The sequence below is a fragment of the Sebastes fasciatus genome, chromosome 11 (assembly GCF_043250625.1).
Source record: "Sebastes fasciatus isolate fSebFas1 chromosome 11, fSebFas1.pri, whole genome shotgun sequence".
Taxonomy (NCBI): Eukaryota; Metazoa; Chordata; class Actinopteri; order Perciformes; family Sebastidae; genus Sebastes; species Sebastes fasciatus.
The window spans coordinates 25,066,542-25,117,061 of record NC_133805.1 but is presented as its reverse complement, the minus strand read 5'-3'; the positions used below and the strand labels follow the sequence as shown (position 1 = coordinate 25,117,061).

Sequence of the window (50,520 nt, the reverse complement as noted above, 5' to 3'; positions counted from 1 at the left end):
ATAACAGGGTTATACTTGAAATACTTATAAATTATACTTAAATTAATTTGCCAGAGAAGTTTTTTGGGATCAAATCAAATCATAGCACGTTATGCTATTATACTTCCAGGTATTATACGTGCATTGTGTAGTTGGTAAGGCCAGCGGTGGCTCGGGGTACCAAACATGGGTATTGTCCACCCAATCAAAAGTTAAGGAAAAAACATTTTTCGTTCAGCCAATGGCCTACAGGCCGCATCCAAGTGCACCCCCTCCAGTTCAGGCACAATGGCACAATATCGCAGTGACAAAATCTGTCCGCAGACAGAAATATAAACACCTGGCTCTGACACAAACAGACTCACAAGGTGAAAACAGTACCAGCGTCGTGGTAATTAAAGCTGGTCATGAACTGCTCGACAGCTGGGCAGTCCTGCTGTGAGCTGGTGTCTGTATCAGTCAAACTCTGTTAAAAAAAAAAACACATGGAAAATAACAATGCGGGGCTCATTACCGATCAAATGTACCGCTAAAATTAGATTCACAATCTTTTAGGAACCACTCCAAGCATCTCCTATAATATAATTCAGCAAACACATTACACACCAGAGAGCACATGTTAAAGTATGTTTTTAATTCTATCCAGATATTCAGCCCTCTTCTCACCAGACACCACCATGTTTCTGATTACCGTGTAATGGACCATAAAGTTATGGCTTTTCTCAAGAGAAATGCTTTCGTTGTTCTCACAATGGCCAGTGTTGCATTAGGTAAGTGGTTTTCAAACACTGTCATTTATTCTCTATTAAAACATGAAAATTGTCTTTTAATCTACCATTGATCTACCATACCATTGTAAAGACAGATTGCAATCTGCTGCTGCTCTTCTGCTTTTGTTATTTTTAATCCACCTTTTGACAGCCGCACTGACTGGCTGACTTGTGTTTATGTTTCTCTGAGGGATTGGCCTGGGCTTTGCTCTACGACACATCAATATGACAGCCAGGGATGTAAAATATTTAACCTTTCCTGGAGAGCTACTGTTGAGACTCCTGCAGATGTTGGTGCTTCCTGTCATCATTTCCAGTGTGATTGCAGGTTAGAGCCACACTTCAGCTTGGTTAAACTGGACTTTCAATTCAATCAATCGATAAAGAAATGGTTTGACGGACATTACACATGGTAATAACTTCCTGATGATAGTAGATGATCACAATCAGTAGCCACACTAATGGCTGGTGCAAGTGTTCGTAAGCTTTAAGGCAAATGAAAGTGGAGAACAGCCTGTGTGTAGAGCTGAGGCTCACAAACTGAGTCTGAGATTACCTAAAATTCGCTTTATAGTTTCCCCAGAAAAGATATGTAGTGTTTAAAATGCTTTAAAAACTTAACATGATTCTTTCCTTTAGCTGATTTCTTTTTACGTAACCAACCCTGACACATCTGATCTTGAGTTTACATAGTAGACAAGGTTTAGTTTAATTAGTTTTGAGTGTTTTTTGACGTTTAACATTTCACCATAGTTTGATATTGTGACCTCCATGATGCAAGTTGAGTATCATTCAAGATGTTTTAATGTTTTCTTGGAAACACTGTATGTAGGGACTCAAAGATATTTCTTAACTGTACATACATGTCAAAAACATTTTTATTTAAATTATCCCATAAATATATAATATTATTTGACATATATAAAATAGATTCATATTTAAAGTTATCAATCTAACATGGAATTATGTTCATATATTAAACCCACATTTTTTTTTTCATTTCAGGAATTTCATCTGTGGACAAGAAGGCTTATGGGAAGATTGGGCTAAGGGCCTTCTGCTATTACATGGTCACCACAATTATTGCTGCATTCACTGGCATTGCCTTAGCTGTTCTTATCCAGCCGGGGAAATCATCCAGAACTGCCTCAGTGTCCTCTAGTGGTCTTGATCTTGATAGCAAGCTGCTCAGGCCCATAGCTTTATTATTTTTAATGAAAATGTATGTCCTCAAGCATGGAAAATGTCCAAAGTTTTGCTGTTTTCTGAATCCAATAGTCGACCTATAAGTTTATTACCAATTTTGAGTAAGATAATGGAAATAATTGTGTACGAACAGGTTCAGTCTTCTTTTACCAATAATAATTTAATCACAAATTTCCAACATGCATATAGAGAAAAGTATTCGACAGCCACTGCTTTGACTCAAATGGTTGATGACTGGTTTAAGGAAATAGGAGAGAGGAAATTATAGGGGTAGTGTTGCTTGATTTTTCTGCGGCTTTTGACATCTGTGTGTGTTGGAAACCGAGCTTATCCTTGCTTTGTGTACATAGCCTGGTTGGCCGCACATGCTTTTAGTCCGCTTTCATGCATGTAAGCGTGCCCCACTGGCCAGCCCACAGCCGCTGCTCTGCACTGTTCTCATACGGACGATAACGCCGTCCCGACCAACGGGTCGTTGTCCACCCTCTGATTGTCCCCCAGGTTCAGACTGTTAGCTCTGTCAGCAGTCTTACCAACGGTTAGCATTTGCTTATACTTTTTATCTAGTACAAATCCGGTTATTCTGGGAGTGTTTCTACAGTCTTGATGTCATCAATATGACCAGTGAAAACAGTGAGATTCCTTTTTTTGTTTGGTTTTTTTGTTTGTCCTGTTTGGAATTTGGAACCAAATGTTTGTTTTGGACCCAGTGTCCCTTGTGTTGGTTTAATATGTAATCTGCTTGATCTTCATAATTGTTGTTACATTGTCACTCATTTGTTTCAGTTATCTATTTTATGCTGATATCTCTCCAAAGACTCAGGTCTAGCAGCCCTCACCTCTAGTGCTTACTGTTTATTATAGTGCTGATTAAATGCTGTATTTTATTTGTTTTTGTGGTAAGGTTTTGGCATGTGATAAACAATTAATTGTCTGTGTTTGTTACATGCCTGAAGTTGATTGTGCTGATTGTGCTTTACTGCCTAGGTAATCATCTACAAATATGGATATACTCATTGACTCCAACATTGAGCCTCTTTCATTGCCTCTCCTCTGCTGTGTCTCACTTCTGTATCACAGGTGTGTATAGTTCCATTGAAGTTTAAATAAAATAAAATGTTTTTACATTTTTATTTTTGGGGTTTTTATGCCTTTAATGTAGAGAGAGACAGTGATAGTTATGAAACGGAGATATACATGAATATTAACAAAGGAAGTCATTGTGCTGAAGAACTGGTTAATCCACTACTGTAGTAACCAAATTTCATTCGTGAAGACCGTTCAAGGAAGAGCATCTAAAAGGTGATCTTTTTTCCACAAAACTGAGAATATGAGATTTTTTTTAATTTACTTCTCATACTACTTGCTTGTTACTTACATAGACAGGCTGTTAATTAATGTTATTAATATTCACAATATTAACGTGCTGCCTGCTGTATATTCTAGTTTTGTATGTCTTTTGTAAACTTTGTAAACTCAATTAGGATTAATGTCTTAATGGTGCTTGTTCTATGAATGCTAGTAAGAGATCTGTCTTTTTCTGCAGTCTGGTTGTAAGGACTAATCAGGAAAGAGATGCTGCCGAGCCCTAATGACCTGTCTGAGTTAGACTCAGTAGAAGTTACAGAACTCCAGGAAACCCAAACATACCACAAATGTAATAAGCCGTCAGGTCATGTATCTACATCCCAGAATGGACCTAAAGTTATGGCTTTTCTCAAGAGAAATGCTTTCGTTGTTCTCACAATGGCCGGTGTTGCATTAGGTAAGTGGTTTTCAAACACTGTAATTTATTCTCTATTGAAACATGAAAATGTTTTTCAAACATTGTAATTTATTGTCTGTTAAAACCTGAAAATCGTCTTTTAATCTACCATTGATCTACCTTCATCACCTCTTCATTGTAAAGACAGATTGCAATCTGCTGCTGCTCTTCTGCTTTTGTTATTTTTAATCCACCTTTTGACAGCCGCACTGACTGGCTGACTTGTGTTTATGTTTCTCTGAGGGATTGGCCTGGGCTTTGCGCTACGACACATTAATATGACAGCCAGGGATGTAAAATATTTAACCTTTCCTGGAGAGCTACTGTTGAGACTCCTGCAGATGTTGGTGCTTCCTCTCATCATTTCCAGTGTGATTGCAGGTTAGAGCCACACTTCAGCTTGGTTAAACTGGACTTTCAATTTAATCAATCGATAAAGAAATGGTTTGACGGACATTACACATGGTAATAACTTCCTGATGATAGTAGATAAACACAATCAATAGCCACATTAGTGGCTGGTGCAAGTGTTAGTAAGCTTTAAGACAAATGAAAGTGGAGAACAGCCTGTGTGTAGAGCTGAGGCTCACAAACTGAGTCTGAGATTACCTAAAATTCTCTTTATAGTTTCCCCAGAAAAGATATGTAGTGTTTAAAATGCTTTAAAAACTAAACATGATTCTTTACTTTAGCTGATTTCTTTTTACGTAACCAACCCTGAAATAATTGATCTTGAGTTTACATAGTAGACAAGGTTTAGTTTAATTAGTTTTGAGTGTTTTTTGACATTTAACATTTCACCATAGTTCGATATTGTGACCTCCATGATGCAAGTTGACTATCATTCAAGATGCTTTAATGTTTTCTTGGAAACACTGTATGTAGGGACTCAAAGATATTTCTTTACTGTACATACATGTCAAAAACATTTTTATTTAAATTATCCCATAAATATATAATATTATTTGACATATAAAATAGATTCATATTTAAAGTTATCAATCTAACATGGAATTATGTTCATATATTAAACCCATTTTTTTTTTTTATTTCAGGAATTTCATCTGTGGACAAGAAGGCTTATGGGAAGATTGGGCTAAGGGCCTTCTGCTATTACATGGTCACCACAATTATTGCTGCATTCACTGGCATTGCCTTAGCTGTTCTTATCCAGCCAGGGAAATCATCCAGAACTGCCTCAGTGTCCTCTAGTGGTCATCCACAGGCTGTGCAGACTGTGGATTCCTTTCTAGATCTAATCAGGTGTGTATCAAACTCTCTTTACAGGGAACCTGTAACGATACAACTGGCAGTTAAAACACCTAATCAGTGTTTTTGCTTTATAGAAACATGATTCCCTCCAATCTGGTGGAAGCTTGTTTCCGAAAGGTAAGATCTGCGACGGCTATTATTTGTTCTTCATTCATACCATCACTGTTTCAAACTTACCTACGGTTAACATTTGCTTATACTTTTTATCTAGTACAAATCCGGTTATTCTGGGAGTGTTTCTACAGGAAAGAGTCTTGATGTCATCAATATGACTCAGACCAGTGAAAACAGTGAGATTCCTTTCTTTGTTTTGTTTTTTTGTTTGTCCTGTTTGGAATTTGGAACCAAATGTTTGTCTAACCCAGTGTCCTTTATGTTGGTTTAATATGTCATCTGCCTGATCTTCATAATTGTTGTTACATCGTCACTCCACCACCTGGTCTTAACAACATTCCTGGGATCGCTATAGATGACACAGTACCAGTACCAGGCACCGTAGACGGAGTTAATATGTTGGGTGTATTGGGCTTCTCTGTTGCGTTTGGCCTCATCCTGGGCAGTATGGGCACTGAGGGAAAACCTCTGAGGGATTTCTTTGACTGCCTGAATAAAGCCATTATGCATCTGGTCCACATATTCATCTGGTAAGAACAGGAGGCTTTCATGAATATGAACTGGCTGTGTGTTGTTAATACGCCGTTTCATTTGTTTCAACTATCAATTTTATGCTGATATCTCTCCAAAGACTCAGGTCTAGCAGCCCTCACCTCTAGTGCTTACTGTTTATTATAGTGCTGATTAAATGCTGTATTTTATTTGTTTTTGTGGTGAGGTTTTGACATGTGATAAACAATTAATTGTCTGTGTTTGTTACATGCCTGAAGTTGATTGTGATTTACTGCCTAGGTAATCATCTGCAAATATGGATATACTCACTGACTCCTTCAACATTGAGCCTCTTTCACTGCCTCTCCTCTGCTGTGTCTCACTTCTGTATCACAGGTATACCCCAGTGGGAATGCTCTTCCTGCTGGCAGGACAGATTTTGAAGATGACAGACATTGGAGAGCTAGGTCGAGAAGTTGCCATGTATACTCTCACCGTGATCACTGGCCTCTTAATCCACAGCCTCCTCACCCTTCCCCTCATCTATTTCGTGGTCACACGAAAGAATCCCTTCAGGTTTATGCTTGGTCTACTCCAGGCTCTCAACACCGCCTTTGGCACTTCATCAAGGTGAGTCTGAGTCTTGATATTAAATATAACACATAGCAGCCAAATGAACAATGGTCGAATGGTAGCTAACTCTATATACTACATGAGTTCTCTTTCAATCCTTGCTCGGTATCTCACTATGGGAAGCCTCTTCAGGCATGACCAAACATGGAAGCTCCAATAACACAATGTCTGTCGGGAGATAGACCAATCATCTTGAGATGCACGGACTGGCCTGTCTCCCTTTGTAAACGCCCGTGGCATCCTGTCTGTCATTCTCGCTTTCTTCCCTGTGAAGATAGATCATACAAGCTCCTCAGCTGTCCTGACATCCGGATTTTCATTTAACTATTCTCTGACGCAGCCGTCGACTTAGTCATCGAACGTGGAGATCTGGTGTCAGGAGTTTCAGGATGTATATTTCGTTAAGAGGAATTGTATTGTAGGTAGGTTCTGGTGGGTTTTTTCCTTTTTGTGCTGGATGTCTATCTGTTTCTATCTCTTACAGGACAAGCTAGCATGTCGAGGTGAGCTGTTTGTCCGTTTTTAGCTATTAGCTATGGTAACCACCGCATCCTCTAAGGGAAACTCTGGTAGTGGCAAGGTTAAGGATGTTGAGTCCTGCCTTTACCCAGCCACTTGTGGATTCACCATCTCAGGGAGAGACCCCCACCCCCTCTGCATCGCATGTATGGGAGGTGAAAACGCCCAGGCTTTGCTTGCGGACTCAGAGTCCTGTGATCACTCCTGTGCCATGCTGGTGAAGCCCAGAGAGAAACCCGCTGCAGCTAGTACGGACTGGGGAGAGGGGATGGGGGACCCTGATACACAGTTTCCCCCACTGTTCAGCAAACTCCTCGACTCAGAGGACGGAGACGACGACGAAGATGAGGTTGACCCGCTCCTCGGCGACGAGAATGAGGTGGATGATGAAGATGCCATCCTTCCCCCCGCTCAGTTGCGGCCCAGCAGCTCCATTGTCAGGGAGGCGCAGCCTTCCCCTGCCCCCTGCGAAGTTGACCTGCACAAGGTGTGTAAACGAGCGGCGACCAGGTTGGCTGTTGACTGGCCCGCATCGTTGGATGCCATCCCGGTGTGCATGAAGAAAATGAACTCTCAGGGTTGCCTTTCGAACCCGTGGAATGTGTTGAATTAAAGCTGCCCTCTCAAAACTTTCCTGTTGCTGGCACTGATGTCAGCTAAACTGATAAGTGAGTTACATGTGTTGTCTCTGCACGCATCCTGTCTGCAGTTTTCCCCTGATTATACGAAGGTAATGTGCCCTAACCCAGCTTTTGTGCCTAAAGTTAGCAAGTCTTTTTACAGCTGCCCCATGTTGGAGCTGTTTGCTTTCAACCAACTCTTTCAGCCTTTGGGCCCCTTCTTACAAAAGGAAGGTTCTGACTCCCCGGCCCCTGTCACATTGGGTGGTGGAGGCTATAATTCCGGCTTATGAGAGTCGTGGACTGTAGCCCTCGGAAACGGGGCTCACTCCACCAGGAATTTGGCCATGTCATGAGCCCTTTTCGGGGGCATTTCTGTGAATGACATCTGTGCTGCTGCCAGTTGGGCATCCCTACACACATTTATTTGGTTTTACCACCTGTATGTGACTGCACCTTCACTGGCTCACTCAGTGCTGAGTGTTGGTTCTTATTAAATACGTGTTGCTAGCCCATGGGGAGGGCTTTATGTGTCGACCCGTGTGGGTCGAGGCGTTATGGTCTTTGAAGTGGGCTACATGTCCTATAGTGAGATACCGAGCAAGGTTTGAAAGAGAACTTTAGGATACCAGGGTAGCCCCGGTTCTCTGCTAACCTAAAGTTTTTTCACAGTTCTGCAACCCTACCTGTTACCCTCTACTGTATGGAGGAAAATCACAACATGGACAAACAAGTGACACGCATCATGCTCCCTATTGGGGCCACAATGAACATGGATGGTTCAGCACTCTATGAAGCTGTAGCTGCATTATTCATTGCCCAGGTTAATGATATGGAGTTCAACCTGGGTCAGATCATTGTCCTCAGGTAAGCTCAAACCACATTGAGCTCAGACTGCTCAAATATTTTTCTCTATTTAATCCATTAACGTATTTCTATGAGTTACCGAACACATACCTGATTTATACTCCTGTGGCTGTGCACCTATGCTTTCTGTGCGGGCTGGTGCAGGCACATCTCATGCACGCCAGGCATACATGGTACTGTGAAGGATTACGTGTAGCATGTTATTTCATTTTGTTTTGGACCCGTGATTTTCAAATCCTTTGTCAGTTGGTCTTTCATTTATTTGATAGCCATGAGTCAATAGTTCAATATAAGTTTGGCCCAACAAATCTCCATGGCTGGAAAAACAATTATGGAAAAGTTGGTTGATCAGGAGGAGCTCCTGTGTCTAGACGTAATAAGGTTGTTGTTGTTGTTGTAATGGATGTGAGGTACTTGTCTTGGCTCTGATGCCCAATCAAACTTCTGTGGCGTGTTTTTGTGCGTGTTTTGGTGCGCAGTGTGTCTCTGCAAGCTCCGCAAATTATCTCTGTGGCTCTGTGGAAGCTCCGCACAAGCTTTTCTGCAGAAGTATAAATAAGGCATCAGCAGATGAAGATATGGAAAATTAGAGTCCTTACATCGGACTAGTTCCCATAGGTTTCTTCTCAAAGAAACATTTCGGTATGTGGATCCACAAACATAAGTGGTCAAGACTAAGTGCACTGTTAATGGGTTGTGCCTGTTTTCTTATACACTAACAAGGATTCCATTACGTAACCATCACTGTTTCTCCTGTTCAGTTTGATTGTCACAGCTGCAAGCACTGGTGCAGCAGGCATCCCACAGGCCGGCATGGTTACCATGATGATTGTGTTGGAATCAGCTGGACTGCCCACTAAAGATATATCCCTGCTCTTTATGATGGATTGGATCCTGTGAGTGCACATTCAACCAATATCAGTTTCAGATCTTGAGAGTGAGAACATTTTTGGAAAGTTTAATCATTTTATCTTCACTTTTTCAGAGGTCTGTTTACAAGTAGAAAAATACAATACTATTGAAGTGTAGAAACTAACTTTTTATCGTTTCTATTTTAAATGGCAAGAATTCTAAAACTATGAGAATATTTTCAACTGAATAATGTTATTGTCACCAACTTTCACCATAAAAGTATCCTGTAACTTTACATTTTTTAACCACCCTAAACTTGTGTGTAGTTGTGTTAAAGTCACACTGACAAGTTCCTACTACAGCCTCAGATCTTGTTGTTTGTTTCTAGGGATCGTCTAAGGACTACCATCAATGTGCTGGGTGACTGCATCGGTGTGGGTGTAGTGCAGCATCTGTCCAGACATGAGCTGCAGCGCTCCATTCCTGCAGAACAAAACTTGGTGGAAGAAAGCACCCTGCTCTGAGCTTCATGAGGCTTGATAACATCTGTATCCAATGACTAAGATTCATGTGACATGATAACAAAATACTTGTTTTTTGTCTTTGTTAAATTGATGAGGTGTGTTTGACTACCCAGTATACAGTAGTAGTAGATAATCATTTAGCTTACAATATTGAAGGAACTGGCCTTCTGCCTCCAAGAGGTCAAGGCCCAGTTACGTGTTGGTTAATCTTGTATGACAAAGAGATTTTCCAAACAGACGGGTTAAAGCATAATAATACAATTTATTCCGAACAATCAATGTTGCATAAGTAAAAATAAAAGAGTATACAGATATCTGGATCCAGTCTACGTGTCCCTGACAACATACAGTGCATGGGTCAGTTCGTGAAGTCTGAACCCCGAGCTATCCCTGATCCAGCCTATTCATGGTTTACACAATATTAATATTCATGAGCTTATGGCACGTGATGTTTCTGCTGCATGTCTTCTTCGTTATCTCCTTCTGACTCCTTCCTCTTCTTGACCTTGCAAAAGAAAAACAGCACCTGCCTCCTCCCTTTCCTCACAATCACTCTATTCATAACAAATCCAACAGTCAGGTTATTGTAAGCACTTTTGTACATAATAAATCCAACAATATGGACAGTTATCCCCAGGAACATGTTTTAGCTCTTCAGAAAAAACAGTGAAAGAAACTCTCTGTGACTACAGGTGTTAGTGGAACAGAGGTTAGGAAGTGAATTAGTTGCCCCTGCTTAATCTGCTATCAGGAGGAGTGATGAATTTTTGAGACGTAACCCTCAGTACATGAGGAGCAGGAGGAATTAACAGCACACATCCTGATGGTGTTCTATGTACAGTATGTTTGATATAAAATGTTAAACTTTAGGATTTGATAAAACTAGTATAGGCTGACAATATTTGCAAATAGAGCATAGATGTTATTAATTATAATATATATCAGTTTGTGCCTGCATACTGTAACTGGTGTTTTCTTGAATGACATTTGTCTCATTTGTCACAGGCCTTAGGTTGGGTTAGTGTATGTTTGTTTGTTTTTTAGATATAGAGAGAAAGTGTTTTGTATCCCCATTAGTAACATCAACTACTATCCTATACTCTTCGATTTTATTCTCAAACTCCAAATTATATTGTTGAATAGTCTACAAGACTTTAAGGTAACAGCCCATATGTTAGAATGCAACATATATTAACCTTGTAAAACATAACACAGGCTTTACATGAGGTTATCAAGAGGTCAGTCCAACCCAAGTATCTATGGCACTGCAGGTGTCTTTCATAGCGAACACTCTACTACCATCTGGTGGCAGGACAGTCAACACGCAAGACAAAAAAATATCTCAGTGACCCAGTTACACATGGGCGTTGCATATAAATATATAGAGAACTATTTAATACTTAATAAAAGTAAACACAATACAGTGTGGGCCTGGAACTGAAACAAGATTGTGTGTTTTCTCTGCAAAACCCTCCAGGAGTGTACAGTTTATTATGAAAAATAAAACAGAACATTACAAGATCATTTTACCTTATTAACTATGAAAAAAATCTGTAGATAGCCAAGTATTCAAAACGAGATATGGCACACTTAAAAGCTGGGCAAGCCTTTCTTTGAAATAAGATACAAAGACTGACAATTTACTAACTTATATTGAAGCAGCAGTGGGGAGAAATGGAGCAAATATGATTCAAAAAAGTCATTTTTATAAAACGGTCACTATATCCTGACAGTAGTGCAGGAGACATGTTGAGCTGTAAAATGAGAAAGTTGTGACCCGGCAACCATTGTTGAGATCAGTTGAGGAAATACCAAGCACCACCTACCAGCCGGAGCAAACTTCATCATAAACAGTACACTACAAGATGTTTATGAAAAAAAAAAAATTTGAGGAGAGAAATGGGCATTACAGCAACAGAATATTAATTCATATTTGATCAGCGCTGTCTAGTTTGACCGTTTGATTGGAGCTTGGGAATGATTGACAGCTGCCTCCGTTGAATGAACAGCCAATAGGAACGCTCTCTCTCTGAAATGACCTGTGATTGGCCAAAGTCTCCCATCATAGGTTAGATTTATAAAGCCTGAAAGAAGAGCCATGAGGAGGTGCAGAAGTCTAGTTATCTCTCAGAGCACTTGAATTACAATATGCTGAAAGGTTATTATGGAATTTTTGCCCAATGATACCAAAAACATTCTGCCTACTGCAGGTTTAAAATGAGCCATCAAAACAATGTCTGTCTGTTCTTAAACACCTAAAGCTATCTACTCTATTTTCAGCATTTGAGCGATACCGGATCTTTGGGGAAAACAAATGCTTTTAGTCACAAGTCTGGGGCATGCTGCAGTGTTTCAGTGCTGTGCAAAGTACCGTTATTAATAGAAAACTGTAAACACACCCGAAATGCTTTTCTCTGTCAAGCAGCCAATGGCAGGAGAAGAATAGGAAACTGTGGCTGCCCCCACTGGGCGATGAGTGCAATGCCAGAGAAGAGAGAAGCCACTCTGTGTCATGACATCGCCCAGAGCTCAGTGCAGCTGTGAGGAGAGAAAAGGAGGGAGGATCACAGCTAGGGAGCAAGAGAAAAGGAGGGGGGAATTCATGTGGAGGAGGGGTTTCATCTAGAGCGAGAGAGCTTAAAAGAGGTGATGAGAAAAAGCAAGAGAGAGACTGTGAGGGAGGAAGATGCTGTTGCCAGGGAACAGCGGTGAAGTAGAAACGTCCATCTCTCCCAGCTCATAGGAGGATAGAAAGATGTTAAATCATGGATGCAAAATGGACTGAACGTGAGGAGAAGGAAAACAGCTGATCCTGACACCCTGCAGCCTCAAAGAGAAGGTAGGCAGGTGTGATTACATAACCACCACAACACATACTGGTGACATCATCACATCAGGATTAGAGCCTGGGGTGGGGGCATTAGTGGTGGCAGAGGGAGGAGGCGGGGTAGATGAGGGATTCAGCAGAAATAAATGGGAGGAAGAGAGAGAGAGAGAGAGAGGGGGTGATCATCATGAGACAAGCTAAAAGGGCAGGATTATCTTTTGAGCAAAATGCTGTGTGGAATCTGACTGGCAGAGGAGACTGAAAAGATGAGAGCAGGATGGTGATTGATATGTGATGACCCTGAATCTCCTCTTAACCCTTCTCTCTCTCTCTACAGGAGGATACAAGTTCTCTCTCAGCCTCCATTAGGAGCATCAGTGAACAGCAAGAATCATCCAGCAGCCCAGATCCTGAACACACCAGTGTCCCACCTGCAGATGTAAACAGTGATGACGCTCACTCTGCTCAGGCAGATTTAAGGAGGAGGAGGAGGAGGAAAACAAAGAGGAGCGTCTGAAAGCAAAACAGGGAAGCTGTCAACACGGCGAAGAGGAAGTCTTCCTCATCATCACACTATGTGAGTACATTTACATGAGCCATGATTTGGCTGGTTTTGGCTGGATAAAGTGCCTCTCTTCAAGGGGGTAGATTCTCAATCAATGACATATTTAATGCTTTGTTTCGTCATGCTACTGTTTGTGATTCAAATTATTGAGACAGTGTCTGTTTCCATTTGTCAGATGAGGAAAGGATGGCAGTCGTGACAGAGTAGCTTCTCTCCTTTCACACACATTTTAAGGCCCTGAAAATGTCTCAGTCAGCTTCTTTATATAAGTAACCTACATGAACACACCGTTTCCTGACAAATTTAAAACATTTTTTATTATTTTACATTAGATATTTATGTTTCTCTGTGCTCTTCTCACTTGCTTGAAGTGGACAGAGCTCATTTGGAAAAAAGGTGGTTACTTTCGTGCACCTATCAGGATTTTAATCTGATCAAACCACAGCCCATTCAGTCCTGACGAAGCGGATTAGCTGAGTTTTCAAGTGTTAAACTCTTATTAAATGATACCTAAATATGTTTTTACATTTGCTTGCTGCTTATTTAGTCATACATATTTAATGTTATGAAGAAATACTTATGATTTGAAGCCAAATAACTGGGGCTTTTCTTGTCTGTAAATTTGCAATCAAAACAAGTTGAGGAAGGCTGCACTCGTGATGTATCCCCTCGCCTTGCCTTTTTTATCATCAGTGGCTCTATTGATGCTTATCTCCAAGCTGCAAGCCATGTAAATGTTTCCAAATGCAGAGGAGGAAGGAATGCTGTGATGTTCTATTCAAGTTGAAGCTCTTCTGCTCCACTTAAAATTTGCTTGTCAAAGAAAGAGACTTAAAAACTAAAAAAAAAAATGCTCTCCACATATAGCACTTTCAGCTATTTGCTTTCCACCTCTGAGACAGATTAGTAGGTGTTTGGTTTATTAGACACAACGCAGTGAATAGGTCACGAGATAGTGTTTGGGAAATGAAGGCTGCTCTGCCATCTGGACTCAAATCCCTACCAAACACGTGCTCCTGCATCATTACTTTGCGTCCATCAATCAGCAGTTCACTGTATGAGCAGCTGAGCCTCGGCAAGAGACATCTGCACAGACAGCAGACCACACGCACTGATCTGCGCCGGTTTCCGTGTGAATTTTCCACTTTATTCTCAGCAAGGCACAACCCCTCTTTCATTCTTTATTTAGCAGGGAGAATGATCAATCTGTTCCACAAAGCTTTTAAAGATCAGAGTGAACAGAGAACAGAGGAAGGAGACTCAACGTGTGACTTAGCCAAAAGGATCTTTATCAAAGTGATGTTTAAGGATTTCCCCCATCAAGTTCATATCAAACACTGCGACTTTCTTATGGGATAGCACAGTGTAAACACTCTCACCCATCGTTTTAGAATCCAATCACAACACAGCAGCATGTAGCCTGAGGGCCGGTGCCTTTTAGACCTCGGCTTTTTTTAGTCTCTGATGTGTCTCACTATAGCACATCAGTGCCATCCCAGTGGACAAATGGACTGTGGTTACGTCTGCCGCAGCATGAACTCTGGCTGGGACAGTGATGTATGGACACTCCTCCCCCCATACGCACATTTCCGATACAAGACTCATACATGATGTTCACTCTGTGCATGACTGATCCTTGTATGACAGCCCTCAACAACCACCAACACAAACATGAGACACAGTAAAGCTTTACGTCACATACCAAGAAAAGGCTTTAGGTGGAGACTTCTGATTTGGTTATGTAAAATATGGAAGTTCAGATGATTATATGCTTTATGGCAGCACAGATGATTTTCTCGTATCGCCCTGAGGGGCTGTATGAGCAATGTGGTGTTATATTTGTGTCTCTTTCCCCAGAGATGTAGGAAAAGGAAATCCACTGGGTCTTAGTTTTTACATTTTTGTATTTATTATGACATTGTGACAATTATTACCATGGCAAAATAGTACTAGTGTTTCAAGAAATTGACTTTTTGTTGTGATGTTGGATTCGTCATTACGCCCATGTTACGTTTTCTAACAGCTTTCTAAAGCTATATATTGTGGATAAATTGGCCTTTACTTGGCCTCTTTAAACCTGCAGTAGGCAGAATATTTTTGGCATCATTGAGCAAAACATCCATAATAACCTTTCAGCATATTGTAATTCAAGTGTTCTGAGAGAAAACTAGACTTCTGCACCTCCTCATGGCTCTGTTTTCAGGCTTTAGAAAATCTAGCCCGTGACTAGTGTACTGTTTAGCTGTAAAATGAGAAAGGCTGGCGGGCAGTGCTTGGTGTTTCCTCAGCTGATCTCAACATGGCTGCCAGGTCACAAACTTTCTCATTTTACAGCTAAACAGTACACTACAAGATGTTTCTGAAAACATTTGAGGCAAGAAATAGGCATTACAGTAACAGAATATTGATTCATATTTGATCAGCGCTGCCTAGTTTGACCGTTTGATCGTAGTTCGTGAGTGATTGACAGCTGCTCAGAGACGGCAAGGCTCCACCTCAGCTCTGATTGGCTGTTTTTTTCTGGTCTGTGAAAACTTGCAGATGCCATTAGGAGCACCGGAGGACACAGAGGCACATGATCTTTTTTTCAGATTTCCTGTCTCATGCACTACTGTCAGAATACTGTATAGTGATTGTTTTATAAAAATACGTTTTTTTAAATCATATTTTCTCCAATTTTACCTACTGCAGCTTTAAGGGTTATTCTAGCAATTTAGTATACTGCTTCCATAAGGTTGTTTGACATGACAGACAGATTTAAAAAGAAACGGTAAAAATTGAATCTTTAATAAAAAAATCTATCCTCATTTTTCCTCCCTAGTATGGTCCAAGTAAGCTCCAAAAAACACTGAATCCTACATTTCCCACAATGCAACCGGATAGTGTCTTTAATTAAACCCTCCCTGTCTGGTAAACACCCTCGTCTTCCAAACTCCACACCTTCAGTCTGAACACTGGCTGTCTGTCTGACTGGTTTATCTCAATTATTATAAGTCTCAAAATTCCGGTTATTCTGATGAAATCATCAGGGTTGCGTAAAATAGGTGGAGTGCCCCTTTAAGACAGCAGCAGGTACTGTTTGTTTTAACAATATTTCAACATGTGGCTTCCTGCTGAATGACATTGTTTCATTTGTTTGTCAACCACAGTGAGCTGAAGCCCGTCCTCCCTGGCAGAGGATGGGTACAGCAGAAGCCACTTTACGCATGGACAACATGGAGGTTAAGGACGAGTGGCAGGATGAAGACTTCCCCAGGTACTCCTCTCTCTCTCTTCCTCTCTCTCTCTCTCTCTCTCTCTCTCTCTCTCTCTCTCTGTGTGTGTGTGTGTGTGTGAGCAATTTGTCTGATTTGTGTGGAGGCTTTGACAAACAGGCCCAGCTATGATGGGAAGTTAGTCACGTGTTTTGAATGGTGAAAGGCGGCAGGTGTGTTCTTTCCTTGATGTAGTGTTACGTGATTATGTCGGATCATGCCAGTGAACTAAATAGCAGCTTGCACAGAGAACTAAAAAATGAGGACAAGTCAAACACGTCACGGTGTCCAGCAATGGAAAAATAGTCGGCCAACCACTGTTTTACTGGCAAGAATCACTTCTGCAGCAGAGAGAAATGTGTTTGAGCAGAAGAAACAGATTATTTATAAGGACATCCAGTGTATTCACAACATATTTAGAGTTTATTACATAGTAGTTTCACACTATATCTGTCTGCTGCAAGTTGTATTTATAAAGTATAATAATATAACAATGGTATCCTGGTAGCTCAGTCTGCTAATGTTTATACAATACCAACACATGTCATTAGAGATAAGAAGAGTAATGGGCACATACTGTATAACAATTTAAACAGGAGTCTTATAGAAGAGAAACTGCTTTTACACAGTAAATCGTTTTTCTCTTCTCACTGTTTAATCCACTCTTGAATATCTGTGGGAATTGTCTTTAACTTACCTCGACAAAGCTACTGACAACATAATAACAGCAATTATCTCAACAGCTCCATCAGCTCGCCCATACTTGTGGTATTTTAGGGCGTGTTTGTCTATGCATGCACGACTGTGTTAATGTCTGTGTGTTTCTCTGTCTCTGTATGTTTCTGTCTGTGTGTGTGTGTGTGTGTGTGTGTGTGTGTGTGTGTGTGTGTGTGTGTGTGTGCTATCTACTACAGTATAATCTAGCCCTCTTGTGCCCCCAGCACTGAGGGTTCAGCTGTCTTATTATAATGTCAGAGGGGAGTTGGTAATTACAGTATTTTCTCAAACAACACATATTGTTTCCAAGGACACACTCTTGTTAAATAATAGCACCACACCAACAACAAAAGACTGAGAGCTAAAATGCTCACACTTTATAGTTTATTTCACTTTTTTATCACAGCAAATTGATTTGAATGTTAATGCTTTATAACTAGCAATTACAAAAAGACCAAAGCAATCATTAACTTGGTAACAGAAAAAACAAAAGGCCAGAGAGAAACTATGATTCCAATATACTGTATGTCATTTCATGTTTTATTTCTACTGTATTGTATTTATGCTGTATATTGATGTCTTTCTCTGCAGGCCACTACCAGAAGATGGATATGTTGATTCTTCATGTGGCCTCTCTGACAACAGAACCAGTAAGTGGAATAAATACACAGCATTGACTATATATTTAACTATATACTGTAGCAGAGGTGTGGACTCGAGTCACGTGACTTGGACTCGAGTCAGACTCGAGTCACAATCAATTTGATGATTTTAGGCTTGATTTGACAAAATCAAAACTTGACTTGCAACTCAACTTGGACTTTAACACCATGACTTTACTTGGACTTTGAGCCTTTTGACTTTAAACTTGATACCTTCCCCCCAAGCCCAAAGATTAGTAAAAAGTATCATATTTAAAAAGTGTGCCACTAATCAATTGATTTCCTGAATCAACTCACGTTAACGCTATCCATCCCCAGCAAGTCAACACTTAATCCCCCAGATCTTTTTTTATGATACACACTTGTTTTAAAAAATTTTTTTAAAAGCACTCATGATTTTTGTAAATTGAATATATTATTACTCTGTTGTTAGAGGTGTAATATGTAACAGTTGTCGGTTGGTGTTTGTAAACACACAGCATTCAAAGTTGGCCACCAGCCGAGATGGAGAGAGAGCAGCGATGGTGGAGTGAGCTATAGAGTGAACGGAGTGAGAGTGCTGTTAGTGGGTACAAAGCAGTGAGTCAGAGAAATAAAACGTTATTTTTTTTATTGTTTCACGGTAGTTACCTTCTAAAACACAAATAAACACGCGACTAACTGTGCACACTTCCGCACAACCCTGCGGGAAGGTGCCGAGTTGCCGGATTTTGAATGAATGCAGCCGAAAGGCAGGCTGTCCTCTCTGCCTGGTGTGTGTGTGCCACGGTCAAACTGACACACCGATAGCAGCACACAGCAGAGGAGAGACAGAGGAACATGGGAACTCACAGCGATGTAACAAATCCGTTCTCATCCATCAAATACGGCCGCAAGGCATCTAAAGGGGGACTTGTGGGACTTGAGGCGTGACAAAGCGGTGGTGTTTGACCACCTGAGCGGGCGGCGTGCTGTTATTTGCTGGGGGTTACACCCCCACGTGGGGCCCAAAGGCTGTTTGCAGACAACCAGAAGCGTCCCGAGTAAATCAAAATAAAAAGAAAAGAGAACATACAGGCAGAGGGCTGCAGGGTCTCTGTAGATACAGGTAGCACCACACACTTCTAGTGGGGCGTAAATGATGATTGAGAGGGATTCTTTTTGTATCAGTCTCTACATTGTTTTTTTAGGAAATTGTTGCAAATAATACCTTAAAAATGGCATTACATTTGATGAGCGTTTTATGACTTGTTTAGGACTCAAAATTTAGGACACAGGACTTGTCTGTCTTGACATGGGACTTGAATGTAAAGACTTACTTGTGACTTTGCAAAACAATGATTTGGTCCCACCTCTGCTATATACTGTATCTAAACTTTACTGGCCCGCCTGTCCAGATCCTCCCACCAGTCTGAACGTGGGCGAGTCCATGGCCCAGCGTAAGCGTCGCACTCTGGTCGCCCCCGACATGAACCTGTCCCTGGATCAGAGCGAGGGGTCGGTGCTGTCTGACGAGTTTCTGGAAACGCCCGACGACCTGGACATCAACGTAGACGACATCGAGACTCCTGATGAGACCGACTCGCTGGAGTTCCTCAACAATGGCAACGAGCTGGAGTGGGAAGGTCAGACGGAGGTCAAATGATATTGACAACTTTAGATGATCAATATTGAGGAAAGCACACATTTTTTTTAAGGTCAAGGGACTCAGACGTCATATGTTATCTCCCTCCGGCTGTCCATTCAACTGTCAAATACAGCAAAAATGAAAACAAACACTGAATATCGTGATTACTGCTTGGCTAGAAAGTCAAGGCTGCTTTTCTTAATTCACCAAATTATGTCTAAAGCAGCTGAATGTTTTGATTCTTAAGGAAATATTTCCATCACTGCTGTGTCCTCTGTGTCCTTGACCAAAGAAATTCTCAGTCAACTAACACTCATACGATTTTTGTCAACTAATCGATTAGTTGATGTAATCCACAAAGAATCACACAAAATCACTACTTTAAATCTTGTGTTTAACAGAGATGTGCTCATAACTTTCTTGGAACTAATCGACCAAGAGTGGGCAGTCTTAGTTACAAGCTATGAATCACGTTGAAGATTTATAGCAGGCAGTGACAGCCAGTTCCAACTCCTTGACCCTTATCTGCCTCATGCTGACTTCAAATATGTTAAGGAAGGCAGGTGGGGAAGGAAGGTTAAACACTCTGACCATCTTTGTGTCACCTTGTGTCCAGATGACACTCCTGTGGCCAATGCCAAGCGTCTTCCAGGTGAAAGTGAAGAGGAGAGAGACTCATCAGGTCGTCTGTGGCGAACAGTGATCATCGGTGACCAGGAGCAGCGGATTGACATGCAGGTCATCCGATCGTACCTGAGGGTGGTTACACATGGAGGTTAGTAAACCAGTGTGTACTTGTATTTAAATACCTGAGTGTCTGTGTTTACAGGGAGCTTGTGTGTGTGTGTGTTAGGATTCATCCAACAGTGGTTTTGAAACACCAGTACTAGCAGGACAGTTTTAGATCAAAGTTGATGATATAGCAGTAAGTTTTTTATGCAAATATTATGAACTTGGAAGAAGAGTTTAGAGTTTAGAGCGGTGTTGATTCAACTTAAATAGATAGATTTATTGTCCACCTCAGTGGAAATGTGTCATTGACTTATGAATACAGAAAAGTTACATACAATTCACATAACAAAACACACCATTAATACATGCAAATATACAATATATACAGTAGTACAATGGGCATGTAGCAGCTCGTTATATAAATAATAAAAGAGAGCACATCTTATAAAATAACGTAAAGTTATTTAAATATAATGCAGTCATTCTGAGTTCAAAGCCTGTATGACATGGGGAATAAAAGACTTCTTATTTATGTTGCGGCTGATCTTTGGGACTCTAAATTGAAGGTAAGACGGAAGCAGCTCAGGTTTTGAGTGTAGTGGATGTGAGGTATCTGCAGCTATGTGTTTAGCATTCCTGTGTACAGCACTGTCAAATATATTGCAAAGTTCTTTCTTTGACTTGTCAATCAACTTCCATGCAATATTAACTATCTTGAAGAGCTTGTTTTTGCTCTTGGCACTCAACACCATGCTGTTGTGTTAAATGACAAAATGCTTTCAACCAGGCTTTGGTATGCTATTTCATAGCTCTTCAGCTTCCTGATTAAAAGCAATTACAGATAATGGATGGATGATTGGCTCTCTTAAAAATGCTCTCTAAGTTCTCAACTTTATGATCATTTTAGAGGACGTAGTTTGTGGTGTTTTTAAACTGTATTATACTGACATGTGTTTCTATTATTTTGTCTACTCTCATTGATATAAATGTAGTGCATGGTGGACAAAATAATAGAAAAACCTTAGTGCATTTAATTCACCTGTGCTAAACACGAATAATGGATTTTTGTACTTGCTAAATATTTGAATTTCTGAATAGCTTTTGTGCCAGTTATTACAAGTCTTCACCAGGAATGTAATAGTCCTATCAGGTTGGAAAAGCCTGAAACAACATTTAGACCATAAGAGGACATTAGAACTCGTAGAGGAAGAAAAGAAAAGAAAATTATTTATACGGCACATTTCATGCAGAGAAAGGAAACTCACGCGCTTCACATTGAAAATATGTTTAATGACGTTAACCAGACCCAACCCACAACAAGCAAATCATGAATGAAAGTAAACATTGAAAAGAAAAGTTGTGAGCGACTGATATAACATACAACTGAAATACAACATGCAAATAAAGTAATTTTGGCATATAATATTTTTGGGGTTTTCATAGTTTTTCAGACCTCATGATGATGCAGCCAGTGTCATACCACTCTGCCAATACAGCTGCCATCATACTGAATGTGTGTGTCTCTCTCTCCTCTTTCAGGTTACTATGGCGAGGGTCTGAATGCCATCATCGTGTTTGCAGCCTGCCACCTTCCTGACAGCGGCTGTGAGGACTACACGTACATCATGGAGAATCTCTTCCTGTAAGATCCCCTCTGGTCTCTTAAGGGACTCTTTGACAGCAGCATGCTGTATTATGCGCCTTTTTATAACAATATTCTTCTACTTTATTCTTTTCTTCACTGTATAATTGATCAAAGGACGTGACTGGAGAACATGTCTCCATAAAATATGCATGTCGAATCCTATTTGAAACGAGTATTAACATTACATGCTGGTAATGAAAGATGAATAAGTTTAACAACACTTATCTTGGCTTCATGACTTTGTGAAGTACATATCTGGATTGGTTCCACTTAATGTGAACATAGGAATTCGGTCAAGTAAAGAGTTTTCATCTTGTATGTTACTGTACAGTCTTGAGTCCGATCTGAGCTTGTTTGCTCTGTCCTCAGGTACGTTGTGAGCAGCCTGGAGCTGCTGGTGGCAGAAGATTACATGATTGTTTACCTGAACGGAGCGACTCCTCGCAGGAAGATGCCCGGCATCAGCTGGCTGAAGAGATGCTACCAGATGATTGACAGGAAGTAAGACAGACAACATATCAAAACAGTTTGGGAAAATGTGATGGAAATGACAAGAGAGTCACGAATGTAAAACTAATGTTGTTGATGCTAAAGATAAATGATGATATTATGATTGAAATGATTATTAGAAGGAGGAAAGCATCACAAACACTTGAATGTCTCCTGCAGACTGAGGAAGAATCTAAAGTGTCTCCTCATCGCTCACCCGACGTGGTTCATCCGGACCGTCCTGGCCATCTCGAGACCTTTCATCAGGTGAGGGTACATTCAGTGTGGTTCGTAATTCATCAGGCTATCTTTGAGTGGCTGAGAACCTCTTCTCCAAACACATCTAAGGAACAGGCAGAAGATACATTAAAGTCATGACATAATGATCCAGTTGCGTATCGATTCAGACCATCACAGAACAGAGCTCTGCTACAAGGCCTGGTCTTGATGACACTGATATAGATATATATTAAAGAGTATATTTATTGATTTCCAAAGGGTCAAAAAATCAAGGATTAAGGAGCATAATAGAAATATGTACCCTCTTTTCCATCTTACCCTCAAAACAGAACACATTCTCCACACACGAGAGCCAAAAACAAAATAAATGAAATAAATAAAATAAAATATATAAATAAACAATAATAAATAAAATAAAAATATATAACATATATAAATGCGCATACACATACATAAAAAAGGGGGGGGACAGAAGGTTTATACAAATATATGTTTATATGTAAGGGATAATGTACAGCGAGACGGTCATTGTTGTGAAATAAACCCCGACAGGGCGATGCTGCCCGTCTTGCATCGACCCTGTCAGGCCGGCTCGCTGTACCTTTTCCCACTTAATACACAGCTACTTACTTAAGAAATCAATAATTTGACACAAAAACGGTCTGCCAGAGTCCGGAAAGGAGTCCCAGATGTGAAAAAAAAGTTTGTCCTTGAGCCAGCAGCTTATCTTCTAAAGGAATAAGTTCAATAACACTCTGAATCCAATGCGAGACTGTAGGGACAGAGTCTTTAAATCCACCAAATAGGTACGAGGGACAATTCTTTCTTAAATATAATGTCAATTTCTTTACATACTTTGACCCAGAAGTCATTAATGAGAGGGCATTCAACAATACAGTGGAAGTCTGAACCGTCAGTCATTTTGTAATATTAATTTGTGACAATAATTGCATGTTGTTGATGTTTTCTGCAGCGTGAAGTTCATGGATAAGATCCGTTACGTTCACACCCTGCAGGAGCTCGGTCAGATCATCCCCATGGAGCACGTACAGATCCCTGAGTGTGTGTTGCAGTAAGTACTCTGAGCCACCAAGGGTCACCGTTGAGACACTAAACACGTCTATCACAGCCCATGTTATGTATTGCATGCTTAGAGTAACAACACCCTGAGAGAACTCAACCTGAGCCAAGCTGTGTTTCATTCATCAATATTTAGTCTGTGTCATTGTCAGCATTTGTAGTTCTCACTGTTTATTTGAATGTACTGGAACAGCTGAAACAGTAGATGATGGAGATAATGTGCAATATGCTAGCAGTCACTACTCTAAAGCAGCATTCAGACTTTCTGTCTGTTGTTGCACACATCAGGTATCTCAAACATAATACTAAAAGAACCCATGACATTCACGTGCTACGCACATGGTTCCCATGGGGCCTTCAAATCCTTGAAAGTTTGTGAATTTGTGTTTTTTTTTAAAAAATAGATATAGACATGGGTCATTGAAAGTGCTTGAATTTATATATTTTTTGCAAGAATAGAAATTTAAGTTATTTTGATATTTTATTTACTTGTTTTGCTGTACTGCGTTAGAGAACAAGAAGAGACCACATTATTATTATTATTATTATTATTATTATTATTGTAACAGTAATTAACCTTGATCCGTGTCTCAAACTATGCTGTGTTGTTTTTTTTGAATTTGAGGAAATTGGGCCTGGAAAGTCCTTAAAACAATTCTTGAATTTGATGTTTAAAAAGGTGTGAGAACTCTTTTAGGATTTCTAAAAAGTAAAAACTCATATTGGTTTTTAATCAAACTGTGGGTGGCTGTGCCTTGGAATTTTAGCTGGGTGAGTTAACCAGAGGCTTTGGGAAGACCTGCAGTGAATACTTAAACTCAGTAAACATATGATTTACAATAGCGCCCTATAACTTCTATAACTTTTAGCTTCTTTGTATGCTGTAGTTAGTATGTTGATGTAATGATACATCAGTCCGACATTTCTATTGTCATTTTTTAAAGGTATGATGACGAGAAGGTACGAGCACAAAGGGAAAGGTGAGCAGTAGATGTTCATGTGATTTTATATAAAAATGTATTATGTTGTTGTTGTTGTTGTTGTTGTTGTTGTTGTTGTTGTGAATGCAACTTTTAATTTGGAGGAGGATTGTATTATTTCTTCTTTCAAAAGATACATAATCTCACTTTAAGTGTTTAACAACAATAAATAAAACCCTCTTATATACATCAATCCATTAATGTATCCATTAATTAAACCTCATCTTCATTATTTTTTATGCTTTTTCTTATGCTATATATATATTTTAAGAGTTTTAATGCTTGCTCTTTTTCTTGCATCTAAGCATTATTGTTATTAATATTTGCCCGTCTTACTTACAGACTTGAGCAAGAGCAGCAGCAGAGCAACTCAACACTGCCTAAAGAAAGGTGACCTCATTTTAAAGTACATACAGTCCAGTGCCATTTTTGGATTTTTTTTTTTCTACTTCAGCACAACAACACGGAGAATGTTCAGACAATTTGTTATTTTATTTACAACTGGTGGCTGCTAGACGCCTGGAGCCATTTCACTCTCACATACACTCAGTGCAACTTCATATCATTTAGTCAGTTAAGATACTGAAACAAGAAAGCTCCCTCCATTAGTATCTACAGAATGTGATGGAAAAGGCTGATAGAAAGTCAATCTGTGTGTTTCTTCTCTTTAAATTAAGTGTGAGCATCTTGTGCAGCCATGTGTATACGACCAAGATAAAGATGTATATTTACTTATGGCTTAATATTTAATCTGTCATTTCCAGGCCAAAGTCAACGATAGCAGAGGTTGGCCATGACATCTGACATTAAGGTAAAGCTTCTCGCTGACATAACTGCCTCCACAAACTTCACCAGGCTGGTGTGTAATGTCAGCCCGGTGTAACTAATCTCTGACATACAGGGAAATATTCTCGTCTGCACACGCACACACGCACACACACACACACACACACACACACACAAACACATGCTTGTGTGCACAAACGAGACACGATCCAGTAAATCACCTAAATGCTGGACGGCCAATGGCTTGTCTGGGGTGTTGGGTCACTGACACCAAAGGTCCAAAGGGTCAGCTCTCAGTTCAGAGGTACCGAGGTCCAAGAGTCAAGTGAGACCACAAGCAGAAAAAAATGAGATTCCTCAGATCTCAGTTACTCTAAAAAGATGTACAGCTCATTTACTTTTTCAGTCACGAATAGATCTGCAAGGATTAGTCGATCAGAGGTAAATTAAGTCATTGATCAAATAAAAAATACAGAACTTTTTAGCTTCTCAAAAGTAAGAAATTGCTGCTTTACTTTGTCTTAGATTATAGTGAATTAATATTTTGTGGTTTTGGACTGTCAGTATGAAGGCCATTTTTCATTGTTTTCTGATGTTTTATAGACCAAATAATTAATCTGTTAATCAAGAAAATAATCAGCAGATTAATCGATAAGGAAAATAATCATAATCGCAAATCAATCACATCTGTAGTTTAAGAATAAAAGTATAATTTTAAGTATAATTTTTTTCTTTTTAAAATAATTTTTATTGGTATTTTTTCATTGTAAACGGAAGATACTCAAGTTGTTACATGTTTTATAACCATATGTAACATATAAAAATAATAGCATATAGACATGGCAAAAGCAGTATGTATACACATATATATATCTATATATATAAATATATAGATATATATATAGATATATCTATATATATCTATATATATATACACTCACCGGCCACTTTATTAGGTACACCTTGCTAGTACCGGGTGGTCTTCTGCTGCTGTAGCCCATCTGCTTCAAGGTTTGACGTGTTGTGCGTTCAGAGATGCTATTCTGCATACCTTGGTTGTAACGAGTGGTTATTTGAGTTACTGTTGCCTTTCTATCATCTCCAACCACTCTGCCCATTCTCCTCTGACCTTTGACATCAACAAGGCATTTCCATCCACACAACTGCCGCTCACTGGATATGTTTTTCTTTTGCGGACCATTCTCTGTAAACCCTAGAGATGGTTGTGCGTGAGAATCCCAGTAGATCAGCAGTTTTTGAAATACTCAGACCAGCCTGTCTGGTACCAACAACCATGCCACGTTCAAAGTCACTTAAATCCCCTTTCTTCCCCATTCTGATGCTCGGTTTGAACTTCAGCAAGTCGTCTTCACCACATCTAGATGCCTAAATGCATTGAGTTGCTGCCATGTGATTGGCTGATTAGCTGTTTGTGTTAACAAGCAATTGAACAGGTGTGCCTAATAAAGTGGCCGGTGAGTGTATATATACAGTATATATATATATATATATATAGAGAGAGAGAGATATATATATATATATATATATATATTTACATAATAGAATATAAGTGTAATTTAAAGTACATCTCATTCATACAGTAGATAGTTCGCCCCAGGAGGAAACTGAAACATGCACCTGTTTCTTTACTTACTTTAATCACTTTGATGTTTTGACTCTGATGAAGATGCAAATTGCCTCAAAATGTAACTTTAGTACTGAAGCCCGTGATCATAAATATAAAGTAAAGAAACAACCATGTGTTTCCTTCTCTGAGAGTACTGTACCAAAGGTTTAACCACAAATTGTAATGCTGTATGATTACTGTCAATCATCAAGTCCAGCTCATGTTTCTCTTTTGCCAAGTCATGTCTCAGGTCTTTAAATTCAGACCGCGTGCGAGTGCAAGAAATGTTAGCTGATCCTCAAACATCGTATTGCCATCTTACCCCGTGTTACATAAATCACATCTGCTGATCTCTTTAAGCCTGCCTGCACACAACCGATCGATTCTATTTATACTGGGCTGTACGACTGAGGTCTGGCAAATTGATCCGCGTCGCACAGCCCATTCTGAGATTGGGGGAACTACCCGCCGCCGCAGCAGCAGGGTGGTGTGGGGTGGGTTATTTTAGAAACCCTCCCCACACCCCTGTCTGTGCTGTCCTGCTGACCGTTCCTATCAGCCTCCATATATCAAAGGAGCTATCAGCCGTAGGACTTGCTTACATCCCAGGAATGGACACGGACACCATCTCCTAACCAAATGCCAAGGGAAAGAAGCAGGGGGGAAAATAAATAGGCATGTGTCAAGTTGGATCTAGTTTAGATTTAATGCATTTTTATTGACACACTGCCAAATTTAAAGGACCGATATGTAATACATTATCTGTAATAAATCATAAAATGACCATATGTCATCAGAGAATCATGCTGAATTTAAATCCTGGCTTCTCTAACAACAATGCTACAGCCAGTATGCTCTTCTTTTCTTTTTGTTTTGGATCTGTGTGATCCCGTCCACTGCACATTTCAACATCCTGTTTGCCACATATGAAACAAATTGGCACGCAAACACAGCCTTTCTGCAGCCATGGGAGCAAGCAGACAAACTGGATCAAACAGAAATAACTTAACGTTAGATTAAACTCCACCTGAAAAGCCTCGGTACATCTCTCTGTGGTCCGTGTGCAGCTGAGTTATCAAGGCAGCGAGTATTTGAGACACAGCCGGTGGTAGGGCGACCAGATTCCGACACAACAAAGCTGGGACAAAGAGTATGTTTGTGTGGGACAATGTGGGACTTGTTACCAAGGCTGAGAGGTCGTCTGCAATTTTGATATAATGTCTCTCTAACTCAAATAATAAACATTTCTATTCTGCCCCTTATTATGTAACATCTCTATGCTTTGCCCGAATGCATCCATAGATCGGCACGTCTCTTTTTGAGCCACGTTTCCTGTGAGACTCGCTCGCATGTACTGTGCCGCTTGGCCCACTTCTATAGTTTCACAGTCTTTGTTGTAGCTGCATTTCTTTTTCTTTGTGGTAGTTTTCAGCATATTCTGCCTAAATCTGCATTGCTTGTGACTTTGTGGTGACTCGCAATTTTCCCTGTTGGGCATAGCGTAGCAAAGACGGTGACAGGTTCACTTGCAAAACTAGAGCCAATGAAAATGTTTTTGAATGTGGACTGCTGTTACCTATTTTAAGACGCTAGCTGTCAGTGCTATATGTTGCTCCCCTCAAGGATTATATAGGAAATGTTGTATTTGTGGAGATGCACAGATTTCATTTGATGTCTTTCAGACTGTCAGGATAAAGGTGACAGAGAAGAAAAACCAATGAAACTGTCTGTATTTGCATTTCAGAGCTTTAAATCGAAGAACCAACGGGGGACATTCATTCATTAAAACGGGAGCCAGCCTAGACCGCCATCTCGCGCTTAAATCTCCTGGATGCAAGACAATCATTTCTCCAAAACATCATTTTCAGTGACATGCTTGCTTCTAACTAAAAGTTCATTTACAACCAAAGCATTACAGAGTATAGCTAAATGAATCTGCATGTCAAGTTGAGCTTTATCTGCAGCATGACTTCAACTATTTAAATGAAAATTTAAGGACTTGAATGAACAGTCAAGCATCTTCCTACAAAGCCGGGAATATCATCCGTTTCTAAGTGTACATACTTGTATAGATATTTTTGAGAACGGCGTTTGCACAGGATATTTGGTTTTTAATTTGAGTGGCATGGTTATTATTTGGTTTCATGGCCGTTTACTGAGAAATAATGTGCAATGATATTGTTCTTCTTCGACCTACAGTAGATGTTACTGATGCAAACGTGTGTCAAGTTTTCCAGAGTTTGATATGCAGGTGGCATGCTTGTTTATATCCTTCTGTCTCATTTGTTTTTGTCATTTGTCAAAAGGTACTTTTACAAGAAGGAAAACATACATTGTTACAAATGAAAAATTAAATATATTTAAAGAGAGAGTCATATTAAAGTGTTATTTACGAAAATGTGCCATTTACTGTTTGTAAAAAAATAAATAAATGAATGAACTAAAACAAGCTTTTGTCACCTTGTATCCAACCTTGACTTCTTATACAGAACAGATGCACATTACAGCTTATATGTTCATCTTTTTATTGCCTCTAAATATATTCCAGTTTGATCCAGAATGTTTTTGACAGGCAGTTACCGAAGAGTTATTAAGAGGCATAATTATGATTTATTAGCGTGTCAGTATCCTTTGTGTCCCCTGACATTCGGTCATAATTCTCCTGAGGTGACTCTTCTTTATTTGTACATGTTAGGCTACTGTGATCACAAGGTATTAGCACAATACATAACCCATAATAAACTTTCTCCTGCATGTTCTTTGATTATTTATTTTTTTACCATTAACTTGTTTAGTCTATTGTATAAAGTCATTTTAGCTTAGCATAAAGACTGAAAGCAGTGAGAAACCGCTACCCTGGCCAGGCCGTCACCAATGGGGTCAAATGTGTGTTTATAGGGGAAGTTATGTGGAAAGTATTAGAGACTATTAGAGCCAGTTTTCTTTTGTGTAAATAGTCAAAACAATATTGCAACCTATAGTGGTGACCTCTGTAGGCCATAGAAAATAATAGGACTACAATTCCCACGTCGCTCAAGCCAATTAATAGAGTCAGGTGTGGGTAATTTGAGGCTGTAGACTGTTGATGATAGTTCTCAACCATTTAACATAAAAAGATTTAAGTTTGCTGATCAGTTTATTTCAGTATATTTTGATCAGTTCTGCCTCTTTTGGTTTTGATTGTTGTAAATTTTCTTTGTCGAATGTGTGTTTGGAACAACCTTGATTTATTTCTGATTAACCGTACCCTTTGCTCCTGACAAGCCAAACCACAAAAGTCACCTTGCACAACCGTGAGTAAAGCAAGCCAAATAACTTGAAAGATAATGCGTTGGAAATGTCTATTATGTACAAAGCATCTAAAGAAGGAAGCTGCGACACCTTCTTAAACCACAAATTAGCGTTTTCACATCTCTGTTTAATTACTGAGCTTTTGGCGTGTTTTTGAACTTTGGTGTGAGCCAGGCTAGCAGTTTCCCCCTGCTTCCACTGTTAATGCTAAGCTAAGCTAATCACCTTATGGCTTCAGCTCACTAGTTAATGCACAGACATGAGAGTGGGATCAACCTTCTCATCTAAGTCTCTGCAAACAGATTTTCAAAAATGTCAAACTATTCCTTTAAGCCTGGATATGTTGGTAAATTGACACCATTCTGTGGGAAAAATCTTAAAAAGTTGTTATAGGTTGGATCTGGAATATTACACTCAAATTCTAACTGTGACAAACAAAATGCTGTTCAAGTAAAGGTTTGTCTGTCGTCTGACTAAGAAGGAAAAAGTAGTGTGATTTAGTGCCCTACAGAATGTCTGAGCTGATATGGGACAGTTTTGTAATCCCAGAATGCAGCATTTTCTGTTAACTAACATCAGAATACAACACATCAACGCTGCCAATCGCTTTGATATAAGAGGCAAAAGAAATATTATCATCACATGGTGTCAACAGGCATCTCCTCTGCATTGGGAATGTCACCGGAGTGAAACATGAAACCATGTGTTCTGATAGCTGAGACTCAAAGTTCACCTCTTTCACGCATACGATTACAGAGATACCAATCTGTTCAAAATCCTGCACAAACATAATGAACTCAAGGTTAGACTGCTTAATATCCGGAGGTGTTTAACAAACATGATAAGTTCAAAGACATAGACGAATGTTATCAGACCTATAGCCGTGACTCGAGGTCACATGGTCGCATGGCTGGCGGCCATGTACTCCAGCTGGTTGCATCAGAAAAATGTGTGACGCAGCAGGCCGACACACAATAGCCGACTAAATATAGAGCTTCTGGTTTTCACCCACCCGGAGCTGTCTAAGCATGGAAAACTTTCCCTCTAAAGCCAAATAATGAGGTTTCTCTCTGAGCTGGGATGCAGATGGGTCAGTACTTTTATACTCTGACATGTATAACAGTAAATGTTACTAGTTGTACAATTTGCAGCCTTTATCTCCTCTCCATACAGTGCTTTTTCTAAGACACTCTTATGATAAATGACTTCTGCACTTAAATTACATCTTACTAAACAAAGATTTTACGCTCTAAACTATCAGCTCCACCAGCTTTCTTTCTGAGACTCCACATGACTGTGGCTCTCTCCAAAGAGAGACTTAATGTTGTGTTTCACAGCTTAGCCCCATCATCATTTCTTTATTATGTGTCTATATGTTCCCCTGACCCCTGACAGCAGCAGGTGGAATATTTGGGATCTACTTTCATGCAACCGTATGTCCTCCTCCTCCTCATTGGTGCTGCGCTGGCTGTAAAGCGGCAGCTTATAGGCTGCAGGAAAAAGGGGGCCGATTGGTTTGAGAGGCTGTGACGCTGCAGCTAAAGCCTTTATATGTCCGGTGAGGAGATTGTCTATCAATGAAGTAGTAAAAGGGGGGAACGTCTGTGACAGAAGAGAAGGAAAAGGTTTTTTAGAAGAAGCCTTTAATAGACTGTTTGCTTTGGGTGGGTTCCCTTCTTTTATTTACTGAATTCCAGAGGTGACCAAGACACAAAGTCAAAATGAAGTTCATCATAGGCATTGGAGGGTAAGTCTCATTTCATTTGTTCACTTTATACTTCTGCTTGTCTTTTAGTAGAATGTAACTCACATCTGTGTGGAATGAAATCTTAATCTTTATCTTAATCTTTCAGAGTGACCAACGGTGGGAAGACCACTCTAACAAATAGACTATTAAAGACATTACCCAACTGTTGTGTGGTGCACCAAGATGACTTCTTCAAGGTAAGCTGAATTAAAGTCACCATTATTATGAAATTTAAGTCACTATATATGTTCAGTTTAAAGCTACTATTTTATTATATTAATGTTGAGTTAATGCAAGTTTTGTATTTGATATATTTCATGTTGCTACGTTAAATTTGCTACGTTAATAAAGCGCCAGGCTGACCTGCAGATGTGCTGTCATCACAGTAGCCTAGTAATACATCTGGCTGATTGTCTCCTGGACAGCTAATCAAAGGGCCGAGCGTCCCCACTTAAAGTCAGACTTTGTCCAATCCTGTTGCAAATTCTGCAACCAAATTTTTGCTAAACCTCATTTGGCTCAAAAGAAGCCAGATGTTTTATAACTCTACCACATGCATCTTTTCGTGCTGCATTCAGGGCCCGTAAACACCAATTGTTTTTAAAAATCAAAGTGACTGGAGGTCATTTTTCCACTGATATTGCATGTTATACTGCTACAACGATACATCGAGGGCCGCGCGACTGCAAAGAATCGAAATTGCATTTTCCAGTTTGCTAAATGAGCTAGCATCCATCTTTAAAAACACTTTCGTCAACGCAAAACAACAGCGGGCGCTACTTTTTGTGGAGACGAGTCCTTGACCTGTCCTGTCCAGGTGTGATCAGCTCTGGCTGGTTACTAGGTTGCAGCAATGTTTTATTGGTGACTGTTATTTCAGAAACCCGATCAAATAGAAGTCGGGGAGGACGGCTTTAGACAGTGGGATGGTAAGAATGGATTTTGCGTAGGAAAACCATGCAGTAATGTACTTTTTCTTTCCTGCACATTTCCTCAGTTTGGTAAAATCCTAAACTGTTTGATATTCTGTCATCTATTCTGTGAATGCTGCAAACATTCACTAATTGTGACCGATGTGTGTAAAAGCACATTGGTGAAGCGTGCTGGTTGCATGTGTGATGAAGCCTGCTCTTCTCTCTCCTCTCCTTGTTCTGTATCAGTGATCGACGCCATGGACATGGAGGCTATGGTCAACACTGTGAAAGGCTGGCAGGAGAACCCAGTCAAATTTGCCCGCTCACACGGCGTCAGCGTGTCACCCGAAACTGAGGAATCCGACTCGAAGGAGGGGATCCATATTCTCATAGTGGAGGGGTTCCTCATCTACAACTACAAGTGAGTCGCTTGCCATCTTATTAGTTTTTCTAGCTCTCAAATTTACCCCACAGGCCTCTTGACCTCTGAAGCTTTTCACTAATCTGGCCCTCGGTTCCCCTCTGCAGGCCTCTAATTGACATCTACGACAACTGTTTCTACATTTCCATTCCTTATGAGGAGTGCAAAAGGAGAAGAAGGTAACAAACAATCGCCGTGACTTTGACAATGAAGTGTTGGACGAATTACATGCTATAAAATGACTCAATTGTTTTCTGCAGTACAAGGACATACACGCTCCCTGACCCCCCCGGCCTGTTCGACGGCCACGTCTGGCCCATGTACTTGAGACACAGGAAAGAGATGGAGAACAACTGTGACAGAATAGGTATGTTGAGCATATTGCTCACATCTGAATCAAAATATCAACTACCCTTCATGTGCTTACAGTGCTTCTGTCTCCCTATCCACAGCGTCAAAATAAAAGCAGAATATTCCCCTCTCTCCCGTTGATATAACTCTCATTCACCTTTAATTTGTCTTTCTCTGGACAGAGTACCTTGATGGGATGACATCTAAGGACGATATCTACAACAGAGTGTATGAAAGTGTTCAAAACACCCTACTGAACAACTTATAGGTAAATAAAATCTAGTATCCGCTACATTTTCACTGACAGTGTGACAGCATCGGTGTTCGTAACTTCTCTCCTCTCTCTCTCTCTCTCCGCAGCAACACGGGGATAAGAGTGGATTTGTGTATAGACTTGTAAATATAACTTTGCCTGAATGTGTAACACCAGTTCTGCACTTCTAGCCTGACTTGTAAATAGTTAATCCTGTAACTTATTAAGAACTAAAGAAAGAAGCGCCGTGTTTTGTATAGTCCTGTGTAACTTTTTGTAAAAGATAAGCCACCTCTGGACCGCCCAGTGTTGAACATCAGGGACAGATCTCCACTCTGATCTTGTTGTATGTAAACATACGAAATGCCCACTGGGACGAAGGGAATTGTGTCTCGCAACCAAATGAAACGACTGAATCTAATTTGAGTTTCCTGTTTTCATTTCACACACACACACACACACACACACACACACACACATACACACACACACACACACACACACACACACACACACATCTATAGCTCCTATAAAGGCCCTATTCAGAATCACAACCTCACATTTTACAGCACAAACATATAGAGTATGTAAGTTGAGGATGACTGATAACATCCTGCAGCTCTTGAATGAGACTCTTTATCACCCAGATCAGAGTTAGAGCCTCAATAAAAGTGGCCTGCAAACTGAATGAGGATGTTTTCCTCTAAAACACAATAGATGAACTATTGCAGTTTACAGGAAGGAAAAGAAAGAAGGACCAATAAAGGTGGTCTGATTTAAGTTGCCATTTTAAATGTTGGGATATATAAATATCAAAATAACATTTGAGCTTCTACAACTAAAATGAAACAAACAGGAGCTTTTGTTGTAGTTGTGTGTCAACACAACGCAAGGAAAGCAACTGGATTGTTTTACTCGCCCATACTTATTAAAGGCACTTTATGTTTAATCATCCACTTAAGCCTGCAGTAGGCAGAATATTTTTGGCATCATTGGGCAAAAATTCCATAATAACCTTTCAGCATATTGTAATTCAAGTGTTCTGAGAGATATCTAGACTTCTGCACCTCCTCATGGCTCTGTTTTCAGGGTTTAAAAAATATATCCGGTGACGGGAGACTTTGGCCAATCACAGGTCATTTCAGAGAGAGAGCGTTCCTATTGGCTGTTCATTCAATGGAGGCAGCTGTCAATCACTCACAAACTCTGATCAAATGGTCAAACTAGGCAGCGCTGATCAAATATGAATCAATATTCTGATTGACAGCTGCTCAGAGACGGCAGGCTCCAGCTCGGCTCTGATTGGTTGTTTTCCTCCGGTCTGTGAAATCTTGCAGATGCCGTTAGGAGCACCGGAGGACCCAGAGGCACATGATTTTTTTCAGATTACCTGCCTCATGCACTACTGTCAGGATATAGTGATCGTTTTATAAAAATAACTACTTTTAATCATATTTGCTTCAATTCGATCCACTGCTGCTTTAAAGTGCCTGGAACTGGATTTGTTATGCTGCACTCCATTGATATCTATTTAACATTACATCTATAACTTCAGTAATAAATAGTATTATAATTATTGTTTTACCTTTTGAAGATTGGAAAAATAATTAGTCTAGCCATGACCTAAATTTGGCCTTGGGAGTCTGCCATACAACCACAACGTCCCTGCTTCAATTCCAGCTGTTGCACGTCATAGCCCTCTCTCTCTCTCTCTCTCTCTCTCTCTCTCTCTCTCTCTCTCTCTCTCTCTCTCTCTCCACCTTTTTCCAGTCTGCCTCTGTCGACAAGAAAAATGTAATTGTCAACCAATGTGGAACACTTATCAGGACACTGAATAAAAATATCTGCATCATGTTTCTGTAAATCATGTTCAGTCTTGCTGGGCAAATTCTCTTTTCACTTGCATCTACACAGGAAGGTCCTTGTTATTATGCTTCCCTGCTGTGCTAACAACACATCCAGTAACGTTTCTCTATTCTAGCCTGTAGCTTTGGTGAATAAACTGCTTTATTTTTTCCAATTGCTGGCATCAACTTAATGAAGACATGGAGTGAAAGTGCTTGTCCTTTTCCCTGATAGGTTACCACGTCTCTAAAAGATCAAATGTCCTTTTAAAAGTCACCGACATCGCTCCACCCTCAGCCAACACCGTCTGCACAGAAATGAGGGGAAACGGCAGTAAATTTTCACTTTTAATGATATTTCAATATTAAAAAGCCAGTGAGTTATATGGTCACCTTGAGGGCCGTCTGTCCTATCTGCAGCTGACTACAAAGCATGAGCCATAAAGCAAATGACTTGTGTCTGACCGGCAGTGATGACTAAGACATTACAGGATTTATTGTCTGAGCATGCATTAAATATTTAGTGTCATATAGGCTTTCTCTGAATCTCTCCTTCTTCTGATCTCGCATACTGCACATGACCCTGGCACAGCCACAGAGGGTGTGCTGGGGGGGTTCAGTGTCTTGTGATACGTTTCTAGGAGTCTTTAGATGCCAGCAGTTGGCCTGGAGCAGAGGGGGGCTAGTTTATATTTAGGCCAAGTGTCCGGGGTGTCAGGGGAATATATGTAACGAGTGTACAGCCAGTTGCCGATTGCCACACAGCCGCCTGCTCTGACTCAGGGGCCAGTCCCCACACGCCACCACCGGGTGGGTAAGGCGAGAACCTCGGGGTCCCACGTCACCCGCCGCCTTGGCAACCCCCGAAAGTACAGCCGTGGCATCCATATTTAGGTGGAGAGGGAGAGGTGCGGCTGTCACATGTCTGTGAGTAAGAGAGGACCGCTGAGGCATGTGAACAGTTGTGGTCATGCCACTGAAGTAATGACAGGAATATTTATGGCTGCCTCGCTGTGACTAAATGTGAGCAACTAAAGTCTCCCTATTTAGCATTAGTAAGCCCTATTTAATAAATGGCTTATCACACACAATAATGTAGCTGTAAGCAGGTGTAAGGACATTTTAACTGCTTATTAAAGGAACAGTGTGTAACTTTCAGGGGATCTATTAGCAGAAATGGAATCTAATATTCATAACGATGTTTTCATTAGTGTAGAATCACCTGAAACTAAGAATCATTGTGTTTTCGTTAGCTTAGAATGAGCCCTTCATATCTACATAGGGAGCAGGTCCTCTTCATGGTGCTCCGCCATGTTTGTACAGTAGCCCAGAACGGACAAATCAAACACTGGTTGACAAATACATTAATAAACACTTGTATCTGCTTACAACTACATTATAGTGTGTTATAAACCAGGTATTAAACCTGCAGTACGCAGAATGTTGTTGGCATCATTGGGCAAAAATTCCATAATAGCCTTTCAGCATATTATAATTCAAGTGTACTGAGAGAAAACTAGACTTCTGCACCTCCTCATGGCTCTGTTTTCAGGCTTTAGAAAATCTAGCCCATGATGGGAGACTTTGAGCAATCACAGGTCATTTCATTGAGAGAGCGTTCCTATTGGCTGTTCATTCAACAGAGGCAGCTGTCAAATACTCGTGAACTCCAATCAAACGTTTAAACTAGGCAGCGCTGATCAAATATTAATTAATATTCTGTTACTGTAATGCCTATTTCTCGCATAAAATGTTTTCAGAAACATCTTGTAGTGTACTGTTTAGCTGTAAAATGAGAAAGTTTGCTCCGGCTGGTGGGCGACGTTTTGTATTTCCTCAACTGATCTCGGGTCACAAACGTTCTCATTTTACAGCTAAAAAATACACTACAATAGGTTTATGAAAACATTTGAGGCGAGAAATAGGCATTACAGTAAGAGTCACATTGTTCTGGTTGTTTTTACACCACTTTTATTTGCTTGTTGTTGTTGTTGTTTTTTTACTGGAGCTGGTTTTGTGAATGTGGCAACGGTTCCTTAAGGTGTTCTTTTTTCTTATGTTGTATATCCTCAACTGAACTTTATTTATATAGCATCTTTAATACAATCATGCAGCCAAAAGTGCTTCACAGAGCAAGACTAAAAAAAAGCACATACAAAAAACAAAAAATAGGCAACAATAAATAGAATTTTGCAAGACTAAAAGTTACAACAATAAACAATAACATTAAAATAAATAAAAGTCGCGGGAATAAATAGGCTCAAGCGATAGAAATAGTATGAAAACCAATGATTAAGGTATTAAATGATGAGGCACCTAAGTAAAAGCCAGGCTAAAAAGATACGTCCTAAGGTTTCTTTTAAAAGAGATCCACTTTAATTTCATGATATTTGTAAAAAACATGTTAGAAGAGATAAGGAGATACACCGTTTAACCAACATTAAAAAAATACTAAATATCACATATCATACGCCTTAAGAACTACCACTAGTTTTTAAATTGTCATCCAGCATACAGTTTACTGAGCTCTGCTTTTTATTCTGCAGATGAAAACCAGCCTTTTGGATAAATCTGACTCATTTACACAATTTTGGCTTTAATTAATGTGTGCTGGCTCTGATAAATAAAGTTTATACTGTACAGTAAACTTCATTCATTAAAAATCTATAGTAAAAATCAATAAATATATTTAGTTTAGTTAGTTTATCCAGTTCTAAAGAAAAATGCATAAATGACTCTTGCTGCCCTGATACTTTATGTTTGTCTTCCTTTTCTGTAACTGCAGATATTTGATCTAAAAGACATTTATTCAAGCGTTAAAACAGAAGTAGCAGCAGTCACACACAGTAGAGCTTAAAGGCCAAGGTAACCGCTTAACAACAGGAGGTATTAACATTCGGGTTAAGGGTCCACTGGCGAAACGGTTTTTAATAGCTCACATTTTAAGTGCTCTCAACATTAGTTTGTCACGTGTAGATCGACCAAAACGTGAGAATAGATACAGCAGAATGAAACGTGAGGAGAGCTGACCACGCTGATTCTGGTAAAAGTTAATTAACGATAAGCAACACAAGAAACCTGATGATCTGCAGTCGTCAAGTAACATATAATTCATAATTTATTAGACATTTCTATTTTAACTCAGGTTAGAAAAAAAAAGAAGTCAGTTTTATTTAAGATTTTACAATTGTTGCTTTCAGGAGGAACTATATGTTCATATAATGGGACAGCAGAGTTCAATAATTTTCATTTTTTCCACACATTTTTTCAGCATCTCACCTGTATTTTTTCCCCATGATCATGTGGTAAACCCTCTGGATCTATCATTTAGTTGTAAACTCCTCAGACTGGCAGTGTGAGGCCTCAGGGGAAGACAACAGGTGTATTCCTTGTGGGGCAGTTTTCTTGTGGTAAAACCATTTTAAGACCATCATCGTCGTTTAATCTCACAAGAAGCAAAGCTGTGAGCAGCCCTGGATACCTAGATTCATGAGATGATATTCAAAGCGTAAAAGAGTTAGTCTTTCACTCGTGGGAAAGATCTGCTGCTGCTGCTGCTGTAGGCGTACCATGAAAACAACCACAAACTTTATTTTATTCACAAGCACTCCTAGTTTACAGTCAACATTAGTTTTTGTGGCAACATTTGTTGTGATTTGTTTACTTCCAGGTCAGACACACAAGTAAAGACTCAATTCAACGTTAATACTTACTGGCTAAACTTTGTGGGTTACATGTCCTGCTCGGGAAGTCTTGTGCCAAACCAGTGCCTAGGATCTGTGGCTCTTATAAATCTGGACTGCAGCAGGGGCAGTGCAGCGGGGGCGGTGCTGGACTTTGGAGAAGGGGATGGGTTCTTTGACTAAGAATAGAAAAGCATGAAGGCCCTCCGTCCTGATGCCCTATTTGGCTGAGGAAACACACACCACGGAACTTCATGTGACAGGCGACATATACTGAGCTCTGCCTGACTCAGTGTCTGTGACCCATATCACATAACCTCACTTCTTTACCTGAAAAGAAGATCTTGGTTGCGTTAATGATAGTCTTTAGTTTTATGGAAAAAGCCAAGCGTTAAATAGGCAACATCAGTGAGTTTAATTACTGTACTCAATGGCCCCCTTCACCTTTTAATGCATCCATTGTCACGCCCGTAAAAATAACTAAATCAACAAGCAAACCCATACAATAATACAAACTACTTTATGTTAGTGTTGCTAATCTACTTTCAGTGTAAACTGCTGCAAATGACCAGCCCGTTCTCATTCCCAGGGCGTCAAATACCGACGCTCTGTCATGACCCTCGGCGTCTGATACCGACGCACAAGGCACCCTTTAGCGTTGGTATGAGATGCACCGGGCTGTCCATTCAGGGCCAGCTCTATCTCTTTTGGTGCACTGTAGGCAAATTCGGATTTGGATTAATTTGTTGCCTCAATGCAGAAAAAGAGAAAGGGCGCCCACCAGCATTTTTAATTTTTTTATTTAGAGGGCGACCATGTAGCACCTCTCTCTGATTTGAGCTCCGCCCCCTCCCCCTCGAAAAGCCCAGTCTGCTCTGATTGGTCAGCTGGTCCACTCTGTTGTGATTGGTCAACTGAATCAAACTCTTCAGACTTCGCTCCAGCTCCGCTCTAACTAGCTTTGTTTGAGGGCGTGCCAAATTAGCCGTGAGGAAGATATTATGCAAATGTTTTACTTGGTGACATCACCACGTTATGGAAGAAAAGAAAAGGCGGGACTTCAATCAAGGCGTTCAGGAGCAGTGTTTCTGTGGGAGATAGTAACTCCCATGTTGGCCCTTTGGCGTGGACTTTGGGCTTTGTAACTTTGCAGAACTTTTACATGCACAAAAAAACTATATAACACACTACAGGAAAGGGAAAAAGCACAAAAGCATAATAGTTCCTCTTTAACAAAAAATATAAATCAACTAATAAATTATATCTATATTATATCTATAATATATTTTTTTTATAGATTAACATTAGTCACGCTTACACATTAATGAATCACTAATTATATTCCAATGATATAATTTTTTCCTGAAATGAGCCATTCCGCATAATGAGCACTTTCACTTTTGGTGCATTAAGTATATTTTGAATCTAATGTACTTTTAAGTAAGATTTAAAATACATTACTTTTACCTGTAACAGAGTACTTTTACACTGTGGTGATACTAAGAAGATCTGAGTACTTCTTCCTCCAAATTTAAACATAAAATAATAATAATGATAAAAGAAACAGCAAACAGGAAAGTTTGCAGATGCAGATGCTCAAAACACAAAACACAATATTCAGGACCGATATGATCAACAATAAAAGCATTTTGTTTCATGGACTCTCAGGATGATATAAGAAGCTCCTCAGGAGCATCAGTGTCTGCAGGATGGTGATGGAGATGGTGATGATACAGATGCATCCTGCCGCCGTGTGGTGGACGTTTAGTCCTGCACGAGGCCTGCACCAGCCTCTCCAAAGTTGTTGCACAATGTGAGCAGATTTTGTTCAAAACTATTGTCTGATATCTGTTCATTAATGTTGTTAAATTGATCGTGAGGCACTTCATTAAGAAAATATTTAGATTATTTATGTTTTTTAATGGCATTTTAATGCAACTCATTAAAGAGTAAATTTATAGTCAATAACTGTGTGAGTGAAATCAAAACCAGATAACCTTTGTGTTTTTTTCCTCTACCGGGCTGACTGGTTCTTGCCAATAACCAGATTGAACTTTAACATTCAGTCTATTTCAGGTAACACCTGTGCGTAAAGTTGACTAAGCAAACATCCTTGTGTAAGCCTTGTGTAACAGAACTTCTCCACGGCGATGCATGGGTTAAATTTTCTTGCTAGAAAGTTTGACTTTGGGCTGAATTGGATAAATGAGCAGACAGGAAAGCCTCCAGTCCTCCTCTCTTCTCCTCTCCACATATCAGTCCTCTCTTAGTACTGATATGTTGTTCTGTGTGAGAGCTGCAACTGAGAGCATCCACAGATATCCTTCATGTTATAATCTCATTTATCATTGACTTTACAGGAGGGACTTATATTTTTCTTCTAGTTTTATTGCCATGGCAAAATTGTCACTCTTGTTTTTATACTTTTTCCATGGACAACTTCCTCTCATCTTTGGCCAGCAGCAGCAGCAGCAGATGCGCACATCTGGACCGTGGCGGCACCGGATCCAGTGGGAGAACAACGGGCAGGTTTATAGTTTAATGAGCACCGGATCAGAGTACCACGCTCCGGTTCGCTCCAGAAGCCAATCCAGGGTGTATTTCACCGGCAGGAGGGATGATGGCACCAGGAGCCACGTGTCTGGTGCGCACAGAGGAGCGACTCTTCCAGTGAGACCCGGACAGACTGAGCCCATCAGGATAGAGCCAGGATCTGTTAGACGCGATGTTAGACATTATTCTGCGCCTCTTAATGCTCGTGCGTCAGGAGCTGCAGGTTATGTAGGCGCAACACGCACCGACACCATCAACGCGTCTGTACCAGGCAGGAGAGGAGGTGATGCTGCGCTGCACACCAGAGGAGGAGAACCGGGTCCAGGTGTGCAGTACCAGCAGTTACAGTCCAGCTCAGTAGAACCCTCAGGTCTGGAGAGGGAATCCTTAGCTGCTGCTCCATCAGCTGCACTCAGCCAGGATGGTTCAAACGAGGCGCCTGGTAATGGAGAGGACATGGTTAACGACGACCCTCGAAACCCGTTTAAAAACCACAGGAACTCAGTCTACAACTCGTATCCCACGAGAGGGAGGTCAGTGGCCCGCACGCGCCGTCCGCCTGGCACAGGGTCTGGGACAAGATATTTCCAAAATGGTAAGTGAAGGAATGAATGAGTATAGCCCTCTTGATTTGCATGGATTTAAATGATCTTATACACCAAATATTCTGTTTAAATCAGCTGGTTTTGTGAATATTTTAAAGCCTGTTTTTGTGACAAGTTAAAAAAGACTATAAGTGTATTACTGTTAATGCAAAAGCATAAGTAAGTTCATAATAGGCTAAGTAATGATGTTAAAATCTGTAATGAGGTTAAAAAGATCATACATTACATCATACATACAAGGATTGTCTAAAACCATTAAAAGTGGATAAAATAGTTAAAACCTGTTATATCTTGTTTAAAAATAGTTAAAACGTTATGTCACATTGTTTACTGTATTCTTTATTGATTAAAGGGACTGTTTGTAAGAATCAGAAATGCTTGTTAACAGCGACACCTGTGGCCGCTAAGTCAACTAAAGTCAGCGTCGGGCTCGTGCTTCTGCTCATAGACATGAACGAGCATTGCTCAAAACAGTGAGGCGACACACGTCAGCTAAAACCACAATATCACTCTATATTTCAGCTGCTTGGCAGTAATGTTAGCTGACCAGACGAAGGTCTCCATGAATATCAATGCTGATCCCAGTGTTGGCTTTTCCTGCTTCAGCCTCCGGGGCTTCAGCAGGAAGAGAAACGTTATCGCAGGGAGACACCGGCACCCGGTAGGAGACGATAACGTTCACAAGACACGGAAAACCTCTGTTGGTCTGGAGGAGCTGCAGCATTTATTTCTGCACAAACGTCCACTGTACATTCACTAGATATTCTCAGAGCTAAACTAACTCTTCTGCAGTTTGTAGTGAGCGTGCATGCACGTGTAGAGGTGGAGCGAGACAGCGAGAACGCGCGCGGTGTGTGAGTGAAGGCAAGCAGGCAGAGGAGCAGAGACTCCGGCCACACGCGAGCGCGCATGGGATCGGGACCCGGTAGATTTATACTTGTAAAAAGTTACCAACAGTCCCTTTAAATGATCTTACAGCAAATATTATGTTTAAATCAGCTGGTTTTGTCAATATTTTAAAGCCTGTTTTCACAGTCTCATGTCTTCCTTACTGAGAGGGAAAACACTGAATGACAAGAAGGGAAAAAAATCCTAGTTGGGCTTTGGTATCCCAGACTGAAAGCTCAGGAATGTAAAACACTTTGAATTATGCCAACAAACACAAACAGCTGCTCTGATTTTCAGCCTGGACACCTTCTATATCAGGGAATTGTTCTTGGCACGAAAAAACTGGCAACATTAAGATATCAGAATTTCACAAAAAAAACTTGGATTGTCCCTTTAATCTGCTCTCCCAGGACTGCCAGACCTGGTTCCCGACCCGTATGCCATCCAAGCAGGTGCTTACATCCAGCGCATGCAGATGTTTGCGCTCCGCTGTGCAGCTGAGGAGAACTGTCTGGCCAGGTAATCTGTGATGCCAAAAGTGATTCACTTCCTCAGACACACACACACACACACACACAGTTTCCTTTGTTTTTACTGCCCATTGAAGGTTAATTTGACTTGTTTTAACACAACTTTCGACTGTTTCACGATACCTTTCAATTACATCTGTATAACTTCTGTTGATAGAGCTACAAAAACAGTTTGATGTTATTATGGAGCAGTGATTCTCCAACATGATGTCCTGCCAAGACATAAATGTTCTGGGTTGGTTTTCCCAAAAGCATTCAGCACAATGGAACAAACCCTTTGCACTGTGAAAACTACTGTAGCCCCCGGGAGCTCAGCCAGTAGCACTTTCCAACGCAGCTTATGCCCCCCGTTTCCCCTGTGATCCATCCAAGGTCGGCTTATGGACCCACCGTGAAGGACATCGACTTCAGAGTCCTCCTGCGGTTCCCCCAGAAAGTGAAGAACCAAGGGACCACTGACTTCCTTCCTGTCAAGCCCAGATATCAGTGGGACTGGCACAGCTGTCACCAGTGAGTTCACTCAGAATAAAAGTGAAATTACCTTTAAATGTAATGATCCGCACAGCTCCATTCAGCTCTGATAAAAACACCACAGCTTCAACATCCACTTAAGAACATCAGATTGTGGGTTTAAAGGCATCCCTGATCCTTTTATTGAGCCCTATTCTTTTCTGTTCTCCCCCCTCAGACACTACCACAGCATGGACGCCTTCAGTAACTACGACCTGCTGGACATCGTCACTGGACGTAAAGTGGCAGAGGGACACAAGGCCAGTTTTTGTCTGGAGGACACAGGCTGTGACCCTGGATTCAGGCGGCGCTACGCCTGTACATCTCATACACAGGTAATATATACTTAAACAGTATGTTGTCTAGCCTTTAATAAATCAAGGAGCCTCACTGAGATCAAGAGGAGGAAATTAGCAGTGAGGAATCAGAAACAATCACAGACATCTCTTAATATGTACAAAGTTAAAACTTTAAATCAACCCATGTGTAATGAGACAGTCAAATGATATGGCACAAAGTACTGGAAGTCAGTCCTCCCAAGTTTAGTATTTACTAGGGCTTTCAAAGTTAACGCGATAATAATGCGTTAACGCAAATTTGTTTTAACGCCACTAATTTATTTAATGCATTAACAGGACTTGCAATTTTTAGGTTGTAGCAGGCTCAGGTTTAAAGCTAAAGTGAAGATAGTAGCGGCATCATATGAAACTAGAAAACCTAAGGAATCCATCGGTACCAACCATGTCATGCTAGCCTGTCGTAAAGGAGGCTAAATAATGCTCCAAAGTTACACTAAATTTTGGCGAGGAAAAACTGTCGAAGCCATTTTCAAAAGGATCCCTTGACCTCTGACCTCAAGATATGTGAATGAAAATGGGTTCTATGGGTACCCACAAGTCTCTCCTTTACAGACATGCCCACTTTATGATAATCACATTCAGTTTGGGGCAAGTCATAGTCAAGTCAGCACACTGACACACTGACAGCTGTTGTTGCCTGTTGGGCTTGAAAAAACATCATGGTTGGGCTTAAAATGACTGTTTGTACAGTAAAAATGAAACTGAACGTTGTGAACACGAGACACGAATGAACAGCTGATTGTAACGTGACACACAGGACACAAACGGTGGTCTCCTGGATGAAAGCCTAGTGTTGAAAATACAAATTCACCAGAAAGTAGGAAACCTTTTTAACAACTAATGAGGTAAGAAAGAACCATGACTCACTCAGAATGGCTTAAAAAAGTGAATTTTGCTTTGGTTTGTATTGAATTGAATGGAAAAGTTAGCTATCTCTTGGTCGCAAAAAATCATGGTTTGTTGTTACTGTGCACAAATGTCGGGTCTCAGGAGATGGCCATCTAGAACTGTGATAGGAACTATGTCGGACCTGGACCGGTTCTCATTCCCAGGGCGTTAAATACCGAGGCTTTGTCACGGCCTTTGGTGTTCGGTACCGCCGCACAAGGCACCAACCTTAAGACCCCAAAAACAGGGAGGATTTCAAAACCAAAGCGTGGGCTCTTGGTCCTCCCCCACAAACATTTGAGTTTCAGACACTTTGTTTTCTGCATTCTGGTGACTTTTAAAAAATGAAAATAGCAAAATATTAAGTACACTGCAAAAGCATTTTTATGTTAAATAGGCCTACTTTTAATTTTACTTTTAATTCTCAGGAAAGAAAACTGAATAATTCGCCCCTCTAGTATAAACTAATATTCATCAGTTATTATTCATTCATTCATTTTTAGCCCGTGCTTAGGTATTTCTTTCTCTTAGTGCTCTTCATTTCTCTCTCCATCTCTCAGTCACTGAAGGTCCTTTCAGAAAAAACATGACAACGGCACCACTGCGCGCTGAAACCCATTATTTTTTTATATTTTTTATATTTTAACGTTTTGCACCGCACCACAACGGCTCTTGGCTGCGTCGAGCAAAGCCCGACTTTGGGCGCTGCACGCTGCGTGGCGAGCATCTCTTCCACCAGGAAGCAACATACTGTAGGTGTAGCTCTATTGTCATCCAGGTGGAAACAGTAGGGCTTATAGACGCTGTACAGTGCCAGAAACAAGTTATGATAAGGAAAAGGAAAAAAATGTGTGAAAAATGTGTCAGAAATCGGGAGAAATACGGGAGAATTGCGAACCTGCAGAAACAAACAGTCATTTTAAGCCCAACCATGTCGTTCCTTCCTAAACCTAACTATAGTGGTTTTGTTGCAAAATATAAAGTGACACCTAGGGGCGTGACAAAGCGGCCGTATGCGACGAGCTGGGATGAGAACGTGCTGGGTCAGCAAGCCAACTGACTAACTAGATTTAGTCTGCCAGTTTGGATAACTTTGCCATACAGTAGATCAGCATCTCCTCTATTTGGTTTGTAGTTCAAAGATGTACAGTTTTTATAGTATTTTATTTAGTCAAACAAAACATAGTGCAGGTAGCAAGGCTCTGAGTTACAGTTACTTTTGTCTTGGAGGTTTTTACAAATCCTCCAGATCCACTTCTGAGAAATGTTTTTCTAACTAAAACTCCAATGTACGCCAATAATAAAAAAAAAGAAGCTTCCTGAGGACATGGGAATATTTATTATATCTGTTGTCTGGGCTCTGTGATTCAGGCTTTGCACGGCTTAGCGCTGGTTTCGTGTAACAGCTTCTCTTCCAGAGAACTGTTTGTATAACTAAAACTCAAATCTGCTTCATTTGCAGCGCTTGTAGGAAAAAAGTAGTCAGAGTTGTCTGAAGAGTCAAAAGCTTTAAACCACACTGGTTGTGTTTTCAGGGCCTGAGTCCAGGATGCCATGATGTATACGCGGCCAACATTGACTGTCAGTGGATCGACATCACAGACGTTCCTCCAGGAAACTACATCTTGAAGGTAACACGTGTCACTTTAACTGTTTTATTTCTCTACATGGAGGTTTTATTATACAACAAACCTGCCTGCAGAACTGCTCAAACAAGTTTCATTTATTTCAGGTTACTGTCAATCCCAATTCCCACGTCCTGGAGTCAGACTTCACCAACAACGTAGTGAGATGTGATATCACGTACACAGGAACTTATGTTCAGACACGCAACTGTCGAGTATCAAGGTACCGTACAAGTGTTTCTGTTGAATGAAAACATGAGGAAAAACAGTCTGATGACGATTGACAGGTTCTGTATGAAGTCTTGTGTTTTGGATGCCTTATATCAATGTCTCTTTTTCTTCCTTTTTTCAGGGGTTAAAATCCTCCATTCAAGTACTATCTGCAGGGGTTTTGCAGCAAACATCTCTCCCAGTACTGTACAGCAACAGCGACTCTGTGACTAACAAAAAGGTGCAATTGTGTTTAATTGTAACTGCTATAGTCTTGTGTTGCATTTACTGGAAATACATGCAAACGTTTACACATATTTTGTACATTAAACTAGTGAGATCCTCGGATTTACTTGATTATGTATTTCTACAAATGTGCCTGAATTCATAACAAAAAGATATCTTCTTTATTGCCTTAACAAATACAAGTACTGTGTTCATATACATGTATTTCTTGAATGCTGGTTTATTGCTTGAAATGTGTGTTTTGTTGCCACGTGTTGTCTTTGTCTTATTTTTCTGCTTTGTATTATTGTTACGTGCACGTTTTATTTAAAGGATAAGATATTCTGTATTTTTGTTATTGTCAACAAATCTAATAAAAAGTTCAAAACCAACTTAGTCTTCTTTCCATACTTTCTGACTTCTATAGCCGGTCTGTGGCTCTCAGTCCCAAGTCCATTGGTCCCTACTGAAGACAGAAATCTTTAAAAACAGCTCCCAAATATATAGTTTAATTTTCTAAAAATACTAAATTATTTCCTAAAACAGCTGGACACTGTAGCTTTTAGCAAATGTTTCTCAAACAGGAGCAAATAGTGAATTTGTTAGGGACTATTTCTAGCTACGGATTTGGATGTGAAAGTGAGTATTTCTGGTATCAGGACGGTCTATTTGTTAGTACTGTAGGATCAGTTCACTGCTGGTTTTGGTCTTTTCATGGGATGTGTTGACAATAAGAAAAGTACTAGGGCTGTCAAAGTTAACCAGCTAATAACACGTTAATGCAAATTCCTTTTAACGCCACTAATTTCTTTAACGCATTAACACAACTTGTGATTTTTTGGTTGTAGCGGGCTCAGTTTAAAGCTAGAGTGAAGATACTGGTATCATATGAAACTAGAAAACCTAACAAATCCATTGGTACCAACCATGTCATAACGCTCCAAATTTACGTTAAATTTTGGCGAGGAAAAACTGGCATGGCCATTTTCCAAGGGGTCCCTTGACCTCTGACCTCAAGATATGTGAATTAAAATGTGTTCTATGGGTACCCACGAGTCTCCCCTTTACAGACATGCCCACTTTAAGATAATCAAATGCAGTTTGGGGCAAGTCATAGTCAAGTCAGCACACTGACACACTGACAGCTGTTGTTGCCTGTTGGGCTGCAGTTTGTCATGTTATTATTTGAGCATATTTTTTTATGCTAAATGCAGTACCTGTGAGGGTTTCTGGTCAATATGTGTCATTATTTTGTGTTGTTAATTGATTTCCAATAATACAGGTATACATACATTTGCATAAAGCAAGCATATATGGCAACTCCCATGTTGATAAGAGTATTAAATACTTGACAAATCTCCCTTTAAGGTAACATTTTCAATAGATAAAAAATGTGCGAATAATTTGCGATTAATCGCGATTAACTATGGACAATCATGTGATTAGTCATGATTAAATGTTTTAATCGATTGACAGCCCTAAAAAATACAGATTATCTGTTATTCTTTAACCAATCTCGGAACCCATCGGCTATCGGTTTGACGATGGATAAGCCTCCGGTGTAGCCATGCTCATTGTTTACAGTCCGATTAGCAACTTGAGACGCTGACTGGAGTTGGAGTTGAGAGACAACGTGTACGACCATATTAATTCTCAAATAGACAGTTTACAAGCTAATTCTAAACCAATGAAAAGATAAATTATCATCAGACGATAGTGGATGGATTCACAGATTGTATTTCGGTCAATGTGTTCAGCCTCTTTTGCTCTCCACATGGTCTGTTTACCCGCATTCAACCAAAGCCTGCTCAAATGTGACTGGTCAATACTACTCAGACTACAAACGGAAACCAGAATTCTTATGATACCAAAATCTTCTCACGTTGCCTACAGATTATATGAATGCAGAATCTGTTTATAGAGATTATTCTTTAACCTCTTGGTGGTCACATTAGCAAATTGCAATTATCTCTTTTTATGTTAAATAGTAATGTTTTTCTGAATGCGTGCTGTTGTTTAACTGAGTGAATGAAAAATGTGGAAAACTGTCTTGTAAAACTGTTAATATTGCTAAAACATTGTTGAAAACCTTATATTCTGTTGGCATGGTGGATTTAATGCAATAAAGATGGTGAGGAGGAGAGAGGGGTTTATTATTATAACAATTCTTCCTTTTTCTCTTGAATGATAACCACAGGCTCTTCTGAAAGGCCAAAATATCTAAGTTGTTTAGCTATTCATCTCTCTAAAGATTTCTTGTAGCACATTTCAAGGACCATTAAAGAATAGATTCTTTTAAAAGTTTAAATCCTAAGTGGACAAAAGCGTCTTGCTCGTAGAAAGTATCACCGCGCTGAAGCACTGAATGAGTGTTTCGTCCTTGTCCTTCTGAATGGAGGAGCTTTACTTTGAGTGATGCGTGCAGATCGTGGCCTTGGAGACAAACAGGCCTGCAGGCAGACGCTGGCGGCATGTTTGCTGACAGGCCTCTGTGAAGACACAAGCCACAGGATCTTATACAGCCGTGCCATATACTACAACACCAGCCAGAGCACCATGAATGGAGGCCTTTTCTCACTCTCTCCTCTGTGCATGTAAAAAGAAGTGTCTGTAAAAGACTCCTTCCTGGCCCAGAATGCATCGCATCATGGCTTCATTCGCGTCCATCGGGGTTAAGACGACAGCCGTTTTAATAGCACTGGGATATTTTATCTGAGTGGGAGGACTGACACAACCCGCCAGAGAATATCTCCAGCAATCCAGAGGACAAATGTGTTTTTGCAGCAAGCACTAGACTGTT

At 40.2% G+C, this 50,520-nt stretch overlaps 4 protein-coding genes and 2 long non-coding RNA genes across 14 annotated transcripts; 5 read left to right on the top strand and 1 right to left on the bottom strand.

Moving 5' to 3' along the window:
* Window positions 1-684: 684 nt before the first annotated feature.
* LOC141777502 (uncharacterized) lies at window positions 685-1,903 on the top strand. Its single transcript, XR_012595907.1, has 3 exons — window positions 685-749; window positions 940-1,077; window positions 1,755-1,903. It is a non-coding gene; the product is annotated as an uncharacterized LOC141777502 (long non-coding RNA).
* A 362-nt stretch (window positions 1,904-2,265) lies between these two features.
* Window positions 2,266-9,762, top strand: LOC141777498 (excitatory amino acid transporter 1-like). 5 transcript variants are annotated; one of them, XM_074651803.1, is made up of 12 exons: window positions 2,266-2,493; window positions 2,943-3,035; window positions 3,502-3,720; window positions 3,964-4,101; window positions 4,776-4,983; window positions 5,067-5,109; window positions 5,204-5,282; window positions 5,462-5,636; window positions 5,995-6,228; window positions 8,043-8,237; window positions 8,999-9,133; window positions 9,478-9,762. In XM_074651803.1, exons 3-12 carry the CDS (start codon window positions 3,531-3,533, stop codon window positions 9,611-9,613), a joined length of 1,533 nt encoding a protein of 510 aa, XP_074507904.1. In that variant the 5' UTR covers window positions 2,266-2,493; window positions 2,943-3,035; window positions 3,502-3,530; the 3' UTR covers window positions 9,614-9,762. The 5 variants fall into 5 exon arrangements, with proteins under 5 accessions (XP_074507904.1, XP_074507907.1, XP_074507903.1 ...); XM_074651806.1 differs by having other exon boundaries at window positions 2,266-2,588; window positions 4,006-4,101; XM_074651802.1 differs by having other exon boundaries at window positions 2,266-2,588.
* A 1,722-nt stretch (window positions 9,763-11,484) lies between these two features.
* Window positions 11,485-29,269, top strand: LOC141777499 (caytaxin-like). 2 transcript variants are annotated; one of them, XM_074651807.1, is made up of 14 exons: window positions 11,485-12,452; window positions 12,778-13,017; window positions 16,155-16,261; window positions 17,568-17,626; window positions 19,015-19,242; window positions 19,861-20,019; window positions 21,516-21,618; window positions 21,991-22,122; window positions 22,291-22,377; window positions 23,324-23,422; window positions 24,375-24,410; window positions 24,753-24,800; window positions 25,175-25,221; window positions 28,568-29,269. In XM_074651807.1, the coding sequence occupies exons 3-13, from the start codon at window positions 16,185-16,187 to the stop codon at window positions 25,212-25,214; spliced, it is 1,068 nt and encodes a 355-aa protein (XP_074507908.1). In that variant the 5' UTR covers window positions 11,485-12,452; window positions 12,778-13,017; window positions 16,155-16,184; the 3' UTR covers window positions 25,215-25,221; window positions 28,568-29,269. The 2 variants fall into 2 exon arrangements, with proteins under 2 accessions (XP_074507908.1, XP_074507909.1); XM_074651808.1 differs by lacking the exon at window positions 11,485-12,452 and having other exon boundaries at window positions 12,550-13,017.
* Window positions 22,316-39,443, bottom strand: LOC141777503 (uncharacterized). The gene is made up of 3 exons (XR_012595908.1): window positions 39,358-39,443; window positions 38,924-39,125; window positions 22,316-22,453 (listed from the first exon to the last, which is right to left on the bottom strand). It is a non-coding gene; the product is annotated as an uncharacterized LOC141777503 (long non-coding RNA).
* On the top strand, window positions 29,890-34,221 carry LOC141777497 (nicotinamide riboside kinase 2-like). 4 transcript variants are annotated; one of them, XM_074651800.1, is made up of 10 exons: window positions 29,890-30,116; window positions 31,513-31,672; window positions 31,812-31,861; window positions 31,968-32,058; window positions 32,742-32,790; window positions 33,022-33,196; window positions 33,304-33,375; window positions 33,457-33,563; window positions 33,730-33,815; window positions 33,908-34,221. In XM_074651800.1, the coding sequence occupies exons 3-9, from the start codon at window positions 31,836-31,838 to the stop codon at window positions 33,813-33,815; spliced, it is 606 nt and encodes a 201-aa protein (XP_074507901.1). In that variant the 5' UTR covers window positions 29,890-30,116; window positions 31,513-31,672; window positions 31,812-31,835; the 3' UTR covers window positions 33,908-34,221. The 4 variants fall into 4 exon arrangements, with proteins under 4 accessions (XP_074507901.1, XP_074507899.1, XP_074507898.1 ...); XM_074651798.1 differs by having other exon boundaries at window positions 31,510-31,672; XM_074651797.1 differs by lacking the exon at window positions 31,513-31,672 and having other exon boundaries at window positions 29,891-30,116.
* Window positions 39,444-40,892: 1,449 nt separating the features above from the next.
* Window positions 40,893-49,879, top strand: LOC141777496 (protein-lysine 6-oxidase-like). The gene is made up of 7 exons (XM_074651796.1): window positions 40,893-42,475; window positions 43,784-43,892; window positions 44,276-44,413; window positions 44,592-44,748; window positions 47,196-47,291; window positions 47,393-47,508; window positions 47,638-49,879. The coding sequence occupies exons 1-7, from the start codon at window positions 41,722-41,724 to the stop codon at window positions 47,642-47,644; spliced, it is 1,377 nt and encodes a 458-aa protein (XP_074507897.1). The 5' UTR covers window positions 40,893-41,721; the 3' UTR covers window positions 47,645-49,879.
* The last annotated feature ends 641 nt before the right edge of the window (window positions 49,880-50,520 follow it).

Excerpts from the sequence above, each read along its gene's own strand:
- LOC141777498 (XM_074651803.1), top strand. The coding sequence starts at position 3,531 with ATGCTGCCGAGCCCTAATGACCTGTCTGAGTTAGACTCAGTAGAAGTT. Across the intron at positions 4,102-4,775 it reads CATTTCCAGTGTGATTGCAG|GAATTTCATCTGTGGACAAG; the intron begins GTTAGAGCCACA and ends TTTTTATTTCAG. Across the intron at positions 5,283-5,461 it reads GACTCAGACCAGTGAAAACA|ATGACACAGTACCAGTACCA; the intron begins GTGAGATTCCTT and ends GGATCGCTATAG.
- LOC141777499 (XM_074651807.1), top strand. The coding sequence starts at position 16,185 with ATGGGTACAGCAGAAGCCACTTTACGCATGGACAACATGGAGGTTAAG. Across the intron at positions 16,262-17,567 it reads CAGGATGAAGACTTCCCCAG|GCCACTACCAGAAGATGGAT; the intron begins GTACTCCTCTCT and ends CTTTCTCTGCAG. Across the intron at positions 21,619-21,990 it reads ATCATGGAGAATCTCTTCCT|GTACGTTGTGAGCAGCCTGG; the intron begins GTAAGATCCCCT and ends CTCTGTCCTCAG.
- LOC141777497 (XM_074651800.1), top strand. The coding sequence starts at position 31,836 with ATGAAGTTCATCATAGGCATTGGAGG. Across the intron at positions 32,059-32,741 it reads ACCAAGATGACTTCTTCAAG|AAACCCGATCAAATAGAAGT; the intron begins GTAAGCTGAATT and ends CTGTTATTTCAG. Across the intron at positions 33,197-33,303 it reads TTCCTCATCTACAACTACAA|GCCTCTAATTGACATCTACG; the intron begins GTGAGTCGCTTG and ends TCCCCTCTGCAG.
- LOC141777496 (XM_074651796.1), top strand. The coding sequence starts at position 41,722 with ATGGCAAAATTGTCACTCTTGTTTTTATACTTTTTCCATGGACAACTT. Across the intron at positions 44,749-47,195 it reads CCTGTACATCTCATACACAG|GGCCTGAGTCCAGGATGCCA; the intron begins GTAATATATACT and ends TTGTGTTTTCAG. Across the intron at positions 47,292-47,392 it reads CAGGAAACTACATCTTGAAG|GTTACTGTCAATCCCAATTC; the intron begins GTAACACGTGTC and ends CATTTATTTCAG.